The 71,247-nt window shown below is 44.7% G+C and overlaps 2 protein-coding genes across 6 annotated transcripts; one reads left to right on the top strand and one right to left on the bottom strand.

The window, feature by feature from the left end:
• Nucleotides 1–14,885: 14,885 nt before the first annotated feature.
• On the top strand, nucleotides 14,886–40,718 carry POLB (DNA polymerase beta). Of its 5 annotated transcripts, none has more exons than XM_068969911.1 (14): nucleotides 14,886–15,075; nucleotides 15,391–15,448; nucleotides 18,267–18,333; nucleotides 21,628–21,702; nucleotides 22,318–22,376; nucleotides 24,151–24,200; nucleotides 26,637–26,688; nucleotides 28,551–28,605; nucleotides 28,703–28,775; nucleotides 31,096–31,166; nucleotides 31,838–31,924; nucleotides 37,728–37,792; nucleotides 39,466–39,605; nucleotides 40,524–40,718. In XM_068969911.1, exons 1-14 carry the CDS (start codon nucleotides 15,015–15,017, stop codon nucleotides 40,616–40,618), a joined length of 1,008 nt encoding a protein of 335 aa, XP_068826012.1. In that variant the 5' UTR covers nucleotides 14,886–15,014; the 3' UTR covers nucleotides 40,619–40,718. The 5 variants fall into 5 exon arrangements, with proteins under 5 accessions (XP_068826012.1, XP_068826011.1, XP_068826014.1 ...); XM_068969910.1 differs by having other exon boundaries at nucleotides 40,450–40,718; XM_068969913.1 differs by having other exon boundaries at nucleotides 40,436–40,592.
• Nucleotides 40,719–57,234: 16,516 nt separating this feature from the next.
• Nucleotides 57,235–60,752, bottom strand: DKK4 (dickkopf WNT signaling pathway inhibitor 4). The gene is made up of 4 exons (XM_068970472.1): nucleotides 60,645–60,752; nucleotides 59,302–59,452; nucleotides 58,751–58,870; nucleotides 57,235–57,338 (listed from the first exon to the last, which is right to left on the bottom strand). Exons 1-4 carry the CDS (start codon nucleotides 60,750–60,752, stop codon nucleotides 57,235–57,237), a joined length of 483 nt encoding a protein of 160 aa, XP_068826573.1.
• Nucleotides 60,753–71,247: the final 10,495 nt, after the last annotated feature.

Here is a 71,247-nt window from a genome sequence, read left to right as displayed (position 1 = left end):
TAGGGGTCATTCTCTTCCTTGCTTCCTCCAGCTTCTGGTGAACCCAGGAGACCCTTGACTTGTGGCCGCTTCTCTGCCTCTGTGGTCGTATTGCCATCATTTCTCTGTCTCTCATATCTCTCCTATGTGCCTTTTAGAAAATCAGATGTGCCTTGTGATCAAATTCAAGGCTGATCTGGATAAGGATACATGTCTCTTTCCAAGACCCTTATCTTACGTTTTGCAATATAAGGCAATATTTATAGATTCTGGGGATTGGGATGTGGACATTTCTTCCTGGGGGCCACCATTGAACCCATATAGCCCCTCCCCAAAATTCATGGTGTCAAGAATGACTTAGAAAAGAGAAGAGCAAAATAAAAGCAAGCAGAATGAACAAAGCAATAAAGATCAGAGCAGAAATCAAAGACATTGACAAATAGGAAAACAATATGATCAATAAATGAGCTGATTCTTTGATACGTTCAAAGACAGAAGACACAAATGATCGATATCAGGAATGAAACAATGAAATTACTGATGTTGCAAATACCAAAAGAATAGTGCAGGAATACTATGAACAACTATGCATATAAATATAACAGAATAAATGAACCAATTACTTGAAAAACAATCTACCACAACTCATCAAATTTGAAATAATATGAATAGCAATATAGCTATGAAATATATTGAATTTATAATTTAAAAACCTCTGAAAAAGATCTCTGGCCCGAATGGTTACATTGGACAGTTCTACCAATGGAAAAAATTAACAATTACTCTGCACTATCTCTTCCAGAAAATAGAATTTGGAGGAAATATACCTACCTCCCAATTCGTTTTATGAAGGCATTAACATGGTACCAAAGTAGACAAAACAGAACAGAAAATGAAAACACATAAAGATGCAAAAATCCTTAACAGAATAATAATGAAAAATCAGCAGTGTTATAACCCATGACCAAGTGTGGGTTTTTTCATGGATATGAAGCTGGTTCAATATTTGGAAATCCATCAGTGTGATCACACAGAGGCTAAAGAAATATCACATGATCATATCAGTTGATGCAGAAAATCTCAGGACAGTATTCAATACTGATTCAAGATAAAAGTCTCAGAAAAATAGAACTAGAAGAAAACATCAACTGAATAAGTAGCATCTACAAAAAACCAACAACTCCCATTTTACTTAATGGTGAAAGACTGATTGTTTTCCCCTTCCAATTCAAATAAAGCAGGGACATCCTCTCTCACTTCTGTTAGTTAACATAGTACTAGAGGTGTTAGCACAATAAGGCAAGAGAAGGAAATAAAAGACATAGGGATTGGAAATGATGAGATGAAACTGTCCTTATTTGCAGATGGCATGATGGTTTATGCTGTTTTTCAGTCGCTCAGTTGTATCCAACTCTTTGCAACCCCATGGACTGCAGCATACCAGGCTTCCCTGCCCTTCAGTGTCTCCTGGAGCTTGCTTAAACCCATATCCATTGAGTTGGTGATGCCAGCCAACCATCTCATCCTCTGTCGTCCCCTTCTCCTCCTGCCCCCAATCCTTCCCAGCATGAGGGTCTTTTTCAGTGAGTCAGCTCTTCACATCAGGTGGCCAAAGTATTGGAGTTTCAGCTTTAGCATCAGTCCTTCCAGTGAACACCCAGGACTGATTTCCTTTAGGATGGACTGGTTGGATCTCCTTGCCGTCCAAGGGACTCTAAAGAGTCTTCTCCAACACCACAGTTCAAAAGCATCAATTCTGCACTCAGTTTTCTTTATAGTCCAACTCTCATATCCATACATGACCACTGGAAAAACCATAGCTTTGACTCTGTGGACCTTTGTTGGCAAAGTGATGTCTCTGCTTTTCAATACTCTGTTTAGGTTTGTCATAGCTTTTCTTCCAAGGAGCAAACGTCTTTTAATTTCAATGCTGCAGTCACCATTTGCAGTGATTCTGGAGCCCAGGAATGTCTGTTGTTTCCATTGTTTCCCGATCTATTTGCCTGGTAGAAATTCCAAAGAATCTACAAAAGCTCTCCTAAAACTAAAGAGTGACAGGATACAAGATAAACATTCAAAATTCTGTACTAGGTGAGTGCATGAAAACCAAATTGAAAATACACTAGCAATTATAATTAACCCAAAACCAAATTAATATTTAGATGTATTAGTATCCGATGTCCAAATAGCTCATATACCTCAATATTTATTTTCTTAAAATAAGCAATCTGATTAAAAAATGGGTAGAAGACCTGAAGAGAAATTTTTCCAAAAAGGAAAGGCAGAGAGCCAACAGGCACATGAAAAGATGCTCAGCTAATCATCAGGGAAATGCAAATCGAAACCACAGTGAGGTATCACCTCACATCTGTCAGAGTGGCTGTCACCAAAAAGAACACAAATAAATGTTGGCAAGTGTGTGGAGCAGAGGGAATTCCAGTACACTGTTGGTGGGAAAGTAAATTGGTACAGCCACTGTGGGAAACAGTATGGAGGCTTTTCAGAAAAACTGAAAATGGTACTACCATGTGACCCAGAAATTCCACTTCTGGGTATATATAAGAAAAAAAAAAACACTAATTACAAAAAAGTACACATGCATCTCCGTGTTCACAGCAGCATTATTTGTGATTGTCAAGATATGGAAGCAACGTAAATGTCCATCAGCAGATAGATGGGTAAGGAAAATGTGGCACATACGCAATGGAATACTATAAAAAAGCATGGGGTTTGCCACTTGCAGCAACATGGATGCCCTTAGAAGACATTATGCTAAGTGAAATAAGTCAGAGAAAAATACAGCATGATATGACTTACATGTGGAATCTAAATAAAGTACCACAAACCTGTGACTGTGACAAAAAAGAAATAGGCTCACAGATATAGAGAACAAACTAGTGGCTATAATGGGGAAAGGGAAGCGGGGAGGGACAGCATACGGGAGAGAAGGTGTCCACACACACGACCGGTGTAAGACAGGCTCAGGGATGTATTGTGCACACAGGGAATGTAGCCCACATCTTGTAATAAGTATAAATGGAGTGTAACCTTTAACATTGTATAAAAGTAATAATAATAATAGATCCCAAGAACCACCCCCACACACACAAAAAAAAAACTAGGTGTAAACCTAACAAAACATGTTTAGGACTTGCATGCTGAAAACTAAAAATGAGAATGAAGGAATCCAAAGGACTAAATAAACGAAATATTGAGAAATATCGTGTTCATGGATTGGGTGACCTAGTGATTTCAAGTATCAGTTCTCCCCACATTAATAATCAGGCTGAACAATTTCTATCAAAATCCAAGCAATACTTTTTGTAGGTATAGGCAAGATCATTCTAAAATTTGCCTGGCGCTTAGGAGCGAAAATAATTGTGAAAGAGAAGAGTGAACTGAAAGTAATGACACTACCCAGTTTCAAGACATTATAGGCAAGACTTTGTGGTGTCAGAGAAATAGATGCATCATAGATCAATTGAGTAGAATAGAGGACCGAGAAATAGCCCCACACAAGTGCAACCAGCTGTTTTCTGACACAGGTGCCAAAGTAACTCAATGGAGAAAGGACAGACAGTCTTTTTTTTTTTTTAGCCATGCCACATGCCTTGCAGGATCTTAGCTCCCCGACCAGGGATTGAACCCCAGGCCACAACAGTGAGAGTCAAGTCCTAACCCCTGGACCACCAGGGAATCCTGAAGGATAGTCTTTTAAACAAATAGTTGGATTTCCATTAGCAAAAAAAAAAATCATAGAGTTAAGTATAAAATATAAAACTGATAAGAAAAATACATAAAATTTTCAGGGTGTAGAGCTTGGTGAAGTTTTCAGGCATTATTTCAAAACTATGGTTCATAAAATTTTAAAAATCAATAAAGTAGACGCCATCAAAATTGAGAACTTTTTCTCTGTGAAAGATACTTAAGGGAATGAAAAGCTATAGGCTTGGAGAAAATATTTGCAAACCATATAGTTCACGAAGGATTCCTCTAGAATATATAAATAATTCTCAAAGTGTCTTTTTAAATTAACAATCTCAATAGAAATTAGGCAAAAGCCATGGAGAGCCATTTCACAAAAAACACATATATATATATATACACACATGAATGGCAGTCATGTAAATAGATGTTCATTACAACTGATTACTGCTGCCGCTGCCGCTAAGTCACTTCAGTCATGTCCAACTCTGTGCGACCCCATAGACGGCAGCCCGCCAGGGTCCCCCATCCCTGGGATCCTCCAGGCAAGAACACTGGAGTGGGTTGCCATTTGCTTCTCCAATGCATGAAAGCAAAAAGTGAAAGTGAAGTCGCTCAGTCGTGTCCAAATCTTAGCGACCCCATGGACTGTGGCCTTCCAGGCTCCTCCAGCCATGGGATTGTCCAGGCAAGAGTACTGGAGTGGGTTGCTTATTGCCTTCTCTGAACTGGTCACTAGAGAAATGCAAATTAAAATGATTCATGATAAGAAGATATCACTTATCAAAATGGCTAACTTTAAAAATAGTGACAATATGAAGTGAACCCATGGGAAACAGAGTCACTCATACATTGCCTGTAAATCAGTGCCCTGGCATGGTTTGGCAGTTTCTTAGGAAAAACTAAATGGATACCATATGACTCAGCAATCAATCATATTCCTGGCATTTATCCTAGAGAAATCTTAGGAGGTCCACACAGAAGGGTGTTCATTGCAGCTTTATTTTTAATGGCTAACAGCTGGAAACAACACTTCCCACAACAGGAGAATGGTTAAACTATGATACATCACAGCTTGGAGATCTCAGGAATAAAAAAAGCACGAACTATTGGTAAGGGCAACAATTTGGATGAATCTCAAGGACATTATTTCAAGTGAGAAAAAACAGCTGGTCTCAAACGGTCGCACAACTGTGTAATTCCATTTATAGCATCTTTCTCAGAATGACTGCTATGAAATGGAGACTACAAGGAAATTAGTGATTTCCTGGAATTAGGAATGTTGGAGGGTGGATATTTAGGCGTAATCCAAAGGAGATGCTCATGTTATAGTAGAATTCTGTATCTTAATTCTGGTGTGTGCGTGCAGGCATGCCTAGTCACTTCAGTCATGTCTGACTCTTTGCGACCCCATGGACTGTAACCTGCCAGACTGCTCTGTCCGTGGGATTCTCCAGGCAAGAATACGGGAGTGGGGTGCCATGCCCTCCTCCAGGGGGGCTTCCTGACCCAGGGATTGAAGCTGGGTCTCCCACATTGCAGGTGGATTCTTTACTGTCTGAGCCACCAGGGAAGCCCATGATTACTGGAGTGGGGTGACATGCCTTCTTCCAGGGGATTTTCCGAATCCAGGGATTGAACCCAGGTCTCCCACACGGAAGGCAGTTTCTCTACCCTCTGAGCCACCAGGGAAGCCCCGGTCGTTGCACAGATCCATATGTGATACCGTGACATAGAGCTACACACACACATTCACTCAGTGTCAGTTCCCCGGTTTTGAGAAAAACAGCAGCAGCAGGTTTATAGATCCTTCTGTAGTGTATTTGCAACTTCTTGCAAATCTTGTAATTGTTTGAAACTTTCCGTGGATCTATAGTTATTTTAAAATTTAAAAAGTTTTAACAGCAAAAGATCCCTGGAGGTGGAAGCCCAGTTTTGTGGATGGATGTTGGTGAGGGCGGAGTTTGGGGAGAAGAGGCAGAGATGGTAATGATGGAAAAGGAAAGATTGTGAGTGATGTGGACATTTAGGGATATGTTCTAAGTACATGCAAGAGGGGCTTAGCCACATGGATGAGCCTAGAGATGCTCATACTAAGTGAAATAAGTCAGACAGAGAAAGACAAATACTCTGTATTCTTGTTTATATGTGGAATCTAATGACAAAGTGAACAAATGTATGTAACAAAACAGAGACAGACTCAAAGATAGAGAGAGGGAACTAGTGATTACCAGAGGGGAGGGATATGATAGGGGTAGGGGGTTAAAAGGTACAAAGTGCAGTTGCTCAGTCATGTCTCACTCTTTGCGACCCCGTGGACTGTAGCCCACCAGGCTCCTCCGTCCATGGGATTCTCCAGGCAAGAGTACTGGAGTGGGTTGCCATTTCCTTCTCCAGGGGATCTTCCCAACCCAGGTCTCCCACATTGCAGGCAGATGCTTTAACCTCTGAGCCACCAGGAAAGCCCAAAAGGTACAAACTATTAGGTATAAAATAAGCTACAAGGAGCTATTGTACAGCACAGGGGATATAGCCATTATTCTGTAATCCCCTTAAATAAACGTTAATCTTTAAAAATTGTGAATCACTATGTTGTCCACTTGTAACTAGTATAATATTGTAAGCCAACTATACTTCAAAAAAAAAAAAAACACCAGTGCTCATTATGACCATAATTCCACATCTTCTTTCAAAGTAAACACCAAATTCTTATGGGTTGTAAGAACAGACTGGGGCCAAAAAAAGGCAAGACCGTTTGTCAATGAAATACAAACCAAAGGACCGTCAGTCACATGTGTCAGGCAATGCCATTGAAGGTGAGAGAGACTGCAGGGTCCCTCTGAACAGCTGAAAAAATCCAGAGCAACAAGAGGTGGTGTGACTCATCCATTGGTCATAGGGGACTGGCATTATGATATTGTGCCATTTGGTTGATGGCATTTTTTTCCTTGGTGGTCCTGGGTTGGCCAAAGGTCCGTTCAGTCTTTTCCCGTAAGGTGGCTCTGGCAGCACTTCGTTGTCTTTAACTTCATTCAAAATAGTTTTGTTGCATCATACTGTGACAGCTGTCACATCATCATGCATTAAAGAAAGAAACCGCGATTGGTGAATTTTTATGTAGCCATTTAAATATTGAAGATGGAAGGAAAAAGGAACATTTTCAGCAATATGATGCTTTATTATTTAAAGGTAAAAATGCAACTAAACACAAGCAGTCTGTGCAGTGTATAGAGAACGTGCTCTGACTGATTGAACGTGTTAAAAGTGGTTTGTGAAGTTCTGTGCTGGAGATTTCTCACGGGATGATGCTCCACAGTCAGGTAGACCAGTTGAAGTTTATAGCAATCAAATGGAGACATTACTTGAGAACAATCAATATTATACCACGTGGGAGACTGCCGGGGACCAGCCCCCGCAAGATCAAGGGAAACCCGCAGGAGAAACAGCGTCGGCGATTGATTTAGAGAGAGATAAGGAAAGAATGTTGAAGATAAGAAAATAGCGAGAAAGAGACTGATATTCCTTGATTTACATAGAAAGCCAATAAAACTCCGAGACAAGAAGTTTGCCCTGTTCACGGAGGCCACAGGTGCCCTCCTGGTCTCCCGAGGGAGTGAAGACGCAGAACGTCTTCCCGTTCAGGTCTTAGAAACCCGGGCAGATAAGTGAACGCAGGGAGCCTCTATGCTCCAAGGGATCAGCCTGAAAAAGAGAGGGAGGGGGAGAGAATGATTGACACGGGGAGACCAAGCTGCTTTGGTGAGCGAGGCCTAATAGCTTTATTTTTAAAAGGTACTTTTATACCTTGCCTTATACATAGAGGGAAATGAAAGATGCAAGGTCATACAGAGTCAGCCCAAACATTCCAACAGTTTTGCCCTTATCGAAACCAGGATTTTTTCTGCATACCTTTCCCACAAATGATGTTGTGTACAGTGTCTTCTGGCCTTGGAGGCCTGTGAACATATTATGACCCTCTTTTGATAAAGGCTGCTCAACCAGAAAACCTATTTTCCCTCAAAGTGCTTTTTCTTTATATTTCTAATCTATGTCAGCCTCAGAAAATGGTAAACAGAGTTACATTTTTCAAAGAGCAAAGGTGCAGTGAGTTGCAAGAAAGAACCAATTAGCTCAAAGGTCTGATGTGGTTAATTTCAAGGCTATATTTGTTTTTCTTACATTCTCACTATGTTAACTAATGCACTCCCAGGTGCACAGTGGATAAGAGATATGGGAACTTAGCAACAAGCACTGGCCCTATAATGAAATCCTACACCAGCACTACTCTAATAACTTTTAACTCTTGGAAAGGCTCTATGTTTTAGGCTTCCCATGCCTCTCACAGCTGGGAGGCTGTGAACAGTCATATGCGTAGCTGCAAGAGTCTGGATGGACCTGCCAAGCAATCTAGAATGCTAACAGAGGGGGTTTGATTTAAGACACTCATTTTATATGCAGAAGACTAAACTGGAGCTCTAAGTTAACTGTTTCCAGAGAAAGGTGGTCGGGGATAGCCCCTGTTAATGTCAGAAGCATTGGTGACAGGCATAATACAATAAGGCACACAGACTCTGGTTTTGGGGTAGATGCCCGAGAAAGCCTAGGGAGCCCCTCGAGTCCTGAAGCCTTGCTTAACAGTTCTCTTCCATATGACCTTGTCATGGGTGGGATCTCCCACGCTGGCTCCCGGCAGGAGACAGGCAGCAGGCTCAAAATAGCCAAATCAAGTCTTGATTATCATTCGTACCAGCTTGGTTCTGTTCATCGCTTTGATGTTTGGGTTCCACGTAAATGAAGCAAGGAGAACCTGCTTGACCATATTTCCACTTGTTCTCTACCTAAAAGTAGTGGAAACTTCCCTTTTTAAAACAAGTTGTGATGGGCGGTGAAAAGTGGATACTGTGCGGTAATGTGGACAGGAGGGATCCGGGTCCCCTCCTCTTCATCTCCATCAGAGAGGGCTCCCCGGCCAGCCCCCTCTGCCTGGCACCCACTCCCTGCCCCACCTCCCAGGGCTGCCCTGGAACTCTGTTGTCTTCTTTGTTTTATGCTACTTATGACCATTGGATATATTTATTTGTCCCTCCACCACGCCACGCCCACCCTGACTAAAAAGGTCCACAAAGCAAGGGATTAACAGATACACACTACCTTATATAAAATAGGTTAACAATAACCCCTGTTGTAAAGCACAGGGAACTACGGCCTTCCTGATGGCTCAGTGGGTAAAGAATCCACCTGCAATGCCAGAGATGGGAGATGTGGGGTTTAGTCCCTGGGTTAGGAAGATCGCTTGGAATAGGAAATACCCACTCCAGTATTCTCGCCTAGGAAATTCCATGGACAGAGGAGCTTGGAGGGCTATCAGTCCATAGGGTCAAAAACAGTTAAACGCAACTGAGCGACTAAGCACACACATATACAGAGAATTATGTTCAATATCTTGTAATAATCTATCATGGAAAGGATTTGCAAAAGAATGTTTATATAAATGTATAGATTTTTTAAAATATATATTTGATTATATTTTAAAGATGTATATATATTTAAAAAGAATATATTTGATTATATGTATTTATGTATATTTTCAAAGACTGTATGTATAGATGTATTTTTAATATTTATTTATTGGGCTGCATCACATCTCAGTTGCAGCACTGGGGCTTAGTTGCTCTGTGGCATGTGGGATCTTAATTTCCGGCCCAGGGATCAAACCAGTGTCCCCTGTATTACAAGGCAGATTCTTAACCACTGGACCACCAGGGAAGTCCCCAAATGTGTATATATATATATATTTTTTTTTTTTTTTAAAGGATGTGTGTGTATGTATGTGTGTGTATTTTCATTATATGTATATATACACAGGTATATATAACCAAATCACTTTGCTGGTACCTGAAACTAACAAAATATAACTTCAATTAAAAAAAAAAGGGGAGAAGAAAATGACAACCCACTCCAGTGTTCTTGCCTGGAGAATCCCAGGGACGGAGGAGCCTGATGGGCTGCCGTCTACGGGGTCGCACAGAGTCAGACACGACTGAAGCGACTTAGCAGCACCAGCAGCAGCAGACCATGAGAAATGCCAGGCTGGATGAAGCACAAGCTGGAATCAAGGATTGTCGGGAGAAATATCAATAACCTCAGATATGCAGGTGACACTACCCTTATGGCAGAAAGTGAAGAAGAACTAAAGGGCCTCATGATGAAAGTGAAAGGACAGTGAAAAAGCTGGTTTAAAACTCAACATTCAAAAAACTAAGAGCATGGCATCTGGTCCCATCACTCCATGGCAAATAGATGGAGAGACAATGGAAATAGTGACAGTCTTTATTTTCCTAGACTCTAGTCACTGCAGATGGTGACTACAGCCATGATATTAAAAGACACTTGCTACTTGGAAGAAAAGCTATGACCAAACTAAACAGCATATTAAAAAGCAGAGACATTACTTTGCCAACAAAGGTCCATCTAGTCAAAGATTTGTTTCTCCCCAGTAGTCATGTATGGATGTGAGAGTTGGACTATAAAGAAAGCTAAGCACTAAAGAATTGATCCTTTTCAACTGTGATGTTGGAGAAGACTCTTGAGAATCCCTTGGACTTCAAGGATATCCAATCAGTCAATCCTCAAGGAAATTAGTCCTGACCATTCATTGGAAGGACTGATGCTGAAGCTGAAGCCCCAGTACTTTGGCCTCCTGATGCAAAGAACTGACTCACTGGAAAAAAACCCTGATGCTGGGAAAGACTGAAGGTGGGAGAAAGGGGAAGACAGAAGATGAGGTGTTTGAATGTCATCACTGACTCAGTGAACATGAGTTTGAGCAAGCTCTGGGGGTTGGTGATGGACAGGGAAGCCTGGCATGATGCAGTCCATGGGGTCACAAAGAGTTGGACATTGCTGAGCAACTGAACTGAACTGAGTCATTTTGGCTATTATGTCAACTGTCACAGTATTGCAGCAGTATTTTGTTTAAATAATCCTTATTTTATTTAATAAATAGAATAGAAAATCTGGAAACTTGAAAATAAAAACAAAACTTGGAAAGTGATTTCTTTAAGTGAACAACAACAACAAAAAAGACCTCCACAGGATGGGACTTGGTCTGTCCATTGCCATATACTCAGATTCCAGAGCAGTGCCTGGCTCTTACTAGGTATTCAGTAAGTATTTGTTGATTGAATGAGCACTTTTTACTGCAGAGAAACTTCCTCAATCACATTTTGTCTCAGAAGTACCCAGCAGCACTATCTCTTTAAAGGTTTCAGGCTTTGGGAATCTTGAAATGAGAGACAAGAACTTTCTGCTCTGTTACTTTTTTTTTTTTCTATAACTTTTTTGTAACAGAAACAACTTCAATTATTGTCTTGGGATGGATGGAAGGGAGGAAAAAATTGACAGTTCAGGTTTCAAAAATATTATCCCCACAGCAGCTCTTAATGTTCCATTTCCCCAAGAGAGTCCACAGACTTGTAGGTTTTGAAGTAGAGAATGGTGTTTCTGCAGGAGCCAAAGCACTTTCCATGTAGAGCCCTGAGGCCCTGCTCATCACCTTTTCTGTTTATTTGACCACACCACGTGGCTTGCAGGATCTTAGTTCCCCGGAAGTGAACCTGCAGCCTCCGCAGTGAGACTGCAGAGTCCCAGCCACTGGATGGCCGTGGAATTTCTCCTGCTCATCACTTGATTTCCTCCCAGCCACCTCTGCTCACTCCTTTGCACCATGTGTGAATCTTTCCAGTTCTCCCAATGACTGCTGCGGCTTCTAAAGCTTTCAATCCCCTTTCCTCTTTTCCCCCTCCTCTGCTCAATTTTGTAAACTTTCAATAAATAATTATTTTTAAAATTGCTCTAGTTGGGAGCCCTGGAAGAATCTCAGAAATCTATATTCCAAGTTAGATTTTGTTAGTGTCACAGTTTGTCAAAATGGTGACAAAACTTAGGATGACCGACTTGTCTGTTCGTCCAGAACTTTCCTGGTTTTAGCTTTGAAAGTTCTGTATCCCAATAAACCTCCCAGTTCCTGCCAACCCTGGATCACCATCCTACATCATAATCAGTCAATATCCTGTGTCATTTGAAATATTTGCCTCTTTACTTCAGTAAGATTACAATTTCAGATATCCATTCAAGTATTTATGGAGCATCTCTGTGTGGCAAAGAAGGATGAAGCCCCTTCTCCCATGGGAGAGCTTAAAATCCATGTTGGCAGGAGGGAGAGTAGGACAGGGAGCAGGTAACAGGTAGGTCACATGCGTGTATGTTTCAAATACTTTTCTTTTTTGAAAAAAAAAACTTACTTATTTGGCTGTGATGGGTCTTAGTTGCAGCCCGCAAGTTTCTCTAGTTGCAGTGCCCAGGCTCTAGATCTCACCAGCTCAAGTAGTTGCAAGGCGAAGGGCTAATGCCCTGCAGCATGTGGGATAATCCTTCCCCATCCAGAGATTGAACCTGTTTCTCCTGGATTGGAAGGCAGATACTCAACCCTGGACTCCCCGGGAAGTCCCTCAAATATTTTTCATGCTGAGATGAAAATAAAAGGCAAGAATGGAACAGAGAGTGCCCGAGTGTTCGGGACTGTGACAAGGATGTGGCTCCTGGGCGGGGACTCAAGCGAGGAGCAGAAGGAAGCCAGGCAGCTGCCTGAACAACGGGAGAGGAGCCCTGAAGCAGGCACCTGTGTGCACACGTGTGTCCCAGACAAAGGGGAAGGTGACAAGAAGCAAAGCGGGGGAATTAGTAGGAGGTGGATCACATGAGGCCAACCAGACAAGACTCGCTGACGGATTGGATGTGGGGTATGACAAGGGCAGTTAAGAATGGCTCCACAGGTTTTGGCCTGATGGCAGGGCAGATTAAATGTCATTAACTCAGACGGGGAAGAGTTGAGCAGTTAGTGGGGGCAAGAAGAATTTGTAGGACAGTTTATTGTCAAATGTCTATGATGATGGACAGGGAGGATGTCCACTATCTGGTTTGATATATGAGACTGGAACTCAAGGAAGATCAGGGCTAGAAATAGAAAAGGAGTCTTCAAACTAGACGTGTCTTTTTTTTCTTTTTTAGTTTTTAATTGGAGGATAATTGCTTTGCAGTGCTGTGGTGGTCTCTACCATACATCAACTCGAATTGGTCATGATTATATATACATAGCCCCCTCCCTTTAGAGCTTCCCTCCACACCCCATCCCACCCTTCCAGGTCATCACAGAGTGCCAGGCTGGGAGACCTGGTGTTTAAAAGGGAGTTTAAAACCGGACAAGGTGGAAAAGCCAGTTAGAGGATCAAGGCTGCAGGCACTTTTCCAAGAAGGTTGGTGGGTGGAGAAGCTGGGTACCAGCACAAACACACAAGACAGCTAAGGAGCAGTGAGTAAGGGAGAGCAAGGAAGAAGGAAAACCCACAACATGGACTAACTTAGAAGCCATTAAAGACAAACTACAGCAAGAAGACAGTGACTGGGTGGGTCAAATGTTACTGGTTGGTCCAAGAAGATAAGGTTGGTCCAGAGTACTGATTATTTTCCTTGGGTTTTCTGAAACTGATTTAAAAAATATATATATCATATATATATATATATATATATACACACACACACACACACAAAGAGTGATCACAATTTCCCAAACTTGTAACTTTCATCATTTTGAGGTGAATACAAACTTTTTTTTTAGTGAGAAATAACCATCCTTCAGAACAAAATAATAGGAATAAAATCTGGAATAGAGATTGTATAGGAAAAAGGAGAATAGAGACTATCTAAATGTTCTCAAGGGACTTAAGGTGTTGAGAAGCTTCAGAATAAAGTTTAAAGGCCAAGGATAAGCTGCTGCTGCTGCTGCTGCTAAGCCGCTTCAGTTGTGTCCGACTCTGTGTGACCCCAGAGACGGCAGCTCACCAGGCTCCCCTGTCCCTGGGATTTTCCAGGGAAAAACACAGGAGTGGGTTGCCATTTCCTTCTTCAATACTTGAAAGTGAAAAGTGAAAGTGAAGTTGTTCAGTCGTGTCTGACTCTTCTAGACCCCATGGACACTAGCCTACCAGGCTCCTCTGTCCATAGGATTTTCCAGGCAAGAGTACTGGAGTGAAGGTTACCATTGCCTTCTCCGTCTTTGATGTTAATTATTTTCTATTCTCCTTTTATACATTTCTCAGATTTTGCTACAGTGTTGATGTATCATTTTGTTAAGTTTTTAATTTATACAGAGAGCAATTGCCTGGCGACAGTTGAGTATGAACCTCAGGAGTTACTCTTGTAAATAAAATATTGCTGATGTCATATTTTCACTTCTCAAGCAGACTTGTAAATTTCTGAGATACAGGTCATCATGTTGTAATGGCAGTTGCATTGCTCATTAGCTAGGTTAAGGGATTGTCGGTGGTTTTTTCACTTTGGCCCCTAGCACAAATGCGTTAGTTGCTCAGTCCTGTCCGACTCTGTGACCCCATGGACGTAGCCCACCAGGCTCCTCTGTCCATGGGATTCTCCGGGCAAGAATACTGGAGTGGGTTGCCATTTCCTTCTCCACCTAGCACAAATGGAGGGGAATAAAACATAAAATATCCTTGGACACTGGTTGGCATATCTGCTAACGAGTCTAGTGTGGGAGGCTTTCCCGGGATCCGCGGGTTTTGGTCCAGGCTCCCGCAGGAGGCTTACCGGAGCCCTCTGCAGTGCAGGTTCACACAAGCATCGGACAGTAAGTCTGACGCTGGTGTTGCCCCTACTCACACGTAAAGCACGTGATGCATTCGGTAACTCATCATTATACACAGATGGTGTGTATCCTACCCCCACCCCATCATCTTACATAACCCCATCATCTGAAGTTTTGACTTAAGAATCAAAACCCGACTTCCCCTCCTAGGGAGAGGATTGCAGAGAAATGTACCGGGAAGACAGGTCCAACGCCTTACGTCAGGAATCCAGGTCTTCCCAGAAAAACCCCACTGGCTTGTAATCCCGAGGCACCCAGATACCCACCTCCACACCGAAGCTCCGCTCGGGCTTCCTTCTCATCCGGCTCACTCCAGGTTCCTTTTACTGGTTCGCGGTGCAAGCCCCGCCCCTGGCCCCGCCACCACCCATAGGGCTCTGACGCTGCCTCTAGTCCCGCCCTGGCACCGCCCCCAGCTCATGACGTCACTCAGGCGCCGCGCGACGCGCCCCCTGTCAGAGGCGGCCATTGTTCAGCCGGTCGCGGTGGCTTTGCCGCCGCTGGGCTGGTCCTGCTCCCTCGGCGAGTCCCGGCGTCTCCTCAGAGCTGGGAGAGGGGGCTGTGCTGTCCTGGGCAGTGAGCTCTCCGTGGTCCTCGGGCGCGGGCCGCCATGAGCAAACGGAAGGCGCCGCAGGAGACTCTCAACGGGGGTATCACCGACATGCTCACAGGTTAGTCCGGCGGGCGCCGCGGTCTTTCTCCTTTGCCTCCCCGCCGCTTTCCCTTCCTTCCCTGCCGTCCTGACAGCCGAGGAGGAGTCGGCCGCTCGCAGCGCCGGGTCTTCGGTGCCAGCCTTCGCTCCGCCGCCGGCGGCCGGTTGTTAGCGCTGCTGGGGACCCTCGAGTGCGCTTGGGCTGCCTGACCTGGTGTGCCCGCGGGGGATCACTGGTGCCTTAAGAGGTTGTTAATGCCTCCTTCTAGGAAACTCGGTTCTTGTTTGTTTACTCGTGGCTTTTGTTCACCCAGACCTCTTGTTGCCTTTTCAGAGCTCGCAAACTTTGAGAAGAACGTGAACCAGGCTATCCACAAATACAATGCCTACAGGTGGGACGGTGCAAGCGTTCTCTGGTAGCATGCGCTCTGGAATGTGTGGCAGTTGGCGGGGCTGAGGGTCCCCGTGGATATTTGAAACATCTGCAGGAGGAGAAAAGAAAAAAAAAGCAAGAACTGAGGGTGTTGACTCTGGTGGCACCTTCCTGCGATATTTCTGGGAGAGCTCTGTAGGATCCGTTTTGATTGGTTCCCAGTTCTGATTGAAAATAGGTTAATGGGTACTTTTCCCCATCAACAAATGTAAATTACTGAAAATGTAGTTTGATTTCAGGCCCTGATGAAAGACAGTGAGGCCTGTGTTGTGAAATGGATGTGGACCAAGGGAATGTGTTCCATCTGGTTGGTCAGTGGGTGTTCTGTCGCCTTTTGGATCCCATCCTTGTCCATTTCACCAGGGCCCTTAGCCCAGCCATTAATGCCCCATCCATCTTCTTCTGCACCCTTGACCTGGAAGCATGTCCAGTCCCTCAACTCTTAAGAGCAACAAAGCAGTCTTCTTCACTTTCCTCAACCCTTGAGCTAGCTAGCACCTTTCTCTTTTCTCCGCTTTACAGTTAACCTTAAAGAATCTGTGTTCCTTGTCTGGTTTTTTGCGTCCCCAGCCATTCTTTATCTCATTGCACTGTAATTTCCTTCCTGCCGTTTCACCCACATCGCATCTTACTGAACTCTCGGTGACGTTCACCTTGACTTCCACAATGGCACAACTTTCTGTTCTTTCTTACCTTTTAATGCCCTTAGCCCTTTTTTTCTCACTTCTGTAGTTTGCAGTCTTACCGTTCTTGGCTTTGAATACCAGTCCGTAACTCCAAATCTGTTGTTCACAGAAATTTTCTCCAGGTTTTCAAGCCTATGTTACCTTTGTCTCTTCCCTTTCAAAGCTAAACTCATCTTCCTTCTTTCCTTCTCACTCAACATAACTAAAAACTGTTTACACTCCCTTGCTTTACCTCTTGTGAATTTCTAGATAAAGTAATTATACTGTAGTCCACACATTTGATGATCTGAAAATTAGGTATCCAACCCTATATTCTGTTTGAGTCTTAGCAGGTTCAGAATGGAGGTGTTTGGTCTTGAAGGAGCCCCAAGTGAAAGATACGTGAGAGAAGGAACAATCTAGAGAAAGGAAACAAAATGAGCCAGGGCATTGAGACGTGAGGGGTATTTCATTTTGTAGGGAGTCAGTAATTCAGTTTGTTTACGGGATATGTCTGAGTGGGAAATAAGTCTGGAAAAGCGGGTGATGCCTTACACCCCTGAAGGCTCCTCCCCACCCCTCAGTTCCCATACATATTTCTTTTGATGTGCCAAAGTATTCTCTTGAAAAATAGTTATCTGATCTTGTCATTCTCCCACATTAAATAATTAAATATTTTCTCTTTCCTTTGATAAAGTCCTAAAGCGTCATGCATACAAAAGGCCTTTCATGATTTAACCCTTCTTCCCTTTCAGGCTTTGTGTCATAGGGCCAATTATGTGGAACTACTTGTCTTTGCTGAAACAATTTCATCCACAGATTGCACTCAACCTACCTTTCCAGTCTCATTATCAGTAATATGCTAGTAGAGAAGTCAGAAGAAGTCTAGGTCTAAAGGTTACATGTGCTAGAATAGAATGAAAAATGAAGGTCCAAAGACTATCCAGTATTTATGCTTCAGACTTCGAAGCGCTGCTCTGTATGGGCATCAGTGCTTATCTACGTTTAGCATTGAAATTATAGACAGGATACCATCAGAGAGCTCCCAGGGTGGACCCAGTCTGTCACCCAATTACTGAACGGGGTGTGTGTAGAGATGGCAAGGATCCCAAGTCAGTGCTTTAAGTGGAACTGAAACGAGAGCAGTGAAAAAACAACTGGTACCTGGACACAGGGGGATACAGCTTTAAGCCATGAATTTAAAAATAACCATCCATAAGCCAGTTTAGTATGTACTACATATAAATATTAGTTTGAATATTACTAGCTGCACATTTTTTATGAAAGATTATTATAAACAGTTTCTAAAAACTAGCTATTTTAAAGGCTTCCCTGGTGGCTCAGCTGGTAAAGAAACCACCTGCTATGCGGGAGACCTGGGTTTGATCCCTGGGTTGGGAAGATCCCCTGGAGAAGGGAGAGGCTACCCACTCCAGTTTTCTGGCCTAGAGAATTCCATGGACTGTATAGTCCGTGGGGTTGCAAAGAGTGGGACACAACTGAGTAACTTTCATTTCGCCTCACCTCTGGTGGCTCAGACAGTAAAGAATCTGCCTGCAATGTGGGAGACCTGGGTTCGATACCTGGGTTGAGAAGATCGCCTGGAACAGGGCATGGCAACCCACTCCAGTATTCTTGCCTGGAAAATCCTCATGGACAGAGGAGCCTGGCGGACTACAGTCCATGGGGTCACAAAGAGTTGGACACAACTGAGTGACTTTGCACACGGCGTATAAATGTATATATGTGTGTATAGAGTCAGACACGACGGAGCAACTAAGCACAGGACAGCACAGATATTTTAAAAAGGCTCAGTGACATTTTCCACTTAATCCCCAAAAGGAAAGACTGCTGGCTTCCTAGATCACCCTAGTTTTACATATACGATTAAATTTGTGTTATTCTCAAGTGTGAGGATCTTCAGGATACTTCCTTCTAAAAGTTAGAGATGTGGATGATCTGTCAGCTTGTTAAGCTTTTCAAGTTCTACACAGATGTGGGAAATTAGTTATCTTGGTGAAAGTTTAAGCTGCTTATTTGCTTGTATGTATAAGAAAAATTAACTGCCTCACTGGATTTCTAATTGGTTTTCCTTTTTTTCCCCCCTTATAGAAAAGCAGCATCTGTGATAGCAAAGTACCCACACAAAATAAAGAGTGGAGCGGAAGCTAAGAAACTGGTAAGTTTAGTGAGCAAGCTGATCGAAGAGTTCACACATTTACCAGTTTGGTGGTTTCCCACAAAATGAAATTTGCCTCTTGACCCAAACAGGCAAATTTCAATGCTTTCTTGGAATAGTATTAATGCTATCTCCAGCATACTTTTTCACACTCCGAGTGTGTTTATTGGAGAAGGGGGTGGGTTAAAAAGTTTTTTTAATATATGTAATTACAGTTTACTTTTGCCATGTATGTGTGTGTTCATGTTCACATTGATTTTCAGCTTGAGAGTTGGTCCTTAAGAAGAGTGTGGTGACAGATTGGTGCCAGCGCATCTGCTCATTTGCTATTCCTTCTGATGCCCACGTATAGGGATTTCTGTGAGTTAGAGTTACTCTTCCCAAGGAGATCTTACTTACTAATAATAAGCTCATGATTAAGCCCCTTTGCATAGGATGACATTTAGCCCTGTTCTCTGTAATTTCCATGAAACCCTGTAAGCTGGTAGTGTCACAGTTTCTAGAGGTTTACCTGCATCTCTTGGTAATTTGCATTAACATCACTCGCTAACAGTATCTTAGGGAAGTCTTCGTATTGATAAAAGATTGTAAGTTCCTCCAGATTAAGGACCATATCTTATGCATTTGTTGTTAAAAATGCCAAACTGACATGACTTTTTGAGAAGTCGAGGTTCTGATAGTTGCCACCTTCTTTTATTCTTTACCTACCTGTGTAGGTCTCACGAGAGCCCTCTAGAATTTAGGTATTAGTATCTGACTGTCCTTTATTTTCTCATGAGAGCCTGTAGAGTGTGACCTATAACTGCTCTTCTATTTTCACTTTTCAGAGTTATAATATTAGCATCAATCTTATACATCTTATGGTCGAGTGACAGATCCACATTAATTATGTGTCACATGTTCACCTTTTGTGTATTACTCACAAGTTATGCTCTGGGGTTCTAAATCCTTTGTGCCGCTAATAGTTCTCAACTTCAGTAAATCCTCCCCACAGAGACTAGCCTAACACGTTTTAAATACCTTGGACTTTAATTCTGAGTTTCTCTCTTGGTGAACTGACTCAGTTTTACCACTTGTGCTTTCCTTTTATCACTTTGAATTTCTTTCTTTATGGTAATTGCAGATAGCCCGCTCATTTGTTGGAGGCAAACTTTTGACAAGTTCTGATGGATCTCATCTCAAATCTGAGCTCATGGTATATCTCTAACAAAAATGTAGAAATACCCAAAATTCCTTTTGCATAAGACTGGATTTTCACTGTTAATTTAAAAAACACAGACCTACTCTCTGGCGCATGTGAGTGCTTCTCAGTAATCTAGAAACTTGAAATTTCCAGAATGAGAGTTTTGCCTTTTGTTCCTTAATGTTAGGTTTAGAAAGTAGCTTAGGCCAAAATTGCTTCAGATCTGTATGTATCTTTTGCTTTAGGAGATGAGAAATGCAAGCAGTTTCCCCTTTTTGTTCTGCTTCTTTTATTCACTCCTACCTATATTTGCTATTTTCAGAGCTTGACTATGCGTTCAGTGGTCTTTGGACACTTATTTAAACATTAAATCAGTTAAGAATATAGAAGGGTGAATTTCAGGCTAAGAGTAGGAAATAACTGGCACATGTTATATTTGTTGAACACTTAACTAAAAAGGACCAATAGACATGAAGAAAAGTTCAATGTCACTAGTACATCAAAGTTGCAAATTCAATTATATAGTGCCCACCAAATTAGCAAATACACAGTGTGGACAACAATGTGTGGAGAAAGACACTCATTTATTGCTGATCGAAGTGTTGGTTATTTATAGCTTTTCTGAAGGATAATGAGGCAGAATGTTGGCAAAATGTGTGTGTGTTTTGTCCCAGCAGTTCCACTTTGAGCAGTTCATCCTGAGGAAACCAGTAGAGAGATATTTATACAAGGATTCACTAGCTCATAAATTTTGAGCATCTGTATGCCAGGTATTCATCCAGGTGCTAGAGATAAAGCAGTGAAAAGATAGAATTTCTGCTGTCTTAGAGCTTATATTCTAGAGCAGTGCTGTGCAGTATATGTTTACTGAACGTGAGTCACATTTAACTACTGAGCTCTCATTGCTGTTGAGTCGGTAAGTTGTGTCCAACTCTTTGTGACCCCATAGACTGTAGCCCACCCGACTCCTTTCTCCATGGAATTTTCCAGGCGAGAATACTGGACTAGGTTGCCATTTCCTTCTCTAGGGGATCTGCCCGACCCAGGAATTGAGCTTGCGACTCCTGCATTGGCAGGCAGATTCTTTGCCACTGTGCCACCAGGGAAGCCCAGTGAGCTCTTAAAATGTGGCTAATATGACTGAGGAATTTATAATTTTGATTAATGTGCACTTAAGTAGTCACATGGAGCTGGTCACTGTCACATTGGCCTGTGCAGTTTACAGCACTGGTTCTCAAAGTGTGGTACCCAGACCAGCAGCCTCTGCATTGCCTGGGAACTTGTTAGAAATGCAGTCTGTTGCATCAGAAACTCTAGGGCAGGACATGGCATGCTGTGTTTTAACACCTTCCCCAGGTTGTGCTGGGGTATGCAGAAGCTTGAGAAAGCTTGCTCTGTTCCAGAGGAAGTCCACAACAGCATTGTTACAATATCAGAAATTGGAACCGTCCAAATGTTCTGCTATAGGGCATTTTTAAGTAAATTATGATACGTTCATACAGTGAAACACTATGAAGTCATTAAGGTGGTTGTAGTTATTTTTATTTATTGGTACGTGAATTTGTTCATGATGTAGTTTTAAGTCAAAGCACTTTACAAAGCAGTAAAGTGATTCTATTTTTGTAAGCAAAAAGTAGGTATATATACACACATATATATACACTTGTATATATACATACACAGGTAACTTTGCATGTCTATGTATGTGTATGTATGTGTATATACTGATTGCAAAAAAGTCAGTATATAGCAGATGTTAAGTGGCAAGATTATAGTTTATTTTAATTTTCAGTGATGAAATTAACAAATGATGCTAATATTTTTCTTTATTCAGCTCTGTAGTTTCTAATTTTTCTACAACAAAAGTTAATTTTTTAAAAAGCAAGAGTCATTTAAAATTGTCTTATTAGGGCTTTTCATTTGGCAGTCATTTAAGCATTTTGTCTTTGGGAAAATATATTTTTTTACTGGTGCTCAGTTACCTGTGTCCTTTGGACAATGATCATGTAATGGTCATTGTTTTTTCATTTCTCATTTTTTTTACTTTATCTTCTAGTGATTTGGTAAGCATTATATTTATGTGACTTTTGTATTTTTTATTTTCTATGTAGCCTGGAGTAGGAACAAAAATTGCTGAAAAAATTGATGAGTTTTTAGCTACTGGAAAATTGCGTAAACTGGAAAAGGTAAAATTTTTACTTATTTGTTTATTTGATAATTAGGACAGCTATCGAGTAGCACCATTACAGAGTAGGTGATATCATCCCCCTCCATGAGACTCAGTAGGTTAAGGAAGGAGCAGTTTATGGCTCTCTAAGTGTGCTGTATTTTAAATTTTAAATATCGCTCCTCTAAAATGTTCACTTATTTTATGTGACATTTAAGAGACTGTTAGCCTCTGTAATAGGATTATTTCTTTATTTTCATTACCAGTTAGAAGGGAGATATAAACTTAAACTAAGTGATTGTTATCTTTTAGAGTTTTTATCCTTAAATCCTCCCAAGCAGTTTTTATGGTTTTATTTTATTCTGATGATAGTAATTGTATCACTTCTGGACTTTTATGAATAAGCCTTTAAAAAATATTGGATGAATGAGAAATGAGCCATCTTCATCTGCTTTCTTACTCACTTGTAACCCCTGAGGTTATACATGAGTACTTCTGCATGGGTTATCCAGGCAAATGTAATGGCCCTTAATAAGTCTCTTAGCAGACTAGTGTATTTCTAGTAAGATTGTTTGAGTCTTCAAAGCATTCCTAAATCATTGTTAAGACTTTTTTTTTTTTTTTCCCCTTAAAGATTCGGCAGGATGATACGAGTTCATCCATCAATTTCCTGACTCGAGTTAGTGGCATTGGGTAAGAATTCTTTTTTAAGCAGATAGGGTTGGTTTAATTTTTTGTGTGTCAGCCGAACTAAAGAAGTCGCTGTTTCCCTTTAAAACCTGTGTCTTTCCATCTCTGTGCCTCTGCCCATGTACTTCGCTCTTCCATACTTTAGATGTTTGAAGCTGGTTCTTCAGTTGCTGCCTTGACTCTAAGAGTGCCATTCAAGGCACCTGTCAGCTCCCTGATGAATCCAGTTTCTGGCTGAGTCCCCAGCCAGAAACACTCTTTCCTTCCTCTGAGCTCTGTTAGCACTTGTTCTGTGGGCGTATTATCACTCCCTCCAAATTATGTCTCTTCTGCCTCTCTGGTCATATTTATCTTAAACATTTAAAATGCCTTTTTTTTCCCTATAGCACAGTGCATATGAGTTTGGAACAAGAAGTCAAGTATTTCTTAATGGAGGCACCTTTATCTTAAATTTGATACTCAATAGAGTAAAGATTAACACTAGAATGTTAGGACTACAGCACTTTACTTAACTATTGTCTTGATAGATTGAGGCATAGGTATATGATGATTGTTTCTTAATGGCAACATTTTCGATAAGTTATTTTAAAATATTTTAAATTCTTAAACCTAGTATATAGAAAAGGAGCATAACTCTTTGGGGCCCCAAAACAATTATCAATATAAAATGTTAACATTTGTTTTACAGAGCATCTGTTACATCGTTCTCTTTCCAGGCAAGAAAGCTGAGTACAGAAACTGAGATGGCTGTGGCAGGGTCAGAATCAGGGCCCAGGCCTCTGAGCTTTCAATTCAGATACATTATTCCTGAGCTGTGTTGCCTTTCCAATGTGATTATCAGGTTCTGTACCTCACAGTTTCTGTACCAAGGCTCTTTGTCATTAAAATCTCAGTTTATTTAACATCTGAGAGGCCTTCCCTCATCACCCAATCTAAAGAAGACCAGCCACTCTGTCATAGTACCCTGTTCTAATTCATCTACCTGGTATTTTCTTTGTTTATGTATCTATTTATTGTCTCTCTCTACCCACTGGGGTGTCAGTAGGTAAGAGCAGGGCCCTTATTTGTCTTATTCCTGCAGTAGTTTCAGCACCTAGAGGAGTGAAGTCACTCAGTCGTGTCCGACTTTTTGCGATCTGACCCATAATAAGCTCTAATTAAATCTCATTTGCAAGAATGAATAGTTTTCAAGGGCCTGTATGTCTGGTTTATTAGTAAAGTACATAGGCATTATGACATCTAGCTGCTTGGACGTCTTTTTCATGTCTAAGTTCATGACTCTCTTCCTAGATGAAGGCTTCAAGGATTTGAACATTACCAAAGTAACCACTTTGGGCTTTGGGGCTTCCCTGGTAGCTCAGCTGGTAAAGAATCTGCCTGCAGTGCAGGAGACTCCAATTTAATTCCTGGTTTGGGAAGATCCCCTGGAGAAGGATAGGCTACCTACTCCAGTATTCTTGGGCTTCCCTGGTGGCTCAGCTGGTAAAAAATCCTCCTACAATGCGGGAAACCTGGGTTGGGAAGATCCCCTGGAGAAGAGAATGGCTACCCACCCCAGTATTCTGACCTGGAGGATTCCACGGACTGAATAGTCCACGGGGTCACCAAGAGGTGGACACGACTGAGCGACTTTCACAAAGTAACCACACAATAGTTTAGCAGCTCTTTTTTAGCTCACCAGTAACTTTTATGTTTGACAAGAGAGCATTACTGGTTATTTGTTATAAGGATCCTGAGTTTCACTTGATATTGAGATGGTGTTTTTCTTTCTTTGTAGTCCGTCTGCTGCAAGGAAGTTTGTAGATGAAGGAATTAAGACATTAGAAGGTGAGTCTGAACAGTTGGTCACTAATTTCAGGTCAGATATGGTCCTGAAGGACCGGTGATGCTCTAACAAACTGAAACTTGAAAAAAAACCTTTCTCAATTAGTAGACACGAATGATGTGCATGCTGAATCCTTAGTCCTGTCTGACTCTGCAGCCTCATGCACTGCAGCCTGCCAGGTTCCTCTGTCCATGGAATTTTCCAGGCAAGAATACTGGAGTAGGTTGTCATTTCCTACTGCAGGGAGATATGAATGATAAGGTTTTCTTTTTAAGTATACAGTAAAGAATAGATGTAAAGTGTAGTTTATATTCCCATTTTAACTGTGTTTTGTTCTATAATTCAGAAGAAAATCAAGAAGAGCAAGGGGAGGCATCTTGGTTTAAAGATGGTAACTTCACTTGCAGATTTTTAGATGATTTTAATTGCTTTTGTTTCTTTAGTAAAATTTTAGACCATTGAAATCCTGTACATTCAGCCTTTAAGCCAAGTCATGTATATTGAGAAAAATTCTGTAAAGGGGCTTGCAATTCTTATTGAAGGAATTTTTGCTTTCAAAGAAGTGATAAAAATAGAAGTCAAGAAATTGTAAGACATTTTCCTTAAACCTAATATAGCAGTCTTTTAAACATAATCTGTCTCTTCATGCTTTCAAGGGTATGTACGATATTGATTCGTTACAGCCCATCTGTGGCATTTGGGGATTAATATTTGTGGGCTCAGCTATTTATAAGCAACCCTAATGATGAGGTGGACAGAGATTTTGGGAGACTGACCTGGGATTGCATCCAGCTTCCACCAGTTTCTTAGAATAGATGACTGTGAAGCTCCAGGTTCCTAGCTACAAAATAGTTTCATAGTATCTCATGTGATTTAATGCAGTAATGTCTGTAAAAACTTAGCAAAGTGCTTGGTACCTAAAAATAATGACTGACTCTTAAAAGGTATGACTAATTAGTCATAGTATTAAGTTAAGAATTTGTGTGAATCTCATAGCTAAGAGTGAACTTGTTCTATACCTGCATCTCATGGAGGGTTAGTGCTTTTCTACGTGTGGCATATATCATTTATCTGAATAAAATATTGGTTAAGGAGGCCAAGAGTTTGTTCCTCAGAGGTATTCAGTTGCGTCACTTGGGAGCGTCAAGGATCTGCAGTGATGGTTTTAGATTATTTCACTGTTCACAGATACGTAATGTAATAGCTGTTGGATCTCTCTATATATGTATAACAAACTCAATATTTCTGTTGCATTTTCAGTCATATACTTAATTTTTTGTGTGCACAAAACTATAATAAATATTACATGCTCAATGTGTCATAAAGATGCTTATCTTTCTCTGTTTTGTATCTCCAGAGAGAATTTGTGAACATCAGGTGGCCATTTTGTTGTTGTTCAGCTGGTAAGCTGTGTCCGACTCTTTGTGACCTCGTGTGTTGTAGCCCCCTGGGCTCCTCTGTCCATGGGATTTCACAGGCAAGAATACTGGAGTGGGTAGCCATTCCAAGATCTCCAAGAGATCTTCCGGGCTCAGGGGTTGAACCCCCGTTTCCTGCATTGGCAGTCAGATTATTTACCACTGAGCCCCCTGGAAAGCCCAGGAGCGACCATAGGCATTGCTTCTGAATCATACTTATCCTCTCATTTCTTTAACAAGGCTCATGCCTGTGCTCGTACCCACGAAGGGACCATCCAGGTGGATCTGAGTCACTTTCAGTTTAAGACATGACAGTTTTTCTGATGAAAAAATGACAATAATACTGCTCCTTTCAATAGAATTTTTAGCACAGTGGCTGCACAAATCAGTACACAAAGAGTATTAACTCACTGAAAGAGTGAATGAGCAAATGAACAGTATGAATGAATTTCTGTGGCTGCTGTTAATTATAAATTAAGCAATGTAAGTCCTTAGAAGGGTGGTGGCCACCACTGGTGACTTAGCAGTAAAGAATCCACCTGCCAATGCAGGAGACATGGGTTCAATTCCTGGTCCAGGAAGATTCCCTGGAGGAAGAAATGGCAACCCACTCCAGTATTCTTGCCAGGAAAACCCTCGAAAAGAGTTGGACCCAGCTTAGCTACTGGACAACAATGGAAGGTCCTTACAAGGCTGCTTTTTGCTGTACTCAGTGAAAGTTTGTATGATCTTGGTATGTTTTATGTACTGTTTTGTATAACTATAATTGAAATTTTGACTCAGTAAATAAAAATGATTATGAAATCAACTGTTAGGTTTTACTACGTTGACTTGAAGTCACCTTTATCAAGTCCTTAGTATCTGAAAGTTTTTTTCATTGTCTTCTCACAGTCATTCCAGTGTTTCTCTAGGTAGTCCTTTGAAGAAAGGATCACTGAATTTAGCATTTTTTCCCCAAAAATTGGAAAATGTTTTTTTCCCCAGAAATTAGCACCTTAACTTTATTTATCTTCTATACAGATCTCAGAAAAAATGAAGATAAATTGAACCATCATCAACGAATTGGGCTAAAGTAAGATAGCAAATTTTCTTTTGACACTTGGAAGTGTAAAAGTAAAAACATTTATAGCCATTCATCTGTACCCCATAAGTCTTCAGACTTAGCTAAACACAAATCATTTTACTGTTCAGAAACGTTAAGGGTGTTGCATACTCCTGTAGAGGGTATCCTTGTATTCATTCACACGTTGGGGGGTGGTGTGTGTGTGTTTGGTTCCCTCATTCCCTTGACTTTGGCTGAGTGTGTGTGTGTGTGTGTGTTTGGTTCCCTCATTGTGTGTGTGTGTGTGTGTGTGTGTGTGTGGTTCCCTCATTCCCTTGACTTTGGCTGAGAGCTTCCCCTTAAAATACACAGCATGGGCGGTGTCAGTCAGTCAGGGTGTTTGTTTCTTGCATGCAGTGTTGCAAGCACTGCACTCAGCAGAGGTTAGGGTACAAACAGCTTCAGCGTAGCTCTCAAGAATTTTAGTCTCCCTGAGAAGATGGGCCATGACTGTGAAACACTTAATTGTTTAAAAAAGGAATAGGAAAAATACCCCAAACACCTAAGGAACAGAATGGGAATAACTAGTAGACGTGCCATCTGTCAGCATGGGTAATTTCTTTGTCAAGTGTGAAATACAGAACCCCCCCTTTCTAACTATTTATAGCACGTAGTACATTAGCCATCTCTACCCTAAGCTTATATCTGCTCTGATCTTGTATTGTCTTGTGGGCCATTCAGTCCTAATAACTTTCTGAACTTGCCTGATGATGCCTTAGCACAATATTTGAAAATTTATCCTGACCTTCCAAAATTTCAAATCAGTGGGACATCAGGATGGTGTGGTTCCCACTCTCCTTGCACGTACAGTAAATGGACATCTTCTGAAGAACTTGCTTGTTGTGAGAATTGGTTTAGAACAGTTTATTTATCATTCTTGGATGTTACTTAATAAAGAATCTGCCTGCCAGTGCAGGAGATGTGGGTTTGATCCCTGGTCCAGAAAGATCTCCTGGAGAAGGAGTTGGTAACCCACTCAGTTGGAATGCCAACTCATTCAGTTATTTTTGCCTGGAAAATCCCATGGACAGATGAGCCTGGGGTCCGTGAGGTTGCAAAGAGTTGGACACAACTTAGTGACTGAACAACAATGTTTTAATAACATTATTGAAATATCATTTCATATACCATATACTTTACCCATTTAAAGGTATCAGTCAATGAGTTTTTGAAGTATATTCCCAGAGTTGTACAACCATCACTATAGTCAATTTTAGAGCATTTTTATTATCCCCAGAAAAGCCCAAACCCATTAGTGGTCACTCCCCATTTCTCCCTAGCTGCCCTTCCTTCCCCCATCCCCTGGAACCACTGTTCTACTTTCTGTGTCTAATAGATTTGGCTATTCTGGATATTTCATGTAAATGAAATAATATAATATTTGGCCTTTTGTGACTGACTTTCACTTAGCATTATGTTGTCTCAGTTTATCCATATTGTAGGATCATATTTTAAAATATTTATACAAGTATTTTTCAGGATTTAAAAGCAGTAAATTGCAATCCCTGAATTTGCTGGTAGGGAGCTGTCTAACTTGAATCCATACTAAAATATATGTATTTACTCTTGAAATGTGAAGCTTATTTAAAATGAATTTGAATGGAATATATGCAATATCAGTAAGTGTGACACTTACGGGTTTTGATCCAAGTTAAGGAGTAAACCTTTCCTCATACTGCCTCCCCCCACCCCTCGCAATTTTATTCTTAATGAATTTTTGTCTTGATTTTTTAAATATCTGCTTGTATAAAGATGCCTGATAAGGTAAACAATTTAATGTTAAGATTTAAATTTTACAAAAAATCTTTTGTCTACTTATTCTGTCTTTATAGATATTTTGAGGACTTTGAGAAAAGAATTCCTCGTGAAGAAATGTTACAAATGCAAGTAAGAGTGCTCTGAATTATATTCTTTAATTAGAATTGAGAATGTCACTTGGTGAAAAGCCATTTTTAGAATACTAACTTAGTTTTTCTTCTATTAGGATATTGTACTAAGTGAAGTTAAAAAAGTGGATTCTGAATACATTGCTACAGTCTGTGGCAGTTTCAGAAGAGGTAACATACTTCCTAATCTTAGGTTATTTATGCCTTGATATTAAAATTGGCTAATGCATGCAAAAAACATGGATTAAAAAGATGTAACCTGTGTTACTTCATAGGTTTGCTAAGACCTTGTAGTATTAACTAAGTTTATGAGTAAATTAGAGGAATATATGAGTAAATTTGGAGAAGGCAGTGGCACCCCACTCCAGTACTCTTGCCTGGAAAATCCCCCAGATGGAGGAGCCTGGTGGGCTGCAGTCCATGGGGTTGCTAAGAGTCAGACACAACTGAGTGACTTCACTTTCACTTTTCACTTTGACGCATTGGAGAAGGAAATGGCAACCCACTCCAGTGTTCTTGCCTGGAGAATCCCAGGGACAGGGGGAGCCTGGTGGGCTGCTGTCTCTGGGGTCGCATAGAGTCGGACATGACTGAAGCGACTTAGCAGCAGCAGCAGCATGAGTAAATTAGAGAAAGTTCATCCTGGTTTTATGATAGGATGGGTTTTTTTCCTGCTGTTTTGGTTTCTGGGCTGCATTGGGTCTTCATTGCTGCACATGGCTTTCTCTAGTTGCGGCGAGTGGCAGCCACTCCAAGTGGTGAGCAGGCTTCTTGTTGCAGTGGTTTTTCTTGTCCCAGAGCACAGGCTCTAGGCATGCAGGCTCAGTGGTTGTAACACACAGGCTAAGTTGTTCTATGGCCTGTGGGATCTTCCCAGACCAGGATCAAACCCATGTCCCTTGCATTGGCAGGCGAACTCTTAACCACTGGACCACTAGGGAAGTAAGTCTAGCATGGGCTTTTTTGATGACCAATTTTAATAAAATTTATAACATAATTTTATTATTATAAAGAATCTGCCTGCCACTGCAAGAGACATAAGAAACACGGGTTTGATCCCTGGGTCAGGAAGATCCCCTGGAGGAGGGCATGGCAATCCACTCTAGTATTCTTTCCTGGAGAATCCCATGGACAGAGAAGGGCAGGCTACATACAGTCCATAGGGTCACAAGGAGTCGGACACAACTGAAGTGACTTAGCACTCACATAACATAATTTTAGGTGTATTAAATACTAGTAGTTGTTGTCTGGCCAGATGCTAGTGAAGCTGTGGGCAGGTTTTTTGCTTCTTGTTTTACTTTAATTTTCAAAGTTTTCTATAATGAATTAAATTTTAATGTCTCAGGAACACCAGTTTAAAACCAGAACAACCAGGTTCCTTACATCTTGATTTACTATGTGAATATGAGCAAAGTAAGAACCACTCAATCCAAAATTTTGGAAGGGTAACCTAAAATTTGAAATTGTTATTTTTGATCAGTGTGTCTTAACTCATTGTGACCCCATGGACTGTAGCACATCAGGCTTCCCTGTCCTTCACCATCTCCTGGCGCTTGCTCAAACTCACGGTCGTTGAATTTGGTGATGCCATCCAACTATCTCATCCTCTATCCCTTTCTCCTCCTGCCCGAGATATTTCCCAGCATCAGGATCTTCTCTAATGAGTCCGCTCTTCACATCAGGTGGCCAAAGTATTGGAGCTTCAGCTTCAGCGTCAGTCTTTCCAATGAATATTCAGGACTAATTTCCTTTAAGATTGACTGGTTTGATCTCCTTGCAGTCCAAGGGATTCTCAAGAGTCTTTTCGAACACCATGGTTCAAAAGCATCAATTCTTTGGTGCCCAGCCTTCTTTATGATCCAACCTAGTTTACCCCTATTATCTTACAAAGTTGAGAAGGAAAAACTTTATATAAACTTTGGAATAGATGTCTGACTAAATCCATGGCCACCTCTGAGTTCTGGTTAGGAAGTGGTAATAGGCTGTCAGGAATTCCCTGGGAAGCTGCTCAGATAGTCTAGGATTCTTATCTATGACACCATAATAGTAATGGTTAACAATATTCTTTAAATGAATGCATTAGTAAGAATTGAAGTGAATTTTCTGATTAATACAGGGTTATATTATTATTTGAGAGTCTTAGACATTTATTTAGTGTTCATAGATGTATTTTAAAGCTATATTTAAATATTGTTTTTATCATTATTGAGTAATCTCTTAGCTCCATTTTTAATAACTGATAACTATTTTATACAATGCATATCTAATGTCAGTTACTGTTGTTATCTGAGATTCTGTTGTTTACATCAATAAACCTGAATACTTGGACAGGAAGTTGACGTCTTTTAACTAATTCTGAATGTGAAACACAGTGAAATAGAAAGTTAGGCAATAAGTTAAGGCTCTTCTTATGTGTCATCACCTCAGTTCAATATTTGCCTCACTGCTACATTTACAAGGGGAACTCCATACATGATTTTTGCTGTTACAGGTGCAGAGTCCAGTGGTGACATGGATGTCCTTCTCACCCATCCAAGCTTTACCTCTGAGTCAGCAAAACAGGTACCTCTGAACTTATAGGCAAAGGTGATCAGTCTTAACACAGCAATGAATATCATTTTCTAAGAGATAGTTGGATATTTTCAGAATGAGTTTTTGTTTTAATTTTTCTGAAAGTCAGTTGAATCATTTTGTACTGATTGAATTCTGTGAAAGGCAAAAAGTAAGTTGTTGAAAGGAATGCATATTGTTTTTCCACAGAGAACTGACAGAACAGCCTAAGATTTGAAAGAGATGAAATGTAGTAAGATACTTCCAGAATTATTTATTGCCTAGCACAGATACTCTAGAAATATCCAGTAAAATATTCAGGCTTTAACATAGAAGTATTTTGCTATTTAAAATATTGTATTAAGAAACTTTACCTCTATTAGAAGACCCATGAAGGCAAATGTTTTTTATTTTGGAATATATACCTTTTAAAGATAAGCAGGTAACTTTTTTTTTATGAAACAGGTAAAGACAAATGATGTCTGGAGGTGTCATGGGATTCGTGAAAAGCAGTGGTTTCATTTGATAAGGGGAATTTTCTGTTAGAAGAAAAAGTTGTCAGAGCATAGGAAAACTAGGCATTTATGCAGAGAGCATCGGAAACTCATGTTAAAAACACTTTGTTGTTCTAACAGGGTAATTGCTTTTTTTTTTTTTTCTTATCTCTGATTATGATTCTACAGCCCAAACTGTTACATCGTGTTGTGGAGCAGTTACAAAAGGTCCGTTTTATTACAGACACTCTGTCAAAGGGTGAAACAAAGTTCATGGTGAGTACTCGCTTGAGTTAACACATTTGAAAAACAAGTGTGGTGACCAGTAACTGTTCTGAGTGTGACATCACTGTAGTTTAGTGTCCGCAGTAAATAGGACATTCTGGACCTTAGAGGGGATATATTCTCTAATCTGAGAATGTTTTAGTAAAGAGTCTGTTCAAAATTCCCCACTTGTAAATAATCTGTGCCATTGGAATAGGTGGTGGTGGTGGTTGTTCAGTCACTAAGTTGTGACTCTTTGAAGCCCTATGGTCTGCGGCATACCAGGCTTCCCTGTCCTTCGATATCTCCCATATTTTGCTCAAAATCGTGTCCATTGAGTCACTGATACCATCCAACCATCTCATCCTCTGTCACCCTCTTCTCCTCCTGCATTCAATCTTTCCCAGCATCAGGGTGTTTTCCAGTGAGTCGGGTCTTCGCGTCAGGTGTCCAAAGCATTGGAGCTTCAGCTTCAACACAAGTCCTTTCAAAGAGTATTCAGGGTTGATTTCCTTTAGGATTGACTGGTTGGATCTCCTTGCTGTCCAAGGGACTTTCAAGAGTCTTCTCCAGCACCACAGTTAGAAAGCATCAGTTCTTCAGTGCTCAGCCTTCTTTATGGTCCAATTCTCAAATCCGTACATGGCTACTGGAAAAAGCCATGACTTTAACTATATGGACCTTTGTCAGCAAAGTAATGTCTCAGCTTTTTAATATAGCGTCTAGGTTTGTCATAGCTTTTTCTTCCAAGGAGCAAGCATCTTTTAATTTCATGGCTGCAGCCACCATCCACAGTGATTTTGGAGCCCAAGAACATAGTATATGCCACTTTTTCCACTTTTTCCTCGTCTGTTTGCCATGAAGTGATGGGACCAGATGCCATGATCTTAGTTTTTTGAATATTGATTCTTAAGCCAGCTTTTTCACTCTCTTCTTTCCCCCTCATCAAGATAATGGAATAGGTAATTAGGCATAATCTGCTCTTTTTAAAATATCCATAATGACTTTGACACATTATGTTTTTTCCCTAAAATAGCAAATATTCTTTGACTCAGTATGTATTAATAATTGAGATTAGAATTGTCAGAAGAGTATTATGTGTGACAGCACGAAAGAAAAAAGGCATTAGGGTCAGTGATGGAACGTCCAGGGAAAGAGCCATGCGGTGTGAGATGGTAGGTGGGGAGCAGCGCCTGCAGAGCATCACGGAGAAACCTGCTACCACGGGCCGTCGAGGTCCTGTGGCCTTCCTGGGGAATTAAGACTCAAGGACTCAAGACAGATGGCTGACGGATCAAAACCAGATTAATAAATGGTCCTGTGTAGAAACAGGAGGCAGGGAGAAATCTTAGGGCTAAGGTGACAAACCACCTTCGTCTACTGCTCCCTTAAATATGGCGTGTGGACCCTGTCTTCTCCATGCTCCCTTTCTTGTGAGCTGTGCAACTGAAAGGAAAGAGCCTGTACTTCTGGAGTGTGGATTAGGCTAAACTTAGCAAGAGTCTCTGTGTAGATTCGACAGTCTTAGCTAAAAGTCGAAGGTGGTTGAGACAGAAAATTGAAATGCCACGTCATTTAGAAACTAGACCGTGGTTGCCAGGGCCTGGGCAGGGTGGCAGGGAGGTGGGAGGGAGTGCTCAGTGGGGACAGTGTCAGCTGCAGACAGTGATACAGTTCTGGAGATGAATGGTGGTGATGGTTACACTGTGTGAATGTGCTCTGTGCTGTTGAACTACATGCTTAAAAATGGTCCAACTTGTGTAATTTAATCACATGTGCAGAAAATGTTGTTAAGTTCGTGTGATTTTAATGGGCTTTGAGAGTGTATTGTCTAAGTTGGCCACACTTTATCAATATTTTCAAAAGAACTTTGGGAAAGGTAAAAATAAAAATCCCAATCAGTTTTAGGGAATTAAATTTTTATCGATTCTCCTGAGTCTGTCAGGTTTTGAGCTTTTAACTCTGTGTCCAAAAGTGTATGCACCCAAGATATTAATAAAAATAGGGTTTGTATGTGCCCTATGAACATTCTTTGGGATTTGGCTTGTCTTTAATTCCCTCAAAATGAATGTGCACAAATCTTATATTTAAAGACCATTCAGTCAGATAAAATTCTAAAAATAATATGTGCTGGACAAGTTTGGGGGTTTTTGTTTTGTTTTTAAGTAGTAAGAAAGTGTCCTGGTATGCCTGCGCATATTCGGGGAACTCTTGTGGCCTAAGTGGCTTCCTGCAATAGTCAGGTTTGTGAAAGGCAGTGAGCTATCTCCTGGGGAACTGCACCAGCTATTTTCAGAGTTAGCCACCAGGAAGGTGTTTATTTCAGTAAAAAAAGCAGAGGCTTTTTTTTACAGTCTGAACAGCATTCTGCTGTGCCCAAAGAGACCCAGAGGGAAGACCAGCAGAGGCTGTAGTAATCCGGCTAGCAAGAATACAAGGGCAAATTACAAGCTGGCGGGCTGGGTGTAACCTGTGAAGGGAGGTGGGCAGCCAAGTACAGGAATGCTGAGAGTTGCTGGCGGTAGTGGAATTCCTAGCTTCTCAAAGAGAATCCTTTGCTAGGAAGGTCATGGGCAGCCAAACCCCAGTGCTGCTGCAGGGTTAGCTAGGTCAGCCTTTACAGAACCTGTGCTGGGTGAGAGGCGGGGCCACTCCCCCGTCCTGGGGTATGGGCGGGAGCGGTGGGGATCTTGGCTCGCTCTTGCCTTCCTGTCCTCGTGTATGCCTGGCAGCACACGTGCAGATCTTGCCAGAAAGGGAATCCTCCCAAACCGATTCCCAGAAGAAAACAGGTTGAGAAATAAGAAAACAGTTCTATTTTTTTGTTTGCTTTTAAAGTATAGAAGACTTTAATGACTGTAAGATCAAGAGACTAAGGCCTTTTTGTTGTGACATAAGCGTCCATCTAAGTGGGTTTGTGTATAAAGTTCAGGCAGTGGACATGTGCTTCCTGTATTTACTGAAGCTTAGAAAAGGCTACGTGTGAGCCTGCTGTCTTGACATTTGTCGTTCATATTTGTTAGGATGAGAAGCACTCCCGGTCAACTTTGAACTCGTTTTGTTGTGGAGGCAGTAAGAAGCGGTTTGTATCTGGTGGCCAAGATGGGGGTGGGTGTGCGCGTGCTGCCTTGCAGTCAGTAGGTCTGGGTACAGAGGTTGTAAGGTCTGAGCTCCATTGCCAGTTCTTTGCACAATGTTGGCAAATTGCTTTACTCCTGTAAGGCTTTAATTTTCTTATCTATAAAATTATATCTTTGCCCTCTGTCAAAGGACTCTGCACACAGGTGATATTCAGGCCATATATGTGGAAACTTTGAAGCGTCTGTGCCAATATCTTTTGAAGATACTGAATCTTTGAAGAGTTGGGCAGACTGTTATACTAGGATAACATATAATAATGATATAAAAATAGTGTGTTTCTGTTTGGAATAGAGCAATGAAAGGAAGGCAGTAGTCTAGAAGGTCTAACATGGGGGAACAGAAGAAGGGATGGACAGAGGGTGCTGCTGTGAAAACACAAAGTGGGGAGAAGGGCCATCGGTCAGACGAGAGGCTGTCTTCAGTCGGTTCACCAAACAGAGTGTGTAGCATCACAGCGTTCTAGGCTCTGCCCCAGGAGCAAGGGATAGATCAGTGAATTTGAGTGCTACTTTTATTTGATGGGCGTGGAAGGGACTGCTTGTCCACAGTCAGTATATTAAGTAGGTGAGTTGCACAGTAGGTTAAGATAATAAGTGTGTGCTCAGTCACTTCAGTCGTGTCAGACTCTTTGCAACCCCGTGGACTGTAGCCCACCAGGCCGCTCTCTCCATGGGATTCTTCAGGCAAGAATACTGGAGTGGGTTGCCCTGTCCTCCTCCAGGGGATCTTCCTAACCCAGGGATCAAACCCAGGTGTCTTACACCTCCTGCATTGGCAGGCAGGTTCTTTACTGCTAGCACCATCTAGGGAGTTCAGGAGAAGGTATTAAATAAGATGACCTTACTGAGATGACACCCAGGGAGAGGCTCGAGGTGAGGGAGTTAGCCCAGCAGACCTCTGGGGGGCAGGATGGCAGGCAGGAGTCAGGGCAGTGACTCTGGGCACAGAACATTAGTGAGGACCACCAAAGAAGTTTTGAGAGCTCTGGGTTTCTGAAAGGAAATTGGTTGCAAAATGAATTCAGCTTATGAAGTAGAATAAACTCCACTCTATATCAATCCAGTTGATTTCAGAATATCTTGTTGCTATAATCACTGACTAAATAGTTTGAAAGATACAACCTTCTCTATGTTTTTAAAGTTATCTTTAAAACATGAATTCCTTTAAATTAATAGTAACGAAACCTTAGGAAAGTCAGGGTTATTCCAGATCTTCTTGTGGACTCATGGTCTTTAGTTAATTCAACTATTCTTCCTGTGAATATAATAACATTTGGAAGAAAAACCAATTTCTTCTGCATTTACATACCTTTTTATATAGATGAGTACCACTCATATCTTAGCGTTTTTGTGCAGGTTTGGCCTCAGAAGATGATTTTCTGTGATCACAGTGAGGATTTCAGGGGACAATAGGAGAAACCTCGGCCACACGAGAGGAATGGAGGAGGCTTTATTTCAGAGTCAGCATAAAGCTACCTCATTGAAATGCCAAACAAAACTAATCCACTCACTCTAATAAAGACTTTACAGTGATACAGAGAAATTCTTTAACACCAGCACTTCAGAAAAAGTTCAGGAAATGAAATTTAGCCTTGAGGAAAGGAACAAAGCCATTAGATGGAATCCTGTTACTGGTGTGACAGACAGCAAGATCATTGCCCATGGTACTCAGACCTCCATGTCAGCAAGGTAATACCTCATGGGAATTCCATCTGAGTTGTAAGTGTTAGTGCGTGAGAAGGTAGGTTTCATATTTGAAGATAGACAGGATTCGTTAATCTCTCAGACAGAGGAGTTGCTAAAGAAAATAACCATTTTAGATTTTGATTCCTCTGTGTTGCTGAGTGAAACGGACGGCTTTTAGTGACGTGTGTACCAGCTCGACTGCCCTTCAGAACTGGAAGCTTGTAACTTGTGTATTTTTCTCGGAATGTGGCGTTTGAAGCTTTAAATTTGAAAAATGGCAGTGTTTTTCTTTTTTACATATTTTACATATGGGTTGTTGCCCAACCCATAAACTTTCCCCATTTTTCTGGAAAAGGAAAAGATAACAAAACAGACCTTGATAATTGTTATTTAAAAACTACCGAAGTATAAGGAAACTCCCCCATAGAGAAGGAATAAAACAGTCCTCTATCTTTTAATTTTTTTCTTAATTGTACTCTCTCTGTCTTCTCTAATTTCTGGACGATATCTCCAACTTCCAATTTTTCTATAATATTTTTTATTTTGATTTAATCCTTTCCTAGAGTTTTCTTTTTCTGTAGCATTCTGTCCTTGTATCATGGATAAAATATCTATAATCTGAGAAGATTACTGGTAGCTTTTGTGTGTGTTTTCGTCTTCCTGAATAATCATTGTTTCTTCCAAGTTGCTTGTTTCTGTTTGTTCTGGTCTGTCTTTCGTGCTTTCCTTGATTATTTTCTTGTTTAGAGTCACAAAAAAGCCAGATGACGCATCATCTGCTGCTCCCTGTGGTTCTTTAGTAATCGCGAAGTATTTCAGTACAGGGGGTGATGATATAGAACAGAGAAAAGTTATGTTACAGGTTTTCACAGGCTAAAACCACCTCCGTTTAAAGCAGAGGTAACTTCACAATTAACAATATTTGATTAGAATTAAGCCTGAAATTTTAAAAAAAAAACTTTAAACTTTATTTTAAATATCCATTTTAGGGTGTTTGTCAGCTTCCCAGTAAAAACGATGAGAAGGAATATCCACACAGGAGAATTGATATCAGGTATTGTTCAAAATTTGTTGCTGACCTATTAACTTCTCCTTTCTTTTCTCCTCCACCCCCCTCCCCCTGGGTATATCTTGGAATTTGCATAAATATCCAGGATCCCTTTTCATTCTGCAGTCCCATGCTACTGCTAAGTCATTTCAGTCATGTCCAACTCTTTGTGGCCCTGTGGACTATAAGCCCGCCAGGCTCCTCTGTCCATGGGATTCTCCAGGCAAGAATACTGGAGTGGGTTGCCGCTTCCTTCTCCAGGGCATCTTCCTGACCCCGTTTCTTACTTCTCCTGCATTGACAGGTGGATTTTTGACCACTAGTGCCCCCTGGGAAGCCCCTGAAGTGCTCTATGTCCTTGCAATAGACACTTTTTGGCCTGAAAGTATGTAAAGATAACACTATCGACAGAATCTGCTTTATTATCTCTGGATTTGCTTCTTGATAAGGTGCCTTCCTTATCAAGAGAAGAGCAGTTCTCTTGGGTTTCCTTACCCTACTGCTCTCCACCCAGGTGCCCTTTCCCAAGAAAATCTCTTGCTTTGTCCGCGCATGTGTCTCCTCGGGCATTTCATTTCCGAGTGTTAGACAAGAGCCCAGTTTCGGGCCCTGGAAGGGGTCAGCGTTCCTGCAACAAATGGCAACTCTGGTGGGACTCTTCTCCGCTAAGACTGACATCCTGACCACTCGGGGTACTCAGGGGCCAGCTTGCCTGCCAATGGACCAGACCCAGCGGCCGCAACTGGGACCCTTTGGTCCCTGGTCTCCTCCTGACGTGGACAACTGGCCAGAGTGCCCTGACCGGTAAGGAACAAGAGATTTATTGACCTGTCTCCCCTTCCCTCTCTCTTTCCTCTGCTTAACCCTTCCTATCCTTGCCTGTTTTTCTGGTCCCCTGGTCCTGGATGCAGGAATCTGGTTGAAAGGCCCTCAGCCTGAGCTGAGGATTGGAGACTGATCACCTCCTCTTGGCAGAGAACTTGAATTCTGGTTCTGGTCTGGTCTGATTTCTGGTAGGGGCGAGTTCCAGTCCTCCCTTCTCTGGAGGCCCAGGGAAAAGTCCCATAACGCCTGGGTATCTGTAGGTGGCAGGAGACGTCTGTAAGGCCACCCCTTTCACCCCACCTCTCCCGCCTCCTCCCCCTTCTTTCAACCTGGCTTTCTTTCCTCCCTTGAAATCTTTGATGTTAGTACTTGGCCCTAAGTACTTGCAGAAGTTAAAGCGTCTGCCTGCAGTATGGGAGACCTGGGTTCGATCCCTGGGTTGGGAAGATCCTCTGGAGAAGGAAATGGCAACCCATTCCAGTATTCTTACCTGGAGAATCCCATGGACTGAGGAGCTTTGTGGCCTACAGTCCACGGGTTGCAGAGTCGGACAGGACTGAGCGACTTCACGCTCATTTTCACTTTCAAGGTGCCTTCCACAGCATGAGGTGGATCCCGCTGGGGAAGGTGGTCCTGAGACCATCTTTGGGTTTGTCCACACCCCTTGCAGAGTGTGGTTTACTGAAGCCTGAACTAACTGCACGGTAGAGGACATTTGAATGGTCCTAGTGATGGTGGTCTCTTTAGGTTATTGGACTGCACAGGCTTGTATTGTGCCTTCCTGATGATGAGTCCTAGTTTTGCGAAGTTTGAAATGCATAGTAAAGGATTGCTCGCTTGTTTCTTTTGTTTAGGTTGATACCCAAGGACCAGTATTACTGTGGTGTCCTCTATTTCACCGGGAGTGATATTTTCAATAAGAATATGCGAGCTCATGCCCTAGAAAAAGGCTTCACAATCAATGAATACACAATCCGTCCCTTGGGTGTCACTGGTGAGTATTTGTGTCTGGATCAGAGATAATCCCAGTCATTGGGATATTTTGGTTTAGCAACTTTGGTTTTTCTAAGAGCCTTTAAGTAACCATGGCAGTTAATTGTAGTTTCTTTAGAATTGTTAGTCCCTCAGGCAACAGAGAAAGCTTTGCTCCATAGGTGTTCCCAGGCCCTCAGCTCATGATGACAAGATTAATGGATTAAATTCTTTCTACTTCCATGGTCAGTAAAAAAAGAAGAAACTCTTACTGACCTAAAGGATTTTTGTTTTCTTAAATGTGCCTCCAAGATTTCAGGAAAACTCGGGTGTTGCTACTTTCAGTGTCAGGCCAGACTTGGTAGCTTTGACTCCAGACTTTCACAGTTTAAAGGGTAAGACTTGCTTATCTGTTTTATAGATCTTGTTAACATTTCACAGTCTATTTATCATGTGGTCTACTGTTACCTGCTAGGAGAATGAAGATTTCGACTTTTTGTCCTAAAACTGTGAAGTAGGGCTGTGCTTGTCGCGTGTCAGTGGGTGTACAGACTACATGGGACCCTCACTCAATGCAGGTTTCACTTCAGTGGGCTTTGCGGGACTGCTGCATTGCTAGTCCAGGGACCATGTGCTGAGCTGCAGAGGAGCTCGCTGGAGTCTTTTCTCTGGCACAGGGGAGATCCAGCAGAGAGGAGAGTCATGGATTGGGTCACGTCAAAGGGCCAGAGTTGAGGCGTTCAGGTTCGTTGTGTAGCACTGGTGATATGTGCGTGGCGAAGCATGAACAGAAGCCCTTGAGGGAGGTCTTTTTAAGTCGCTTGTGGACTCTTTTTCTTTTCCCTCTGAAAGCAAGTCCTATTCAGGTTTCCATCCTGACCCCTCTGTGACTGAGCTCCAGAACTGGCTCATGAGGAAGGTCTCTTGGCCCTCCTTGCAGGCGTTGCCGGGGAACCCCTGCCCGTGGACAGTGAGAAGGACATTTTCGACTATATCCAGTGGAAGTACCGTGAGCCCAAGGACCGAAGCGAGTGAGGCCCGTCCTCCCCGGCACAGCCCAGTCAGAGTCTTAATTTATTTCTTAAGCTTTGCTATGTAAGGGTCTGTGGTGTTCTTAAATAACTATTTCTTCTTCATGCCGTCACCTGCACTGTAGTCAATAAAACCTCTTGCATGATTATCAGCTGTGATCTACTTCTTACTTTATTAGCAGACGTCTAAATTCATATATTCTGGTCATGACTGCACTTTACTAAGGGTCAGTAGAGAGAATTAAGACATGAGATGATAACAAATCTTAAACGGGGATTTTTATGTTCTCATTTCCTGCCCTTATGTTATAAACTACATTACCTCATTACCTTTCCTCCTGTTTACTGATTATAAATTAGTTAAAGTGCACCCAGGGGCCAGCCTCTGGAAGAGGGTTCAGGCTTTTTTAGAGATTAGAGAACTTCATAAATTTCACTTTTGTCTTTGCTTGACCCATATTTGATTTTGTTATAAATACTTATAAACTAAAGAACAGGTATGTGGTTTGTCTCTCAAATGAAATCTGTAGCAACTGATTGTAATCCATGAGAAAGAACTCCCCTAATTCAGTTCAGTTCAGTCACTCAGTTGTGTCCGACTTTTTGTGACCCCATAGCAGCACAGCAGGCTGCTCTGTCCTTCACTGTTTCCCGGAGCTTGCGCAAACTCATGTCCATTGAGTCGGTGATGCCATCCAACCATCTCGTCCTCTGTCATCCCCTTCTCTTCCTGCCTTCAATCTTTCCCTGCACCAGGGTCTTTTCCAACATTCACCCGTTTGTATCAAATATGACCATTTAAACTTCAAATAGACAAAGATTTCACTTTTTTCCCCTTGTTTTCCTCCAGTGTAACTTTTGAGTACAGATGGTCAGGCACTCCTTGAAAGCCCAAGCTTTGAAATACAGAAATTATATCAATACAAAAACATGAAAAGTTCTTAAATAGTAAGGCTATTGAAAACAAAATAATGGACAAGTGCTTTGGAACTAACAGTGGGTTATACCAACATAGGCTATTATCTTTTGAATCTTGTATCTTTATTAACCAAGTTTCTGTTTTTGTAGCGAGATGGCATTTCCCTTCCGAGAAATGAAGGCTTATAAACAGTAGGGGTTTTAAGGAAATTTTCCCTGGTAAGCTAATTTAACAACAGATAAACTGTCACTCCGCTTCCCTGCCCAATTCCCTTCAGGTATCAGAACTTCACCAGAAATTACTTAAAAGATGTATTTGAACTAACTGAATGACTAGATGAACTTAAATTTGTTCTAGAATCATGTCCACTTTTCTGCAGAAACAGACAAAAAGCCAAACTAGTTTCTATTCTTCACAAGACGGCTTCTGCAGCTCAGTTTGTTTCACTTATTACAAGATTGGATTTTAAGATGTGTAGATGGGAAGATGTGCGAGTGCACGCCTGAGACTTCTGCTGGGTTAGACGTGCACTCATTAGGGTTTCTGGCACACTTGCAACCGTCCGCAGTGTCCATGAGCCACCTGACTCCGACACACTAGCCCAGCCTTACATTTACAGTGGTGGAACACTTCCATAATGGGGTCAAAGTTGTAACGCCTCCTAGAGCAGACCTGTCCCTCCTGTAGCAGCGGTTTGCAGAATTTGATCGCAAAATGACGAACACAGCAATGTCCAGGCCCGCAGTCTAAACTTGTGAGACACCTTTTTCTCTTTGGTGCTGTAACAAGAGTGACACAGGCTTTAGTGATAAGCAGCTGGCTTGTCGGGGTGTGACTGGGGTGAGGCAAGGCAGGGAGGATAAGCCGGCAAAGTTAGGCTGGAGCAGCACGCCCGGCTCCAAGGCTGAGCACAGCAGTGAAACGGACAGCTCTCCCGCGCAGAAGATACTGCCTGAGAAGGCGGAGAGCAGGAGGAGCAGAGGGCAGCAGGAGATGGGATGGTTGGATGGCGTCACTGATTCAATGGATGTGAACTTGGGCAAACTCCGGGAGATGGTGAGGGACAGGGAAGCCTGGCGTGCTGCAGTCCATGGGATCGCAAAGAGTCAGGCGTGACGGCGACTGAACAACAACCGAGGTAAAACCTCTGTCAGAGAAAGATGGGGTTTCCTGTCTTGAGACGTAAAGTAAGTATCACTCGGCAGTGTTTTAGTAAAGGGGATGTGTGCTGACATGCTAAGAGACCACTGCTTAGACGGGGACCAGTTAACCTAAAGACACCACCAGGAGCAGCCAGTTCACCCTCAAACATTCCAGCTGCTTTCTGTCGAAGGGCGGATTTTAAGATTACAGTTGTTTCAAAAGCATCTTAGTGAAGTTTGTATTTTGTTTGAGAGTGAAAAGTTACTGCATCTGTGTTCATCTCTTTTATTTTGTATTTTTTTAAAAAAACAAGCTTATTGGCTTATCTGTGTTGGATGTATTTTTTTAAATTGGGCTATGTGTGTATTAGTTGCTCAGTCACGTCTGACTCTTCATGTCCCCATGGACTGTACAGCCCGCCAGGCTCCTCCGTCCATGGGATTTTCCAGGCAAGGATACTAGAGTGGGTTGCCATCTCCTATTCCAGGGGATCTTCCCGACCCAGGGATCAAACCCACGTCTCCTGCATTGGCAGGCAGGTTCTTGACCACTGCTGCTGCTGCCGCTGCTAAGTCGCTCAGTCGTGTCCGACTCTGTGCGACCCCAGAGACGACAGCCCACCAGGCTCCCCCGTCCCTGGGACTCTCCAGGCAAGAACTCTGGAGTGGGTTGCCATTTCCTTCTCCAGTGCATGAAAGTAAAGAGTAAAAGTGAAGTTGCTCAGTCATGTCTGACTCTTAACGACCCCATGGACTGTAGCCCACCAGGCTCTTCCGTTCATGGGACTTTTCAGGCAAGGGTACTGGAGTGGGGTGCCATTGAGCCACTTGTATATATATGGGAGCCGATATATATATATGTACACACACTCATATTTAGAATGCTGCTCTTACCCTTCCCGCGTGGTGGCATTCCAATATTTGGCCTCCTCGTGCGTTTTTCTTGCTGAACAGGGTGCGCCGTTGTCCTCCTCTCCAGCTCTGGGGGTACGTCTTCCCGTAGAGTACAGACATCTGACAGACAAGCGGGCGGGGTTAGAGAACGAGAGCCACGGGCAGGCGCATCTTCACGCTGCCAGAGGGGTTGGCAGGGCCTCTGCCTTCAGTCTCTCTCTGACTGTCTAGGTTCCTGGGATACGTGCACTACATATTTATATCTCACATAAGGCAGAGAAAGGGGGTTAAGTAACTGAATCAAAGCGGAAACAGTGATTCCAACTTGCACCCTTCCTTTAAAATCATCTCCACGTTGCTGACAAGAGTTGTTGCCAGGAAAGGAACTATTTTGCTGCATCGAAAAGAGGCAGCTGGGGAGATTCGCTTCCAGAATGACTTCAGGGAGACTTTAGAGAGTGCCTGTCGTGGGACATCGTCATCCAAGAGACCCAGGTGCTGCCTCCACCTCGTCGGAGCACAGCGGTCCTGTCGAGCTCTGGGCCGACTCACTGTTCACGCAGAGCATCCCGGGACAGCACATGATGACATGCTGGCACCGCCTCCGTTGTCTACGGCAGGTGGCGCAGAACGGTTTCTCCTTCCGAAGTTTGATGCAGAATTTTCCAGCACCGCAGTCTTCGTCAAACACACACCTTGAATCCTATGAAGGGACATTTGTTCACAGGGTAGAGAATCCAGGGAGATGGAAGGAAGCCTTTTACTGCAGGCAGGAGGTGGAGGGAGCCGAATGCTGAGGCCCTTGAGACGTTGCCACCAGCCTCTAGCAGCATCTTCATTTCTTTCCACTAGAGTTGGTTTTCTCCCACGAAGGGGAGAGCAAATCACCAACAAAGAGACCTATGTGCTGCCAAGGTTATTCGTGTTTGAAAAATTGTCCTACTTTTAAACCCAGAATTTAATTTGTATGCTCTTTGTGAAAATGGAAGAAAATGTTTTCCCATGTGTCGTAGAGATGGTTATGAGATTTAAAATAATATATATTTGTTTATTTATTTATTTGGCTGCACCAGGCCTTAGTTGTATCCGTGGGATCTAGTTCCCTGGTCAGGAATTGAACCCAGGCCCCCTCCGCTGGGAGTGCAGAGTCCCAGCCACTGGACCACCAAGGAAGTCCCTGATTATGAGATTCTTACTCTGGGGCTAGAAGCCCTCGACACTGTGCTACAGTTTAATGAGATGGAAGGCTGGTGTTTGTGGCAGCTCTATCTAGCTGACCTTGTGACTCCATCAGTCACCATTGGCCAAGTAGCCCTCAGGGGACCTCACCCAAGTCACCTGATTCTTAGGGATGCCTCATTTGCAGAGGAACAGATTCCAAAGACTGGCTTTTCTCATCTACAACTGATGCTTTTTCAAACAGATATGAACACTTCCTATAAAACAGTTCTGTGAAGTGAGAGGGTGACAAGCCGGTGCTCCTTGCCACATAGCATTAAACTAATAACTCCCAAATTCCCTGACTGCATGGCCTTAGTTAAATCCCTTAGCATGTCTGAGTTGCATTTTCATCATCTGTTGTTAGGAGGCGTGACAACTATCTCAAGCTCTAAGGAAGCAAGGTGTTATGTATCAGAGGCCCGGCAGGTGGCACAGCCTTCTCGGTGTCCACTTCCTCTCTGATTTATAGGCGAATTGAGAGCTCAGTGCCCTGAAAAGCCACTAGGCTTCTTGGGTGAGTTAATGCGAAGGTGACTGGATTCTCCCAGGAGGCCTTCAATCCAGCTCACAGCCTTTCCAGCTCCCAGGCTAGTTGAGATGAACCGTTTCAGATCCCGATCTGAGTGATGCTTCATGCAAATCCAGCACCCAGCCCTCCTCCCTTGCAGGGCGTTACCTCCTGGGCCCCTTGTTCATCAGCAGAGTTCTTAACGCTGAAATCCATAGCCAGGGCTCCCAGGGGGGCGCACAGCCAGCCGAGCCCCAGCAGGACCACCAGCATCATCCTCGACCCTCTCAGACCTCCCCGCGTCCTCCTTGAAGCTGGGCAGCTCTGCACCCGCAGTGGAGCTTTGGCCAAGATGGAAACTCAGCAAACTGCTGGGAACTGCTTTTTCTGAAAGAGAAGGGCGGAAGGTGTGTGAAATGCGATAAGCCAGGTCTGATCTGCAGGTTCCCTCTTGAACTATTTATAGATGCGTCCCCTCCTTTCTCCCTGCTCCCTCCTCCTTCATTTTCTCCCTTCTTACCCCACACAGGCTAGAACAAATCCCTGCAAATCTGTTTGATCAATAGTTCAAAACAAGGACTCAGTCGAGTTGGGAGCACAGACAGGACTGCAGCCGCTGCTCCTCCAGCGGTTGAATCCCTCTTAATTACGGCCTCTCAAGGTCAGTTCAAAGGGCCAGCAGAGGAGCAGGATGTCTGTATCAAAGGCAAACTCTGATAATCTCCTGCATTTCCTACCTTCCATAATCCTGTGGGGGAGGAGGGAGTCCGCTCTAAGAGCTGTTTTCACAGCTAATTGTGCTCCCAAGAAAGAATGGCTCCTATTAGCCAATGTGCTACGCGGGATGCCAAAAACTAAGAGTTAGAAACGTACTGAGACATTTTTTTTTTTTAATCTTTATTCTTACTTTATTTTACTTTACAATACTGTATTGGTTTTGCCGTACATTGACATGAATCAGCCACGGGTGTACATGAGTTCCCAATCCTGAACCCCCCTCCCACCCCCCACCCCATATCATCTCCCTGGATCATCCCCGTGCACCAGCCCCAAGCATCCTGTATCCTGTATCGAACATAGACTGGCGATTCGTTTCTTACATGGTAGTATACATGTTTCAATGCCATTCTCCCAAATCATCCCACCCTCTCCCTCTCCCACCACGGATCTCATTCAAATATGAAGGAGAAATCACAAGCTTTACAGACAAGCAAAAGCTCAGAGAATTCAGCACCACCAAACCAGCTCTCCAACAAATGCTATAGGATCTTATCTAGACAGGAAACCCAGAAAGGCCATATAAACCCGAACTCATAACAATAAAGTAGATGGCAACGAAACATTTTAAACAATGCTCAGGTAGTGAAGAGTATGCTCAGGTAGAAACGAGGGACGATGCCTCTGATTAGCTCTGGCATCCAGATGTAAAGAGCCCAACAGCTTAAGAGCTGTGAATGTAACAGCACCTGTTCCGGCTAAATGTCAATTTGAAAAGAATTCTCCTTAAGATGAAAATGTAACTGTTTGAGGTTAGGATTATTTAATTAGGAAAATAATGAGATTTATGAAAATTGTCCTTTTAATGAGAACCCCAGAGAGCCCATTGTATATACAGATTTACACAACTTAATAGGAAGTTTGGGTGCATTTTCTTGAGCAGTGGATTTAACTTGTGTCGTATGGTGGTGAACTGACTGAAGCAGAACAGTCTCCAATATAGCAGATTTCAGAGGGAATTTCATGCATTTTAATTTAAACTTTTATAACTTCTGCTTCATCCCCTTTTGTCTGATTTTTTTCCAGTCAAAGTGTTACCTAAGTCAAATAATTTTGACATGCACTTATCTTCCTGGTGGCTCAGACGGTCAAGAATCTACCTGCAATGCAGGAGCCCCAGGTTCAATCCCTGGGTCAGAAAGATCTCCTGGAGAAGGGAACGGCAACCCACTCCAGTATTCTTGCCTGGAGAATTTCATGGACCGAGTAGCCTGGCCGGCTATAGTCCATGGAGTTGCAAAGAGTTGGATATGACTGAGTTAGCAACACTTTGTCACTGCCTAAGTACTTTAAGGGTAGAACAGTCTGAATGTGGATCTAAAAATCCCTTTACTGTTGGCTTTGTTCTCAGGGTAAATTCATCCCAGTACCTGGGATGTAAGGTACCCTTTAAAATCTAAAGACGCATTTTTTCTATGCCATCAATGTCATTCTTAGTATCACTGGGTCTTCTTCCAGAACCAGCTGACCTCAGTTGTCAAGATGAACCTGGATATTCTGTGCCAGGGGACCATTCTCAGCCTCAAAGGCTGCCCAGTGCCGCGGCGGCTGGGGCAGGCAACCGGAGGCTCTGTTCCTTGGCTCTCTCCCTGGTGTTGGGGTGTCTGCCTCCATTGTGTGCAGTGAGGAGCTATTTCTTCTGCAAGTACTCCTTTCTCATGTGAACCAACATCAAACACCGTTTGATAGTAGGCTATGCCTGGTGACTGAGTGTGTTACAGAATTTATTTTGAAGTTGGACAGTTATGACCAAAGATAAAGGAGAAGGCTCCAGGGTTTGTTTCTTGCTGGGTTTCTCTGCTTCCTGTTAGCTAACTGAAGAGAGAACATTAGGGCAGAAGAAGCCTCTGGCAAAACACACAGGCAAAAAGTACTGGCACAAATATTCACTGAGTACTTTGTATGGAGCAGAACCTATGATTAGGTATTGGGAATAAAAGATAAAAATGGTCCTTGCCTGTGAGAAGTTAATGTCCAGAAGACATGTATGTAGAGACACTTTCTATATATTACGACAAACACGAACAAAAAGGCAGAAATGTGGGGCTGGAGGATCACAGGGGAGGGTGTGATTAGCCCTCTGGAGGAGGGGTTATTTGAGCTGGGGTTTGTGGGTTGAGTAGGAGTTCCCTAGGTTAAGAAGCAGGGGATGATACGCCTCAGGCTCAGACAGTGAAGTGTGAACAGGGGCAGGAAGGCACATATCAGTTGTAGAGGGTCTGTGTGACTGGAGCAGATGGTGGAGAGACCAGAGAAGGCGAGATTGTGCAAAGCTGATAACAGGCAAAGGGAACCAGAAGACGTTATTTCATAAGCAGAAGAAAGTCACTGGGGATATTTGAACTTGAGAATTACAGGATCTAATTTTAAATGCTTTTTAGGAGCGCAATGCTGGCAGCAATGTGGAGCTGGGCTTACAGTGGGTGAAAGTGAATGCGGGGCCAATAAAGAGGAGGTGGAGGAAGCGAAGAGGAAGGCTGGTGTGAGCGGGCGACATGCTGACAGTGAGGACGGCCAAGGATGGGATTTTGCAGGTGGATCTCCATCGCCTGATGTGAGTGAAACGGAGGAGTTCAGGTCACCCTGACATTTCTAATTCTGTGCACAGGTGGATGGTTATGGCTTCCCAGGCGGCGCTAGGGGTAAAGAAGCCACCTGCCAACGCAGGAGACCTAAGGGAAGTGGGTTCGATCCCCGGGTCGGGAAGATCCCCTGGAGGAGGGCATGGCAACCCACTCCAGTAATCTTGCCTGAAGAATCTCATGGTCAGAGGAGCCTGGGGGGCTACAGTCCACGGGGTCACAAAGAGTCAGACACTCTGACGCAACTAAGCAGGCGCATGGATGGTCATGCACTGTAGATGGAATTCGGGATGGAAAGTGGGTTGGGGGCAGTGGGACAGAGGCCAGGAGCACTGATCCAAGTCATCAAGCCTTTGCTGGGTATCCATCGTGGAGACAGAAGATTAACCCCTGTGTCCTCCGGGAGGAACACTCCCACGGACGAGAGGACGTGAGGATTCAGACATACCAGGTGCAGGAGGCTGCAAACGGGCAGCAAGACTGAAAAGCAGGCTTCTCCTCTCCGTCTCTGTCTGACTTTCTCTCAGCCTTGCAAGACTGAGAGCTTCAGAGTCAGGTGGACCTGATTGGAGCACCGCACGGACGGGCCTTCCCTGTAGCCCCTGACTCCTGGAGGCATCCATCTGCCCACTGTAGTGTTTATAAAACTCTATTGTGATTGGACACTGTTTTGTCTCTACAACTATAGACAAAGGTGTCGTCTTTGTATCCTCATGCTTGGAAGGCCTGGCACATAATAGAAGCTCCATGCATTGTTTTATGTGACCGAAGACTACATAAATAAATGCATTTATTGTGACTTTGAACAAGACACTCCAGCTTTCTGGGCTGCATCTCCACTACCGTAAAGTGGGCATGGCTCCCCATAAGTCCTACATTTGGAGGGTTCAGGGCATGACTTTGTGTAGCGGGCCTGGTGCAGTAACTGGCACTCATACGCTCTGTCCCAGGCCACTCTCACGTGAAGCTCAGGACCCAGCACACCACACGGCCCTTCCTCGGCGGTGCTCAGCAGAAGTTTGTGTAATAACAATAGTTGTTATTCAGCAGTTAAGTCGCGTCCTACTCTTCAGGACCCCACGGACTGCAGCATGCCAGGCTTCCCCATCCCTCACCATCTCCCGGAGCTTGCCCAAGTTCATGTCCATGGAATCGGTGATGCCGTCCGACCGTCTCATCCTCCGTCGTCCTCCTCTCCTCTGCCTTCAGTGTAGTCCTATGCACCAAAGACACAGCCACACCCAGCCCCAGTTGCCTGTTATTTCTAGGTCTCCCAAAGGCCAGAGTGACCTTGAGGACGATTTTAGAGTCTCCCTGGAAGACGACCTGGAGTGTTTCCAGATCTGCAGAGGCTGCTTGCGGATAACAATCAGGGTTCCTCAGCCAGGATGCCCCGTGGCTGCGCTCACCACCCTCAGGCTGAGGTCAGTCCTTGCGGCTTAGAGATGATGGAGCAGTGGGAAGTGGATGCCAGGGAGGAGCAGAGGGGAGAGAAAGGCTTCAGAAGTGTTTCTGCTGAAAAGAAATGGATGCTTTTGACCTGTGGCATTGGAGAAGACTCGTGAGAGTCCCTTGGACTACACGGAGATCCAGCCAGTCCATCCTAAAGGGGATCAGTCCTGAATGTCCATTGGAAGGACTGATGCTGCAGCTGAAACTCCAATACTTTGGCTACCTCATGGGAAGAGCTGACTCACTGGAAAAGACCCTCATGCAGGGAGGGATTGGGGGCAGGAGGAGACGGACGACAGAAGATGAGATGGCTGGATGGCATCAGGGACTCGATGGATGTGAGTTTGGGTAAACTCAAATGGTGAAGGACAGGGAGGCCTGGTGTGCTGCGGTCCATGGGGTCACAAAGCGTCGGACACGACTGGCCGACTGAAACCCAACAGTAGGTCAGGGCCCCTGAGTTCCCAGACGCAGACGGCGGAACACTGCCCGCTCCCCATGCTGGGAACCTGGCCCCTCCCGTGAGGACGCCCTAATGTGCTCTCCTGCCCTGGATGCCCCTGGCGAGGACTGTGGGCCAACTGACAACCCGAGCTGGTCCTCCTCATGCCTCGGGGAGCTCCTGGCCCAAAGGAAGGGCGGGATCAGGGAGTATAGACTGAGCTCAGGGGAAATTAAAATTCTCGAAAAGCAATTCCACCCCCCACCCCGGTTCAGCAAGGAAGGAGATGTGATTCCCAGCCTGGGAAGTGGGGTGTGGGCTGGTGTGCAAGAGCTGACAGCTGTGCCCTCCAGTGACAGCTGCTGTAGTTCACATCAAATTCAGCGTTGTGATTTGTATTCACTTCCGAAAGCGAAGTTTTGTTATGGCTCCCGTGTCAAGACCAGTGTGATTTCCATACATTCTGCATCTCTTAAAATCAAAGGAACCGAAAGGAGCAGGTCTTTGGCAGGATCTCACAGGAGATGTTCAATAAGTGAAAGTTGAGAGGGGCGGGTTGATGAGGGGAGACAAAGAGTTCAGGATCCGTGCAATCACTGCAGCCGTGTAAACACTGAGGTCAGGAGGGGACCGCCGAGGAACTGTGTTTACCAGAGGTCTTGCCCCTTCGGGTGGTTCCACTTCTGGAAATGGCTTGGATGCAGTCAGGAAGATGGAGTCCGGCCCATCACCGATCTTGTGGCCTTGGCTGGGTCACGGGCCTCTCAGCCTCAGCTCCTTGTGGCCTGGAGGGCTCCTCCAGACCAGGTTTTGGGGAATTTGCAGATAGATGGTGGGGGAGGTGACTGCGATGTCACACACCCTGGAGGCACCACTTGGACCCAGACTGCTGTCTGTGTGAGTGGCCCCCCTTCGGAGCTGTGCGGTCAGACGGTGTTAGGACCTCCCTTTTCTGCAGCAACAGCCTCAGCCCTCCTGACCCCACAGCAGACGTGTAGCTGAGAACGGCACCAGGGGCCCCTAGCTTGCTTAATCAAGGTCGTGCTCTGCCTTCTTTGGGTTGAAAAACAATTCAATGATGCTGAGTATGATGCATGAATCCTAACGGCCTTGCCTGGCCTACCCCGTTCTTGGGCGCACACCATACTTCTGTGTAATGGTAATCCCAGGGACTAGCTGCTTGCGTTCACGCTGTGGTCTGAGGTCAGAGTCCCCACGTACTCAGGTTCCCTGCCACCTTCTCCACACACTTGAAGGAGGGACAAGGAGCTCTGCAGGGGCCTCTTTCACGAGGGCGCTGATCCCACTCACGAGGGCCCCACCTCCAGACCAAGCGCCTCAGGAGGTTCCCACGTCCAACACCATCATACTGGGAACTAGGATAGCAACACATGAATCTGGGCACACAAGCATTCAGACCACAGCATTGCTTTTCGTCCTCTGCATCCTGTAGCCTCAGACATACTCGTGTTACACAAGACACGGACATGGGGGTAGTGACAGCAGTTGCCGCTGTGAAAAGGCAAGGAAAGATGTTTAAAAAGCTGCCCGGTTATGACCCAGCAATCCCACTGCTGGGCATACACAACGAGGAAACCAGAATTGAAAGAGACACGTGTACCCCAATGTTCATCGCAGCACTGTTTATAATAGGCAGGACATGGAAGTAGCCTAGATGTCCATCAGCAGATGACTGGATAAGAAAGCTGTGGTACATAAACACAATGGATTATTACTCAGCCCTTAAAAAGAATACATTTGAATCACTTCTAATGAAGTGGATGAAAGTGGTGCTGATTATACAGAGTGAAGTAAGCCAGAAAGAAAAACACCAATACAGTATACTAACGCATATATATGGAATTTAGAAACACGGTAACGATAAGCCTGTATGCGAGACAGCAGAAGAGACACAGATGTATAGAACAGTCTTTTGGACTCTGTGGGAGAGGGAGAGGGTGGGATGATTTGGAAGAATGGCATTGAAACATGTATAATATCATATAAGAAACGAATCGCCAGTCTAGGTTCAATGCAGGATATAGGATGCTTGGGGCTGGTGCACTGGGGATGACCCAGAGGGATGGTATGGGGAGGGAGGAGGAAGGGGGGTTCAAGATGGGGAACACATGTACACCCGTGGCAGATTCATGTTGATGTATGGTAAAACCAACACAATATTGTAAAGTAAAAAAATAAAATCAGAAAATAAAATTTAAAACAAGCTGCCCAGGTCTCAATACACATTAGCTGGGAACAGCATCACTTGTCTTCAGTCACGGCAGGAGTCAGGCAGCTGGGACGAGGCCTTGGCACTGAGTTGACTCAGGGAACTGATGGCCTCTTGCTGATGCCACTGAGGGTCCCAGCAGCCTGCACTCATCCGTGTAGGAGACTTGGGTGGTTTCCTTTTCAAGTGAAATACACCTGTGTTCTAGAGTGGGTCACAAGGTCCTTTCAGCCCCTTTGTTATGGCAAGGCCCTTTGGCACAGTCCACTTTGCTTTATTCTCATTGTTGCTGTTTAGTTCACTAAGCAGTTGTCAACTCTTTGCAACACTGTGGACTGTAGCCCCCCAGGCTCCTCTGTCCATGGAATTCTCCAGGCAAGAATACTGGAGTGGGTTGCCGTTTCCTTCTCCAGGGCATCTTCCTGACCCCCTTTCTTACTTCTCCTGCATTGACAGGTGGATTCTTGATCACTAGTGCCCCCTGGGAAGCCCCTGAAGTGCCCTATGTCCTTGCAATAGACACTTTTTGGCCTGAAAGTATGTAAAGATAACACTATCGACAGAATCTGCTTTATTATCTCTGGATTTGCCTCTTGGTAAGGTGCCTTCCTTATCAAGAGAAGAGCAGTTCTCTTGGGTTTCCTTACCCTACTGCTCTCCACCCGGGTGCCCTTTCCCAAGAAAATCTCTTGCTTTGTCCGCGCATGTGTCTCCTCAGGCAATCCATTTCCGAGTGTTAGACAAGAGCCCAGTTTCGGGCCCTGGAAGGGGTCAGCCTTCCTGCAACAAATGGCGACTCTGGTGGGACTCTTCTCAACTGAGACTGACATCCTGACCACTCGGGGTACTCAGGGGCCAGCTTGCCTGCCAATGGACCAGACCCAGCGGCCGCAACTGGGACCCTTTGGTCCCTGGTCTCCTCCTGACGTGGACAACTGGCCAGAGTGCCCTGACCGGTAAGGAACAAGAGATTTATTGACCTGTCTCCCCTTCCCTCTCTCTTTCCTCTGCTTAACCCTTCCTATCCTTGCCTGTTTTTCTGGTCCCCTGGTCCTGGATGCAGGAATCTGGTTGAAAGGCCCTCAGCCAGAGCTGAGGATTGGAGACTGATCACCTCCTCTTGGCAGAGAACTTGAATTCTGGTTCTGGTCTGGTCTGATTTCTGGTAGGGGCGAGTTCCAGTCCTCCCTTCTCTGGAGGCCCAGGGAAAAGTCCCATAACGCCTGGGTATCTGTAGGTGGCAGGAGACGTCTGTAAGGCCACCCCTTTCACCCCACCTCTCCCGCCTCCTCCCCCTTCTTTCAACCTGGCTTTCTTTCCTCCCCTGAAATCTTTGATGTTAGTACTTGGCCCTAAGTACTTGCAGAAGTTAAAGCGTCTGCCTGCAATATGGGAGACCTGGGTTCGATCCCTGGGTTGGGAAGATCCTCTGGAGAAGGAAATGCAACCCCCTCAGTATTCTTACCTGGAGAATCCCATGGACTGAGGAGCTTTGTGGCCTACAGTCCACGGGTTGCAAAGAGTCGGACACGACTGAGCAACTTCACGCTCATTTTCACTTTCAAGGTGCCTTCCACAGCATGAGGTGGATCCCGCTGGGGAAGGTGGTCCTGAGACCATCTTTGGGTTTGTCCACACCCCTTGCAGAGTGTGGTTTACTGAAGCCTGAACTAACTGCACGGTTGAGGACATTTGAATGGTCCTAGTGATGGTGGTCTCTTTAGGTTATTGGACTGCACAGGCTTGTATTGTGCCTTCCTGATGATGAGTCCTAGTTTTGCGAAGTTTGAAATGCATAGTAAAGGATTGCTCGCTTGTTTCTTTTGTTTAGGTTGATACCCAAGGACCAGTATTACTGTGGTGTCCTCTATTTCACCGGGAGTGATATTTTCAATAAGAATATGCGAGCTCATGCCCTAGAAAAAGGCTTCACAATCAATGAATACACAATCCGTCCCTTGGGTGTCACTGGTGAGTATTTGTGTCTGCATCGGAGATAATCCCAGTCATTGGGATATTTTGGTTTAGCAACTTTGGTTTTTCTAAGAGCCTTTAAGTAACCATGGCAGTTAATTGTAGTTTCTTTAGAATTGTTAGTCCCTCAGGCAACAGAGAAAGCTTTGCTCCATAGGTGTTCCCAGGCCCTCAGCTCATGATGACAAGATTTAGTTATTTTCTGTGTTCGAGTGGATTAAATTCTTTCTACTTCCATGGTCAGTAAAAAAAGAAGAAACTCTTATTGACCTAAAGGATTTTTGTTTTCTTAAATGTGCCTCCAAGATTTCAGGAAAACTCGGGTGTTGCTACTTTCAGTGTCAGGCCAGACTTGGTAGCTTTGACTCCAAACTTTCACAGTTTAAAGGGTAAGACTTGCTTATCTGTTTTATAGATCTTGTTAACATTTCACAGTCTATTTATCATGTGGTCTACTGTTATCTGCTAGGAGAATGAAGATTTCGACTTTTTGTCCTAAAACTGTGAAGTAGGGCTGTGCTTGTCGCGTGTCAGTGGGTGTACAGACTACATGGGACCCTCACTCAATGCAGGTTTCACTTCAGTGGTCTTTGCGGGACTGCTGCATTGCTAGTCCAGGGACCATGTGCTGAGCTGCAGAGGAGCTCGCTGGAGTCTTTTCTCTGGCACAGGGGAGATCCAGCAGAGAGGAGTCATGGATTAGGGTCACGTCAAAGGGCCAGAGTTGAGGTGTTCAGGTTCGTTGTGTAGCACTGGTGATATGTGCGTGGCGAAGCATGAACAGAAGCCCTTGAGGGAGGTCTTTTTAAGTCGCTTGTGGACTCTTTTCTTTTCCCTCTGAAAGCAAGTCCTATTCAGCTCTCCATCCTGACCCCTCTGTGACTGAGCTCCAGAACTGGCTCATGAGGAAGGTCTCTTGGCCCTCCTTGTAGGCGTTGCCGGGGAGCCCCTGCCCGTGGACAGTGAGAAGGACATTTTCAACTACATCCATTGGAAGTACCGTGAGCCCAAGGACCGAAGCGAGTGAGGCCCGTCCTCCCTGGCACAGCCCAGTCAGAGTCTTAATTTATTTCTTAAGCTTTGCAGTGTAAGGGTCTGTGTTGTCTTTAAATAACTATTTCTTCTCCATGCCGTCAGCTGCACTGCAGTCAATAAAACCTCTCCAGTGATTATGAGCTGTGATCTACTTCTTCCTTTATTAGCAGACGTCTAAATTCATATTTTCTGTTCATGACTGCGCTTTCCTGAGGGTCAGTAGAGAGAACTAAGACATGAGATGATAACAAGTCTTAAACGGGGATGTTATGTTCTCATTTCCTGCCCTTATGTTATAAACTACATTACCTCATTACCTTTCCTCCTGTTTACTGATTATAAATTAGTTAAAGTGCACCCAGGGGCCAGCCTCTGGAAGAGGGTTCAGGCTTTTTTAGAGATTAGAGAACTTCATAAATTTCACTTTTGTCTTTGCTTGACCCATATTTGATTTTGTTATAAATACTTATAAACTAAAGAACAGGTATGTGGTTTGTCTCTCAAATGAAATCTGTAGCAACTGATTGTAATCCATGAGAAAGAACTCCCCTAATTCAGTTCAGTTCAGTCACTCAGTTGTGTCCGTCTTTTTGTGACCCCATGGACTGCAGCACAGCAGGCTGCCCTGTCCTTCACTCTTTCCCAGAGCTTGCACAAACTCGTGTCCATTGCGTCGGTGATGCCATCCAACCATCTCGTCCTCTGTCATCCCCTTCTCTTCCTGCCTTCAATCTTTCCCTGCACCAGGGTCTTTTCCAACATTCACCCGTTTGTATCAAATATGACCATTTAAACTTCAAATAGACAAAGATTTCACTTTTTTCCCCTTGTTTTCCTCCAGTGTAACTTTTGAGTACAGATGGTCGGGCACTCCTTGAAAGCCCAAGCTTTGAAATACAGAAATTATATCAATACAAAAACATGAAAAGTTCTTAAATAGTAAGGCTGTTGAAAACAAAATAATGGACAAGTGCTTTGGAACTTGCAGTGGGTTATACCAACATAGGCTATTATCTTTTGAATCTTGTATCTTTATTAACCAAGTTTCTGTTTTTGTAGCGAGATGGCGTTTCCCTTCCAAGACATGAAGGCTTATAAACAGTAGGAGTTTTAAGGAAATTTTCCCTGGTAAGCTAATTTAACAACAGATAAAATGTCACTCCGCTTCCCTGCCCAATTCCCTTCAGGTATCAGAACTTCACCAGAAATTACTTAAAAGATGTATTTGAACTAACTGAATGACTAGATGAACTTAAATTTGTTCTAGAGTCATGTCCACTTTTCTGCAGAAACAGACAAAAAGCCAAACTAGTTTCTATTCCTCACAAGACGGCTTCTGCAGCTCAGTTTGTTTCACTTATTACAAGATTGGATTTTAAGATGTGTAGATGGGAAGATGTGCGAGTGCACACCTGAGACTTCTGCTGGGTTAGACGTGCACTCATTAGGGTTTCTGGCACACTTTCAACCGTCTGCGGTGTCGATGAGCCACCTGACTCCGACACACTAGCCCGGCCTTACATTTACAGCGCTGGAACTGACCCAGAACTGGGCCAAAGTTGTAATGCCTCCCAGAGCAGACCTTTCCCTCCTGTCGCTGCGGTTTACAGACTTTGTTCCAAAAATGATGAGCACAGCAAAGTCCAGGCCCGCAGTCTAAACTTGTGAGACACTTTTGTCCCTTTCGTGCTGTAACAAGAGTGACACAGGCTTTAGTGATAAGCAGCTGGCTTGTCGGGGTGTGACTGGGGTGAGGCAAGGCAGGGAGGATAAGCCGGCAAAGTTAGGCTGGAGCAGCACGCCCGGCTCCAAGGCTGAGCACAGCAGTGAAACGGACAGCTCTCCCGCGCAGAAGATACTGCCTGAGAAGGCGGAGAGCAGGAGGAGCAGAGGGCAGCAGGAGACGGGATGGTTGGATGGCGTCACTGATTCAATGGATGTGAACTTGGGCAAACTCCGGGAGATGGTGAGGGACAGGGAAGCCTGGCGTGCTGCAGTCCATGGGATCGCAAAGAGTCAGGCGTGACGGCGACTGAACAACAACCGAGGTAAAACCTCTGTCAGAGAAAGATGGGGTTTCCTGTCTTGAGACGTAAAGTAAGTATCACTCGGCAGTGTTTTAGTAAAGGGGATGTGTGGTGACATGCTAAGAGACCACTGCTTAGACGGAGACCAGTTAACCTAAAGACACCACCAGGAGCAGCCAGTTCACCCTCAAACATTCCAGCTGCTTTCTGTCGAAGGGCGGATTTTAAGATTACAGTTGTTTCAAAAGCATCTTAGTGAAGTTTGTATTTTGTTTGAGAGTGAGAAGTTACTGCATCTGTGTTCATCTCTTTTATTTTTTTTATTTTTATTTTTTTTAAAACAAGCTTATTGGCTTATCTGTGTTGGATGTATTTTTTTTAATTGGGCTATGTGTGTGTTAGTTGGTCAGACACTTCTGACTCTTCATGTCCCCATGGACTGTACAGCCCGCCAGGCTCCTCCGTCCATGGGATTTTCCAGGCAAGGATACTAGAGTGGGTTGCCATCTCCTATTCCAGGGGATCTTCCCGACCCAGGGATCAAACCCACGTCTCCTGCATTGGCAGGCAGGTTCTTGACCACTGCTGCTGCTGATGCTGCTAAGTCACTCAGTCGTGTTCGACTCTGTGCGACCCCAGAGACAACAGCCCGCCAGGCTCCCCCGTCCCTGGGATTCTCCAGGCAAGAACTCTGGAGTGGGTTGCCATTTCCTTCTCTGATGCATGAAAGTGAAGAGTGAAAGTGAAGTGTCTCAGTCATGTCTGACTCTTAGCGACCCCATGGACTGCAGCCCACCAGGCTCTTCCATCCATGGGACTTTTCAGGCAAGGGTACTGGAGTGGGGTGCCATTGAGCCACTTGTATATATATGCGAGCCGATATACATATATATGTATATGACCACACGCTCATATTTAGAATGCTGCTCTTACCCTTCTCGGGTGGTGGCGTTCCAATACTTGGCCTCCTCGTGCGTTTGTCTTGCTGAACTGTGTGCGCCTTTGTCTCCCTCTCCACCTTTGGCCGTACGTCTTCCCGTAGAGTACAGACATCTGAGAGACAAGCGGGCGGGGTTAGAGAAAGAGAGCCACGGGCAGGCGCATCTTCACGCTGCCAGAGGGGTTGGCAGGGCCTCTGCCTTCAGTCTCTCTGTGACTGTCTAGGTTTCTGGGACACGTGCACTACATATTTATATCTCACATAAGGCAGAGAAAGGGGGTTGAGTAACTGAATCAAAGCGGAAACAGTGATTCCAACTTGCACCCTTCCTTTAAAATCATCTCCACGTTGCTGGCAAGAGTTGTTGCCAGGAAAGCAACTATTTTGCTGCATCGAAAAGAGGCAGCTGGGGAGATTCGCTTCCAGAATGACTTCAGGGAGCCTTTAGAGAGTGCCTGTCGTGGGACATCGTCATCCAAGAGACCCAGTGCTGCCTCCGCCTCGTCGGAGCACAGCGGTCCTGTCAAGCTCTGGGCCAACTCACTGTTCACGCAGAGCATCCCGGGGCAGCACATGTTGACATGCTGGCACCGCCTCCGTGTTCTACGGCAGGTGGCGCAGAACGGTTTCTCATTCCAAAGTCTGACGCAGAATTTTCCAGCACCGCAGTCTTCGTCAGACACACACCATGAGTCCTGTGAAGGGACATTTGTTCACAGGGTAGAGAATCCAGGGAGATGTGAGCAAGCTTTTTTGCAGGCAGGAGGTGGAGGGAGCCGAATGCTGAGGCCCTTGAGATGTTGCCACCAGCCTCTAGCAGCATCTTCATTTCTTTCCACTAGAGTTGGTTTTCTCCCACGAAGGGGAGAGCAAATCACCAACAAAGAGACCTATGTGCTGCCAAGGTTATTCGTGTTTGAAAAATTGTCCTACTTTTAAACCCAGAATTTAATTTGTATGCTCTTTGTGAAAATGGAAGAAAATGTTTTCCCATGTGTCGTAGAGATGGTTATGAGATTTAAAATAATATATATTTGTTTATTTATTTATTTGGCTGCACCAGGCCTTAGTTGTATCCGTGGGATCTAGTTCCCTGGTCAGGAATTGAACCCAGGCCCCCTCCGCTGGGAGTGCAGAGTCCCAGCCACTGGACCACCAAGGAAGTCCCTGATTACGAGATTCTTGCTCTGTGGCTAGAAGCCCTCGACACTGTGCTACAGTTTAATGAGATGGAAGGCTGGTGTTTGTGGCAGCTCTATCTAGCTGACCTTGTGACTCCATCAGTCACCATTGGCCAAGTAGCCCTCGGAGGACCTCACCCAAGTCACCTGATTCTTAGGGATGCCTCATTTGCAGAGGAACAGATTCCAAAGACTGGCTTTTCTCATCTACAACTGATGCTTTTTCAAACAGATATGAACACTTCCTATAAAACAGTTCTGTGAAGTGAGAGGGTGACAAGCAGGTGCTCCTTGCCACATAGCATTAAACTAATAACTCCCAAATTCCCTGACTGCATGGCCTTAGTTAAATCCCTTAGCATGTCTGAGTTGCATTTTCATCATCCCTTGTTAGGAGGCGTGACAACTATCTCAAGCTCTAAGGAAGCAAGGTATTATGTATCAGAGGCCCGGCACGTGGCACAGCCTTCTCGGTGTCCACTTCCTCTCTGATTTATAGGCGAATTGAGAGCTCAGTGCCCTGAAAAGCCACTAGGCTTCTTGGGTGAGTTAATGCGAAGGTGACTGGATTCTCCCAGGAGGCCTTCAATCCAGCTCACAGCCTTTCCAACTCCCAGGCTAGTTGAGATGAACCGTTTCAGACCCCGATCTGAGTGATGCTTCATGCAAATCCAGCACCCAGCCCTCCTCCCTTGCAGGGCGTTACCTCCTGGGCCCCTTGTTCATCAGCAGAGTTCTTAACGCTGAAATCCATAGCCAGGGCTCCCAGGGGGGCGCACAGCCAGCCGAGCCCCAGCAGGACCACCAGCATCATCCTCGACCCTCTCAGACCTCCCCGCGTCCTCCTTGAAGCTGGGCAGCTCTGCACCCGCACTGGAGCTTTGGCCGAGATGGAAACTCAGCAAACTGCTGGGAACTGCTTTTTCTGAAAGAGAAGGGCGGAAGGTGTGTGAAATGCGATAAGCCAGGTCTGATCTGCAGGTTCCCTCTTGAACTATTTATAGATGCGTCCCCTCCTTTCTCCCTGCTCCCTCCTCCTTCATTTCCTTCCTTCTTACCCCACACCGGCTAGAACAAATCCCTGCAAATCTGTTTGATCAATAGTTCAAAACAAGGACTCAGTCGAGTTGGGAGCACAGACAGGACTGCAGCCGCTGCTCCTCCAGCGGTTGAATCCCTCTTAATTACGGCCTCTCAAGGTCAGTTCAAAGGGCCAGCAGAGGAGCAGGATGTCTGTATCAAAGGCAAACTCTGATAATCTCCTGCATTTCCTACCTTCCATAATCCTGTGGGGGAGGAGGGAGTCCGCTCTAAGAGCTGTTTTCACAGCTAATTGTGCTCCCAAGAAAGAATGGCTCCTATTAGCCAATGTGCTACGCGGGATGCCAAAAACTAAGAGTTAGAAACGTACTGAGACATTTTTTTTTTTTAATCTTTATTCTTACTTTATTTTACTTTACAATACTGTATTGGTTTTGCCGTACATTGACATGAATCAGCCACGGGTGTACATGAGTTCCCAATCCTGAACCCCCCTCCCACCCCCCACCCCATATCATCTCCCTAGATCATCCCCGTGCACCAGCCCCAAGCATCCTGTATCCTGTATCGAACATAGACTTGCGGTTCGTTTCTTACATGATAGTATACATGTTTCAATGCCATTCTCCAAAATCATCCCACCCTCTCCCTCTCCCACCACGGATCTCATTCAAATATGAAGGAGAAATCACAAGCTTTACAGACAAGCAAAAGCTCAGAGAATTCAGCACCACCAAACCAGCTCTCCAACAAATGCTATAGGATCTTATCTAGACAGGAAACCCAGAAAGGCCATATAAACCCGAACTCATAACAATAAAGTAGATGGCAACGAAACATTTTAAACGATGCTCAGGTAGTGAAGAGTATGCTCAGGTAGAAACGAGGGACGATGCCTCTGATTAGCTCTGGCATCCAGATGTAAAGAGCCCAACAGCTTAAGAGCTGTGAATGTAACAGCACCTGTTCCGGCTAAATGTCAATTTGAAAAGAATTCTCCTTAAGATGAAAATGGAACTGTTTGAGGTTAGGATTATTTAATTAGGAAAATAATGAGATTTATGAAAATTGTCCTTTTAATGAGAACCCCAGAGAGCCCATTGTATATACAGATTTACACAACTTAATAGGAAGTTTGGGTGCATTTTCTTGAGCAGTGGATTTAACTTGTGTCGTATGGTGGTGAACTGACTGAAGCGGAACAGTCTCCAATATAGCAGATTTCAGAGGGAATTTCATGCATTTTAATTTAAACTTTTATAACTTCTGCTTCATCCCCTTTTGTCTGATTTTTTTTCCAGTCAAAGTGTTACCTAAGTCAAATAATTTTGACATGCACTTATCTTCCTGGTGGCTCAGACGGTCAAGAATCTACCTGCAATGCAGGAGCCCCAGGTTCAATCCCTGGGTCAGAAAGATCCCCTGGAGAAGGGAACGGCAACCCACTCCAGTATTCTCGCCTGGAGAACTTCATGGACTGAGTAGCCTGGCCGGCTATAGTCCATGGAGTCGCAAAGAGTTGGATATGACTGAGTTAGCAACACTTTGTCACTGCCTAAGTACTTTAAGGGTAGAACAGTCTGAATGTGGATCTAAAAATCCCTTTACTGTTGGCTTTGTTCTCAGGGTAAATTCATCCCAGTACCTGGGATGTAAGGTACCCTATAAAATCTAAAGACGCATTTTTTCTATGCCATCAATGTCATTCTTAGTATCACTGGGTCTTCTTCCAGAACCAGCTGACCTCAGTTGTCAAGATGAACCTGGATATTCTGTGCCAGGGGACCATTCTCAGCCTCAAAGGCTGCCCAGTGCCGTGGCGGCTTGGGCAGGCAACCGGAGACTCTGTTCCTTGGCTCTCTCCCTGGTGTTGGGGTGTCTGCCTCCATTGTGTGCAGTGAGGAGCTATTTCTTCTGCAAGTACTCCTTTCTCATGTGAACCAACATGAAACACCCTTTGATAGTAGGCTCTGCCTGGTGACTGGGTGTGTTACAGAATTTATTTTGAAGTTGGACAGTTATGACCAAAGAGAAAGGAGAAAGCCCCAGGGTTTGTTCCTTGCTGGGTTTCTCTGCTTCCTGTTAGCTAACTGAAGAGAGAACATTAGGGCAGAAGAAGCCTCTGGCAAAACACACAGACAAAAAGGACTGGCACAAATATTCACTGAGTACTTTGTATGGAGCAGAACCTATGATTAGGTATTGGGAATAAAAGATAAAAATGGTCCTTGCCTGTGAGGAGTTAATGTCCAGAAGACATGTATGTAGAGACAATTTCTATATATTACGACAAACACGAACAAAAAGGCAGAAATGTGGGGCTGGAGGATCACAGGGGAGGGCGCGATTAGCCCTCTGGAGGAGGGGTTATTTGAGCTGGGGTTTGTGGGTTGAATAGGAGTTCCCTAGGTTAGGAAGCAGGGGATGATACGCCTCAGGCTCAGACAGTGAAGTGTGAACAGGGGCAGGAAGGCACATATCAGTTGTAGAGGGTCTGTGTGACTGGAGCAGATGGTGGAGAGACCAGAGAAGGCGAGATTGTGCAAAGCTGATAACAGGCAAAGGGAACCAGAAGACGTTATTTCATAAGCAGAAGAAAGTCACTGGGGATATTTGAACTTGAAAATTACAGGATCTAATTTTAAATGCTTTTTAGGAGCGCAATGCTGGCAGCAATGTGGAGCTGGGCTTACAGTGGGTGAAAGTGAATGCGGGGCCAATAAAGAGGAGGTGGAGGAAGCGAAGAGTAAGGCTGGTGTGAGCGGGCGACATGCTGACAGTGAGGACGGCCAAGGATGGGATTTTGCAGGTGGATCTCCATCGCCTGATGTGAGTGAAACGGAGGAGTTCAGGTCACCCTGACATTCCTATTTCTGTGCACAGGTGAGTGGTTATGGCTTCCCAGGCGGTGCTAGGGGTAAAGAAGCCACCTGCCAACACAGGAGACCCAAGGGAATTGGGTTCAATCCCCAGGTCGGGAAGATCCCCTGGAGGAGGGCATGGCAACCCACTCCAGTAATCTTGCCTGAAGAATCTCATGGTCAGAGGAGCCTGGGGGGCTACAGTCCACGGGGTCACAAAGAGTCAGACACTCTGACGCAACTAAGCAGGCGCATGGATAGTCATGCACTGTAGATGGAATTCGGGATGGAAAGTGGGTTGGGGGCAGTGGGACAGAGGCCAGGAGCACTGATCCAAGTCATCAAGCCTTTGCTGGGTATCCATCGTGGAGACAGAAGACTAACCCCTGTGTCCTCCGGGAGGAACACTCCCACGGACGAGAGGACGTGAGGATTCAGACAGACCAGATGCAGGAGGCTGCAAACGGGCAACAAGACTGAAAGGCAGGCTTCTCCTCTCCGTCTCTGTCTGACTTTCTCTCAGCCTTGCAAGACTGAGAGCTTCAGAGTCAGGTGGACCTGATTGGAGCACCGCACGGACGGGCCTTCCCTGTAGCCCCTGACTCCTGGAGGCATCCATCTGCCCACTGTAGTGTTTATCAAACTCTATTGTGATTGGACACTGTTTTGTCTCTACAACTATAGACAAAGGTGTCGTCTTTGTATCCTCATGCTTGGAAGGCCTGGCACATAATAGAAGCTCCATGCATTGTTTTATGTGACCGAAGACTACATAAATAAATGCATTTATTGTGACTTTGAACAAGACACTCCAGCTTTCTGGGCTGCATCTCCACTACCGTAAAGTGGGCATGACTCCCCATAAGTCCTACATTTGGAGGGTTCAGGGCATGACTTTGTGTAGCGGGCCTGGTGCAGTAACTGGCACTCATACGCTCTGTCCCAGGCCACCCTCACGTGAAGCTCAGGACCCAGCACACCACACGGCCCTTCCTCGGCGGTGCTCAGCAGAAGTTTGTGTAATAACAATAGTTGTTATTCAGCAGTTTAGTCGCGTCCTACTCTTCAGGACCCCACGGACTGCAGCATGCCAGGCTTCCCCATCCCTCACCATCTCCCGGAGCTTGCCCCAGTTCATGTCCATGGAATCGGTGATGCCGTCCGACCGTCTCATCCTCCGTCGTCCTCCTCTCCTCTGCCTTCAGTGTAGTCCTATGCACCAAAGACACAGCCACACCCAGCCCCAGTTGCCTGTTATTTCTAGGTCTCCCAAAGGCCAGAGTGACCTTGAGGACGATTTTAGAGTCTCCCTGGAAGACGACCTGGAGTGTTTCCAGATCTGCAGAGGCTGCTTGCGGATAACAATCAGGGTTCCTCAGCCAGGATGCCCCGTGGCTGCGCTCACCACCCTCAGGCTGAGGTCAGTCCTTGCGGCTTAGAGATGATGGAGCAGTGGGAAGTGGATGCCAGGGAGGAGCAGAGGGGAGAGAAAGGCTTCAGAAGTGTTTCTGCTGAAAAGAAATGGATGCTTTTGACCTGTGGCATTGGAGAAGACTCGTGAGAGTCCCTTGGACTACACGGAGATCCAGCCAGTCCATCCTAAAGGGGATCAGTCCTGAATGTCCATTGGAAGGACTGATGCTGCAGCTGAAACTCCAATACTTTGGCTACCTCATGGGAAGAGCTGACTCACTGGAAAAGACCCTCATGCAGGGAGGGATTGGGGGCAGGAGGAGACGGACGACAGAAGATGAGATGGCTGGATGGCATCAGGGACTCGATGGATGTGAGTTTGGGTAAACTCAAATGGTGAAGGACAGGGAGGCCTGGTGTGCTGCGGTCCATGGGGTCACAAAGCGTCGGACACGACTGGCCGACTGAAACCCAACAGTAGGTCAGGGCCCCTGAGTTCCCAGACGCAGACGGCGGAACACTGCCCGCTCCCCATGCTGGGAACCTGGCCCCTCCCGTGAGGACGCCCTAATGTGCTCTCCTGCCCTGGATGCCCCTGGCGAGGACTGTGGGCCAACTGACAACCCGAGCTGGTCCTCCTCATGCCTCGGGGAGCTCCTGGCCCAAAGGAAGGGCGGGATCAGGGAGTATAGACTGAGCTCAGGGGAAATTAAAATTCTCGAAAAGCAATTCCACCCCCCACCCCGGTTCAGCAAGGAAGGAGATGTGATTCCCAGCCTGGGAAGTGGGGTGTGGGCTGGTGTGCAAGAGCTGACAGCTGTGCCCTCCAGTGACAGCTGCTGTAGTTCACATCAAATTCAGCATTGTGATTTATATTCACTTCCGAAAGCGAAGTTTTGTTATGGCTCCCGTGTCAAGACCAGTGTGATTTCCATACATTCTGCATCTCTTAAAATCAAAGGAACCGAAAGGAGCAGGTCTTTGGCAGGATCTCACAGGAGATGTTCAATAAGTGAAAGGTGAGAGGGGCGGGTTGATGAGGGGAGACAAAGAGTGCAGGATCCGTGCAATCACTGCAGCCGTGTAAACACTGAGGTCAGGCGGGGACCGCTGAGGAACTGTGTTTACCAGAGGTCTTGCCCCTTCGGGTGGTTCCACTTCTGGAAATGGCTTGGATGCAGTCAGGAAGATGGAGTCCGGCCCATCACCGATCTTGTGGCCTTGGCTGGGTCACGGGCCTCTCAGCCTCAGCTCCTTGTGGCCTGGAGGGCTCCTCCAGACCAGGTTTTGGGGAATTTGCAGATAGATGGTGGGGGAGGTGACTGCGATGTCACACACCCTGGAGGCACCACTTGGACCCAGACTGCTGTCTGTGTGAGTGGGCCCCCTTCGGAGCTGTGCGGTCAGACGGTGTTAGGACCTCCCTTTTCTGCAGCAACAGCCTCAGCCCTCCTGACCCCACACCAGACGTGTAGCTGAGAACGGCACCAGGGGCCCCTAGCTTGCTTAATCCAGGTCGTGCTCTGCCTTCTTTGGGCTGAAAAACAATTCGATGATGCTGAGTGTGATGCATGAATCCTAATGGCCTTGCCTGCCCTACCCCATTCCTGGGTGCACACCATACTTCTGTGTAATGGAAATCCCAGGGACTAGCTGCTTGCGTTCACGCTGTGGTCTGAGGTCAGAGTCCCCACGTACTCAGGTTCCCTGCCACCTTCTCCACACACTTGAAGGAGGGACAGGGAGCTCTGCAGGGGGCTCTTTCACGAGGGCGCTGATCCCACTCACGAGGGCCCCACCTCCAGACCAAGTGCCTCAGGAGGTTCCCACGTCCAACACCATCATACTGGGAGCTAGGATAGCAACACATGAATCTGGGCACACAAGCATTCAGACCACAGCATTGCTCTTCGTCCTCTGCATCCTGTAGCCCCAGACATACTCGTGTTACACAAGACACGGACATGGGGGTAGTGACAGCAGTTGCCGCTGTGAAAAGGCAAGGAAAGATGTTTAAAAAGCTGCCCGGTTATGACCCAGCAATCCCACTGCTGGGCATACACAACGAGGAAACCAGAATTGAAAGAGACACGTGTACCCCAATGTTCATCGCAGCACTGTTTATAATAGCCAGGACATGGAAGTAACCTAGATGTCCATCAGCAGATGACTGGATAAGAAAGCTGTGGTACATAAACACAATGGAGTATTACTCAGCCATTAAAAAGAATACGTTTGAATCAGTTCTAATTAAGTGGATGAAAGTGGAGCTGATTATACAGAGTGAAGTAAGCCAGAAAGAAAAACACCAATACAGTATACTAACGCATATATATGGAATTTAGAAACACGGTAACGATAAGCCTGTATGCGAGACAGCAGAAGAGACACAGATGTATAGAACAGTCTTTTGGACTCTGTGGGAGAGGGAGAGGGTGGGATGATTTGGAAGAATGGCATTGAAACATGTATAATATCATATAAGAAACGAATCGCCAGTCTAGGTTCAATGCAGGATACAGGATGCTTGGGGCTGGTGCACTGGGATGACCCAGAGGGATGGTACAGGGAGGGAGGAGGGAGGGGGGTTCAAGATGGGGAACACGTGTACACCCGTGGCAGATTCATGTTGATGTATGGTAAAACCAACACAATATTGTAAAGTAAAAAAATAAAATTTAAAACAAGCTGCCCGGGTCTCAATACACATTAGCTGGGAACAGCATCACTTGTCTTCAGTCACGGCAGGAGTCAGGCAGCTGGGACGAGGCCTTGGCACTGAGTTGACTCAGGGAACTGATGGCCTCTTGCTGATGCCACTGAGGGTCCCAGCAGCCTGCACTCATCCGTGTAGGAGACTTGGGTGGTTTCCTTTTCAAGTGAAATACACCTGTGTTCTAGAGTGGGTCACAAGGTCCTTTCAGCCCCTTTGTTATGGCAAGGCCCTTTGGCACAGTCCACTTTGCTTTATTCTCATTGTTGCTGTTTAGTTCACTAAGCAGTTGTCAACTCTTTGCGACACTGTGGACTGTAGCCCGCCAGGCTCCTCTGTCCATGGGATTCTCCAGGCAAGTATACTGGAGTGGGTTGCCATTCCCTTCTCCAGGGCATCTTCCCAACCCAGGGATCAAACTGAAGTGTTCTGCCTGGCAGACAGATTGTTTACTACTGAACCAGCTGGGAAGTCCTTTATTCACTGTACTGACTGTAATTTAATAGTAAATACCCTGCAGGGAGGACAGACGCCTAAAGAACTGAATGGAGACCAACTTCCATTCTTCTTTCCAGCTTGTCTTCTTCTACGCCGTTTCCGCTCATGGTTTCATCATTTGAGTCTCTTTCTCCTCCTTGCTCTGCACTCTCTCTGTCACATTCTTCTGCACCCCTGTAACTCACCCACTTACTCCTCCTCTTCTCCCCTGTGCCTTCAGAGCCTGGTGGCACCATAGCCTGATGACCAGCCCTCCAGGCCAAGAAGCGGCCTCCACCATGCCGGGTGGGGCTGGGGGTGTGTGACCAGCGCAGGGTCTTTCTGTGGCATCTGTAAGCAGGAGGCCAGAGGGTTGGGAAGGGAGAGTGTAGAACCGAGCCCTCCACCCACCGTGTATGACTTTGCAGGACAGAGTGGACCTGAGCAGTGGCCCACACACACCCCATCGCCTGTTTTAGGGGAGGAGCACACAAAGGGGAATCCAACCAGCCTGCGGACGAGATGGGGTCTGCACCCTAACTGGAATCTGATTCCTCTTCCTCAAAGGTAGTGGGTGAATCCCACAATATTAGGAGAACCCAAACCTGCCTGGTGTCCCAATTCTAAAGAAGCAAATTTTAAAAAAGAACAGCTCTGGTGACTACAGTTAACAGATCTGTGCTGTGAACTGGAAAGTTCCTGTGAAAGCAGAGCATCAGTGCTCTCACCATAGTAACAAAATGATAATTATCGGAGGGTAAAAGGACTCCTTCCTTAACCTGTATGTGTCAAACCGTCACACTGTACACCTGAAACTTACATAGTGTTTCATGTCAATTACACCTCAATAAAGCTGTCCTGAGCTCTGCACACAGAGTCCCCACTGGAGGGGAGAGGCTGTGGGCCTTGACCCTCTCTGGGGTGCTCTCCAGGGATCCCAAGTAGTAGAATCCCTTCCCAGGGTCCAGACTCTGCACCCCTTCACGGTGAGTCTGCCTCTGGCTTTTCTATCGACCTGGGAGTTGTGTTGTATGTGACTCATGGGGTGTGATCTGTCTCCTGCCTGAGGTGAACCCTGGGAGTGGTCCAAGCCTCCTCAGAACTTTGACCACAGAAAGCCATGTGGTGGGGCCCCTTGGGCAGGCCTCATCCAGATAGCTTATTTCTGGGGAATCTCCATTTTAAAGATGAAGACACCAAGGCTCAGAGAGGTCAGGTAACTTGCCGAAGCTTACACAGCTAGTGAGTTGCAGACCTCGGATTTAACAAATATTCTGGTTCCCAAGTTCATTCCTTCCTGCACACCACACTCCACAGTTCACTAACCAAAGGCCATTCTCCAAAACATCAAGTTCCCTGAAACATAGCTATATATTCACCAAAGGGACACTGCTTCTATTTTCAGGTTACATAGGAATATGTCACCCTCCTTTTTCTTAACTTATCCTTTGTGTAAAGTGATCATAGTGCTTTACTAGCAAGTGGTTAAGATGAGCTAATTTCCAGGTTGTGTAAGCCAGGCTGTACCCAAACCCACAAGTGGAACATTGACAAAATTGGTTTCCTCATAAAAACAATTTGTAAATATTTCCTGCCCTTTTGACATTCAACTTGGACTCTAACTTGGGTAGGGAAGCCCCATAACTGTATTCACAATCGTATGGAGAGCTTGGATGAGGCTCTGGGGGCAAGGGAAGGGCTGGGCTCATCACCCTGACTCCCATCTGCAGCATTCACCTGCAGGGTCAGCTTTTCTTTACCTCATTTCCTTGTGCCCCCTTGTGGTCAAGAGTGACATGAGCGCCCAGAAGGCCCAACATGAATTCCAGGGACTGATCTCAGCTGCAGTTCCCAGTTTTGGGTGGAAATTCCCCAGGGCACAGCAGTCCCCTTCTCATGAACCTAGGTACTTTCCCACCTTGTGAAAGTCAGTTTAATTTTCTAATTATAACAAACACATTTCCAAATTTTAGAAATTTTGGAAAATACGGAAAAGTGTGAAGAAAATAAAAATCACGTATACTCTGACCCAGCAGAGAGTCACTGTCAGATTTTGGAAACATTTTCCCAACATTTCTTCTATGCACATACACACACACATACACACACACACACACACACAAATATACAGCATCTATTTAGTTAATATATAATGTATGTATTATCAATCTATCACCAGTCCAGAGTTAAGCCATTGCCAATGTCCACGTCTATGGGGCTTCCCTGGTGGCTCAGATGGTAGAGAAACCGCCTGCAGTGAAGGAGACCTTGCTTTTTCTTAAAGTAAAATTGTAACACATGCATACACACACACGCACGGAGTTACACTGTCCTTAAACTTTTGTCCCCCTAACCCCACTTTTTTAAACTGGGCCTTTCCCTCAGATTACCAGATACTAGCAGAACACATGGTTGAACCATATCCCAAAATATGAGTGTATTACAATTTAATGAATCCTCTAAGTGTCAGCCATTCAACTCAGTTCAGTCGCTCAGTCATGTCCAACTCTTTGTGACCCCATGGACTTACAGTACAGGACTCCAGGCTTCGCTGTCCATCACCAACTCCCAGAGCTTTCTCAAACTCATTGCCATCGAGTTGGTGACGCCATCCAACCATCTCATCCTCTGTCATCCCCTTCTCCTGTCTTCAATCTTTCCCAGCTTCAGAGTCTTTTCCAATGAGTCAGTTCTTTGCATCAGGTGGCCAAAGTATTGGAGTTTCAGCTTCAGCATCAGCCCTCAATGAATATTCAGGACTGATTTCCTTTAGGATGGACTGGCTGGATCTCCTTGCAGTCCAG

The sequence above is a fragment of the Capricornis sumatraensis genome, chromosome 4, assembly GCF_032405125.1.
Source record: "Capricornis sumatraensis isolate serow.1 chromosome 4, serow.2, whole genome shotgun sequence".
Taxonomy (NCBI): Eukaryota; Metazoa; Chordata; class Mammalia; order Artiodactyla; family Bovidae; genus Capricornis; species Capricornis sumatraensis.
Note: the sequence above shows the minus strand (reverse complement) of the source record. Positions and strands in the feature narration are given on the sequence as shown.

Excerpts from the sequence above, each read along its gene's own strand:
- DKK4 (XM_068970472.1), bottom strand. The coding sequence starts at position 60,752 with ATGATGCTGGTGGTCCTGCTGGGGCTCGGCTGGCTGTGCGCCCCCCTG. Across the intron at positions 59,453-60,644 it reads ATGAACAAGGGGCCCAGGAG|GACTCATGGTGTGTGTCTGA; the intron begins GTAACGCCCTGC and ends GTCCCTTCACAG. Across the intron at positions 57,339-58,750 it reads AACGCCACCACCCGAGAAGG|TTCTGGGTCAGTTCCAGCGC; the intron begins GTAAGAGCAGCA and ends ACTTTGGCCCAG.
- POLB (XM_068969910.1), top strand. The coding sequence starts at position 15,015 with ATGAGCAAACGGAAGGCGCCGCAGGAGACTCTCAACGGGGGTATCACC. Across the intron at positions 22,377-24,150 it reads ACTCGAGTTAGTGGCATTGG|TCCGTCTGCTGCAAGGAAGT; the intron begins GTAAGAATTCTT and ends CTTTCTTTGTAG. Across the intron at positions 28,776-31,095 it reads CTGTGGCAGTTTCAGAAGAG|GTGCAGAGTCCAGTGGTGAC; the intron begins GTAACATACTTC and ends TTGCTGTTACAG.